The sequence below is a fragment of the Nuphar pumila genome, chromosome 8 (assembly GCF_984573655.1).
Source record: "Nuphar pumila chromosome 8, dmNupPumi1.hap1.1, whole genome shotgun sequence".
In the NCBI taxonomy this organism is placed as follows: Eukaryota; Viridiplantae; Streptophyta; class Magnoliopsida; order Nymphaeales; family Nymphaeaceae; genus Nuphar; species Nuphar pumila.
This window is the reverse complement of record NC_143256.1, coordinates 18546611-18612847: the sequence shown is the minus strand read 5'-3', so window position 1 is coordinate 18612847 and position 66237 is coordinate 18546611. Positions and strand designations below refer to the sequence as shown.

The following is a 66237-nucleotide window of genomic DNA, read 5'->3' as shown; positions in this document are numbered from 1 at the left end:
CTATAAGATAAATCATACCTAGATCCAATAAGAACTACATGAACCAGACCCAGATCATACCTGATAAAATAATAATTTTTTATCATTTTTACATTGAAAATTTATGGTCTTAATCAAAGCTTGAGTCAAGCTTGGGTCTGGTATAAAATTTCACAAACTATACTCGGGTCCATATATTAATCGGTTCTTCAAGTCGGGACATGAGTCTTAATCGGGTATTCTTTTTTGTCACCAAACCCGAACCCTATAGGGTTTGGTCGAAGTAAACCCAACCCGTTGACACCCCTAATTATATAGAGTCAAACATATTACTTTTCCCTAACAATTATGAGGGTGTGCTTGAGTGCCGAGATCTTGTAATATCGTGTATTAAATTTAGAGATATTTGAGGTTTTGGCTAAGTGCCATAAAAAAATCGATAAATCCTCGATTTTAGGTAGCGTCAATTGAGTTTGGGTTTGACCCATGGGTCATTGATAAGACCTAAATGAGCCAAACAAGATATGATAAAAACTTTTATTTTTGACCTTTAAAATCAAGCAAAATTTGAGCAAAATTCAGGTTAAATTCAAGTTATACATCATTAGATGTACCTTAAAATGTTGAATTCAACTATATTTTATTTTTCTGAACTCAGGCTATGGTCTGCTCGAAAATCATATTTTTTAAAAAAGGGTCTGTCTCGATGGGACCGGGTCCAGATTGGATCAAACCGAATCCAATCTGTATGATCCAAGTTAATATGGATCTGAACTCAATCCAAAACCCATATTAATTAGGATCTGATCCAGTTCAAGATCCATATAAATATTGGATATGAATTTGCATCTTGGATCTGGACCCAGATCTAAAATCTAGGTCCAACGAAATTAAAGCTTTCAATTCGGTATAAAGGTTTAATTTAAGGAAATTTAAGGTTAAAAAGACTCCAAGATGGATAAGGCACTCTATGAAATTTTCTAGATATTTATTAATTATTAATTAATTAATTAATTCCAAATTTTAGTTATATATGGTAGTTACCAAATAGTGAGGTCTCTAAAAGAGTCCCTTTGATTGCTTTAAAAAAAAATTACTTTTCAATAGGGATGAGTTGAGGTCGCTACAGGTTTGGTATCAGAGTCGACCATAAAATATTATATTTTAATCATTTTTGTGTACCATAATTTTCTTTTGATAATCAAGCCATGTCCAAATTTTATCAGAAAGTCATGACTTGTATTCTAGAGCAGTCTCCATCACTAGTAAGGGCTACCTGGTATCTTTTTTTACTAATATCAATTTATTTAAATTTCATATGATAGACTGTGAGAATGGCTTAATTTAATTCCTTTTTATGTGAATTAGGAATTTGATGTGAATATGCAATTATGATTGTTGAGGGGATCAATCCTAAGGGGGTAGGTTTGATAAGGGTGCAAATTTTTTAACTATTTTTCATGTTTTAGATGTATACCCGCTCCCGAGCTTTGACTTCTGGTGCTCCCGCTGATTGACAGGAGCAAAGGGACTTCATGTTGAATGCCCTGAACACCTTGACAACGATAGTGACCACATACGTCCAGGCACAGGTGGCGCAACAGATCATGTGTGTCTATCTTGCCGAGGTCACTCCAAACCCCACCGTGGTGATGTTCAAGAAGTTTCTTAGGTTGAATCTCCAACCTTCTCAGTGAAGGCCGACCCAGAGGCAGCTGAGAGTTGGGTTGAGGAGACTAAAATGGCGTTTTGTATCCTGCCTGTGCCTGAGGATAGGCAGACTAATTTTGGCATGTTCCAATTGAAGGGTGATGCCAAGAAATTGTGGGACACCCTGTGATGAGTGAAATACGACAGAGTGGAGGTAATTCCTTGAGTGACTTTCAATGAGAATTTCTTAGATGCTTAGTTCCCTGCTTATGCACGAGAACGTATGTAGCAATATTTTTTTGGGTTTGTTCAGGGGAACATGAGTTTGGTGAACTATACCACCAAATTCAGGAGTTTGGAGCGCTACTACTTGAACCTTTTTACTAATGATAAGGCAAGGGCAACGAAGTATGTTCGTGGGCTGAAAGACGGACTCCAGGTTCGTGTGATGACGAGTTGTCCTACTATATTCAGTGATGTGATCAAGTCTGCATCCATCTTGAATGAGGAGTGGAAGAGGTTCAAGGATGAATCACAGAAGAGTGGGGGGTAACCAGGGCATCACCAGTGGCGAAGCGAGGAAGAACCCACCTGTGGGTGGCAGGGGGTAAGGTAAAGAGGCAGAGGACACAACAAGGGCATCAGAAGGCTCGACCCCAACAGAGGAAGCAATAGGGGAAGACTTTGTTCATGTGTCAAAGGTGCAACAAGAGTCATCATTAGGGCTCTTGTCCACTCTTTAAGGGAGTCTGCTACTAGTGCCAACAGCCCGAACATATCGTTATCTATTGTCCGAACAAGCCAACGACTCATGGAGGACAACAATAGTAGCAACATAGGCCTCAACAATAGGCGCAACAGAGGACCAACAAGAGAGTGTACGCTGCAACAACTTCCACACAGGGTAATCAAAATGACCTGCTCGAAGGTATTTTCGTAGTCTTTGAACACTATGCTCGTGTGATGTTTGATTTGGGTGCTACCCATTCTTTATATCCTCCTCCTTTGCGAGTTTGCTTGATCTTGTTACATCTAGCCTCGAGAAGGCTTTTTACGTGATGTCTCCGATGGGTACATCTTCTTCTTGCGAGAAATATTTTCCTACAGTCTGAGTGATCATCGAGGGGCATGAGTTGTTTGCTGACCTGATCATACTGAACATGACTTTCTATGATGTCATTTTGGGTATAGACTGGTTGTCTAAATACAATGCTACTCTTTAGTGTTGGAGGAATGAGGTTCCGTTAGAGTGCCCTGATTTGTCTGTATTGGTGTTTTAGGCGATTTGATGAACGAGCGAGGTGAAGATTGTCTCGACATTGAAGATCTCCAAGTACCATAAGCAAGGTTGTATGGTGTTCTTGGCCAGTGTGTCTGCGACAGACAGTTAGGTGACACATTTGGAGCAGTTGGACGCGGTTCATGAGTTTTTGAACGTCTTTCCCGAGGACTTGCCAGGTTTGCTACCTCACAGAAAGATCAAGTTCTCAATCGAGCTAATGCCTGGCATGACACCAGTTTCCTGAATACCGTATCACATGGCACTTGCAGAGCTGGTTGAGTTGAAGAAGGAGCTGGTTCTGTAAGATAGATCTTTGTTTCGGGTACCATCAGTTGTGAATCAGGGCAGAGGATGTTCTAAAGACCACATTCAGGTCCAGATACGGGGACTATAAGTTTTTGGTGATGTCTTTTAGACTTACCAATGCCCCTGCAACATTCATGGACCTGATGAATCGGGTCTTCAGTTTATGGTTGGATTCTTTTGTCATTATATTCACCGATGGCATTCTTATCTACTTTGAGAGCGTGGAGGAGCACTGAGAGCATCTGTGGATTGTGTTGCAGACACTGAGAGAACATCAACTTTATGTTAAGTTCTTGAAGTGTGAGTTTTGGCTCCACAGGGTGATGTTTCTCAGCCACGTGATCTCTAAGAAGGGCATTGAGGTCGATCCAGCCAAGGTGGAGGCAATGTTGTCTTGGAAGCAACCGAAGACAATTTTAGAGATCAAGCGTTTCTTGGGATTGGTGAGCTACTACTGTCAATTCATTGAGAACTTCTCTCGTATAGCGGCTCCAATGACTCGACTTTTATAGAAGAAGATAAAGTTGGTTTGGTCACCTCGATGTGAGGAGAGCTTTCAGAAGCTGAAGAGGAGGTTGACCACGGCCCCAATATTAACTTTACCTTTTGGGACAGGTAGATTCATTGTGTACAATGATGCTTCAGGGACCGGACTGGACTGTGTCTTGATGCAGCACAGAAAGGTGATCGCGTACGCTTCTCGACAACTAAAGGTGCATGAGAAGAATTACCCCACGTATGACTTGGAGTTAGCGGCAATTGTCTTTGCACTGAAGATCTTGTGTCACTACATGTATGCGAAATAGTTTGAGGTCCTCTCTGATCATAAGAGCCTCAAGTACATATTCACACAATGTGATTTTAATTTGAGGCAACACAAGTGTTTGGAGTTCCTGAAGGACTACAAGTTCTCCATCACCTACCACCCTGGTAAGGCAAATGTAGTGGCAGACACGCTTAGCAGAAGGCTTTAGTCATGATACTTAGCTTAATAGGGCATATTTGGGATATGATCAAAGAGTTTGTGAGATGACAACCATTTGCAGATGATTCTGGATGCATCCTTTATGCGGGGATGCAGGCGTAACCTAAGATTATAGACCACATTGAGGAGCTTCAGTCAATCGATCTAGAGTTTGAGAGGTTGTGCATGAGTGCCCAGAAGCATGATGCATAGTTTTGTCGTGAAGAGGATGAAACCATCATGTTCAAAGACAAATGGTGGGTTCCAAAGGCATTGCAGAAGGAGCTGATGAGTGAGGCATACCGGTCGAGGTATTTTGTTCACCCAAGTTCTACTAAGATGTTCAAGGACCTCCAACGGATGTATTGGTGGAACAAGATAAAGCAGGACGTAGCAGAGTTTGTGTCTCGGTGTCTACCTACCAGTAGGTGAAGATCAAGCATTAGAGACCTGGTGGACTTCCTCAGTCATTAAACATTCCAGAGTGAAAGTGGGATGACAACTTAATGGACTTCATCATAGGGTTGCCGTGGACCCATTGTCAACACGATGCCATCTAGGTGATAGTGAACATGTTAACGAAGAGTGCCCACTTTCTACCGATCAGGATCAGTCAAAGCTTGGAGAGTCTAGCAGACCTCTATGTGGATGAGATAGTCTGGCTTCACGGGGTGCCACATTCGATCATGTCAGATCGATACCCTCATTTTATGTCTCATTTTTGGCACCAGTTGTAGAAGGCCCTTGGTGCCACATTGAAGTTCAACACGACTTTTCACCCACAAACTGATGGTCAGACAAAGCGCATGATACAAACACTAGAGGATATGCTTAGAGCATGCGCGTTAGATTGGGCAGGAGAGTGAGATAGGCTGTAAAGCTTGTAGAGTTTTCATATAACAATAGTTACCCTGCCAGCATTGGTATGGCCTCATACGAAGCTATGTATGGCAGACCATGTAGATCCCCAGTGTGCTGAAATAAGGTTGGAGTGAGAGCAGTGGAGTCACCGGAGGCCATCAAGAACTACTCAGACCAGGTACGGTTGATCCGACAGAGGTTGGTCGCAGCACAAAGCAGGCAGAAGATCTATGCCAATCAGCGGCGTAGGAAGCTCAACTTTGCCATGGGTGACCACGTGTTTGTACAGATCTCGCCCACGAAGAGTGTCTTCCGGTTCGGGAAGAAGGGGAAGTTGAGTCCTCAATATGTTGGACCCTTAGAGATCCTTGAGAGTGTTGGGTAGACCGCATACCGTGTGACACTTCTCCCTTAGTTTTCTTAGATTCATAATGTCTTTCACGTCTCGATCTTGAAGAAGTATGTGACTGACCCCTCACATGTGATCCACTATGAGGCGGTTGATGTACAACCTGACTTGATGACATAGGAGAAGCTGATGAAAATTGTGGATCGCCAGGAGAGGACACTGCACAGTAGGACGATTCTATTCGTGAAGGTGTGTTGGCAACATCACAGATTGGATGAGTGCACTTGGGAGCCCAAGGTCGATATGCGTGAGCACTACCCACACCTATTCAGTACGTTCTAATTTTGTGAATGAAATTCTTTTAAGAAGGTAGGGATGTAATATCGTGTGTTTTTACACAGTCAAATTCAAAGATTTTGGTTGTGTTGCAGAAAAATTGATAAATCCTCAATTTTAGGTGGTGTCAATTGAGTTTGGGTTTGGCTCGTCTCATTGACAAGACCTGAACGAGCTAAACAAGATATGATAAAAACTTTTTTTTTTTACCTTTAAAATCAAGTAAAATTTAAGCAAAATTTGAGTTAAATTCATGTGAAAATCGGAGGCAAAATTCAAGTTATACATCATTGGATGCACCTTGAAATATTGAATTCAATGATATTTTATTTTCCTGAATTCGAACTATAGTTCGCCCAAAAATTACATTTTTTTAAAAAGTGCCCATCTCGATAGGATCGGGTTCGGGTTGGATCAGACTAGATCCGATCCGCATGATCCAAGTTAATATAGATCTAGACTCAGTCGAAGACCTATATTAATTAGGATCTGATTCAATTCAAGATCCATATGAATATTGAATATGGATTTGGATCTTGGATCCAAATTCAGATCCAAAATCTAGGTCCAACGAAATCAAAGCTTTAAATTTAGTATAAAGGTTTAATTTAAGAAAATTTAAGGTTAAAAACACTCCTAGAGGGATAAGACACCCTCTAGATTTTTTGAATAATTATTAATTATTAATTATTAATTAATTATTAAAAATTAATTAATTTGAAATTTCAGTTAGATATGGTAGTTACCAAATAGTGGGGTCTCTATAAGAGCCCCTTTGGTTGCTTTAAAAAAAGTAAGTAATTAGAAAGAGGAAGGAGTTGGAAAAGTCAACAAAAAAAATCTAGAAAGATTAGGAAAGGAGGTTGGAGATAGAATCCCATATGGAAAATTCTATCTCCTGTCCACGTGAGGAAGCCCTAGAGGGGCGTCACCCTCTAGAGGCCCCCTCTGATATAAAACTTGAAAAAGAAAGAAAGAAGAAACAAAGAGAGAGAGAGAGAGAGAAACCGTGGGAGAGAAAGAAAGAGAAGAAAAAATAAGAAGAAAAGAAGAAGGAGAAGAAGGCTCTTTTTCTCTCCGATCATTCGATCTTTCTCCTGGTCTCTTTTGAGCTTCAAAAAAAGGTACAGGCTTCCTTCTTGATTCAAATGCAGAGAAATAGCACAGATGAGGTTTATGTAATGTTTTTGGTGGAATGAAAAAAGAAGAAAAAAATGAGAATATGATTTTACTAGGTATATATATATAGAGAGAGATTGATAGATAACATTACATTAGTTTTATATATATATATATATGGTTATAATATATATATATATATATTATAACCATCCATAAATTTTATTCTTTTACCCTATGCATGCTGTTTCGATTTTCGGTGCATATAGTTAGATTTGTTCCACTGTTCACAAGGATAAATCTGTCCTACCATGGGTATGGACAAATATGGATAGATCTGCCTATTGTAATGGTGGACAGATCTGACAAGCCTCATAAACGTGCAAATTTGGTCCGGATCTACGGATGTCAATGATTGTTTTTTTTTTTTGGCCTGTTATGCGATAGATTTTCAACATGTTACATAACTAGATTTTTGGTCTGTTACATGATTAAGATATTGGTCTATTATATGGCTGGTTCTTGGTCTGTACATGATCAGTTCTCGGCCTGTGGCATGATAAGTGTTCAGACTGGTCATATAACATACTAATATAATTGTTTAATGCATTATATAAGACTGTTCATGTTTTACATTATGTCACCAAAACCCAAATTTCGTAAATTATGGTTTTAGGATTGATTTTCAAATTTATTTCATTTTTTTTATGAACTGTGAACAATCTAGATGACAAAAGTCGGCTGAGCAGTTTCTCTAGTACACAGGCCCATCCAAGTGTTGTTAGCTGAGCAGGGTTCAAAAAATAATACGAGACACTAATATGCCCAACCAACTGCAATCGACTAAGTATAATTCAAACACTTCTGTGCCCAACCAACTACAGTTGGCTGATCATATTTTATAATCTGTCATGCCTAGCCAACTGTAGTCGGCTGAGCAGTTTCTAAGCCTGTCAAGCCCAACTGACTGTAGTCAGCTGAGCAGATCTCATGTGTTACACTCCAGCTGACTGCAGTCAGCTGGGATAGACTCAAACAAAAAAAATGATGAAATGGAGCTGATGTCAGTGGGTTTTAGCCCAGTCAATTATCATCGTCTAGGACCCATATCCAACTTTGTTTGATGCTGCCATTTAGGCCAGCATCAAAACAATCTTTAAAGTTTCATCTTGAACTCTAAGTTAAGATCAGGTATGCTGCCACTGTTAGATTGAATATGGCTTGTTTTGTTGCTGCCACATGAACTGTAGTAAGTCTGATTTTTTTTTGCCTATTATATAGTTGATTTTTTGCATGTACATTACCGAATTCTTGGCCTGATATATGACATATTTTCAGCCTGTCATATAGCCAATTTATGGCCTGTTACATAATAAAAATTTCAACCTATTATATAGTCAGTTTATGGCCTGTTTCATAACAAAAATTTCAGCCTGTCATATAGTTGATTTTCAGCTGGTTACATGACAAATTATCGGACTGGTAAAATACATAATCATGTGACTGTTCATGTATGTCATGATAAGACTGTTCATGCTTTATAAAACGTTACATAATGTGTGCTTCTATATGACTGTTATGCACACTTTTACAGGATTGTCATGCCTTATGAATATTACTAAAAATATGTTATGTGACTGATTATGCATGCCTTTATGTGACTGTTCTTGTATCAAAAAATGTCACAAAATTTTTATATGGTTGTATCGTAAAGAGACACCACATACGTGGAGAAATTAATATGAGACTGCATATGGTTATCGGTTGAGGCTGTGATGGTTTTGCCTAAGCCTAACCGATTGCCAATGAGGTCTTAGTGTTATGCCGTGTATGATTAACATACCTTCGGGCTCAGTATGTTTTGATTGGTAACCCGAGCATACTCGAATTTGGTAAAGATGTGGTTGTTTACATATGCTCATGAACTTGAGTTTTGTGTTGGCTTAAATATGCGTATAGTGAACACGTGAATTCTGAAATTACAATGTTGTTGCATCAGCATGATCATGTGTACGTCTGTATATTATGCATGAGATGAATCATGAAAATAAAAATGTATATTGAAAGCATGTGTTCATATGCATATGTAAATTGTTTATTCATGCACATTCGTATTGTGTGTGAATGAATGTGCATTTGTGAACATGTTTGGATAATTATGTGATCACATGTTCACTTTGCATAAGATGCACCAGTGGTCAGATGTGATCCACTGTAGGCCATGTGGACCATGAGCAGGTGTTGCTCTAAGTTTATTCTATGCATTGCAAAAATCCATTTGAAACTATTGATTTCTGAATTAATTGCACTGTTAAATTTTGTAACGGGCCAAGGTCACATGTTGTATTTTGCATGTTGATTTGTAAAATAAATCTTTTGAAAAGAATGTCTTTTGATAAAAGATAAAAAAGATAAAATAGTGTAATTAATGTTTCTTCTTGAATGTTCCTTTTACATTATGGGAATCCTAGATGGCGGTTTTGGAGAACCGTAAGGATACTAAAACTCTGTGTGCGATTGTGCTCCTAAATATGATATGGTGGTTCACCTCTCAGCCACGATTTAGGGAGTTTCTGTCACTTTGCCTGAGGGTGGTGTGCAAACATAGTTATTATTGGTATACCAAGAAAGTGATATCAGTAGATGTTGATTTTCCTGGTGTTCCGACATTAAATGTTGATTTCTAATGTTCTGATGTATGACATTGATTTTTGATATCGGTCGAGGGCCAAATCTGAAACCCATTAATAAAACACAAATTATGTGTTAAGCTATAACTAGGATATCTTGAACTTCGGGAATTATTGTGCCCATTTTTTCATATCCGCAGGTTTTAATGAAAAGTGAAACTAAAATTGTGTACATTTAATAGCGACATGCATACAAAAGAAAACTCTGACAAGAATTTAATAAGCTATTCATGCATGTGCATTGATATCATGCATATTTACTATTCTGAAATTAGTTTATGCACCTTTACCTATTTTCATTTCATGTGAGATATTGTTGTTGCATGCTAATTGTTATTAAATGCATGATTGGTTGTTTGGATTATGAGATAGTTGTAGTCATGTTCCTCTAAAAATGTTATATGAATTGATTTATACTTCTCTTACCTATTTGTATCTTTAGAAAAATTCGTACACAGGATCTTTAATTTTGACCCTGTGCTCTTTATGTTTTTCATAGGTCCTGAAGCCCAATGATGAGGACATCTACTATATGGGGCTTATGAGGCTTCATGACTACTTTCTGATATTTTGTTTGGGACAGTGTGACTCTATAATTAAGGACATTTATTTGATTATGTTCTTAAACTTTAATTATTGATGAATAAAGTTAATTAGTCGATTGTTGGGTTAATGTAAGATCCCTTGTGGTTTGGATTGTGTTATATCTGTAAGGCTCCGGATCTCTGGGTAGAGTTTCCACAATTATAAAAAAAAAAAATCTACTTTTCAATAGGGATGAGTTTGGTTTGTTACAGATCTCTGGATTGAAGTCAAATTCGACAGATGCCAAATCCTTTTTTTTAGAAAGGCAAGATGGGGTTAGGCATAACCCCACCAGTTATTGTTCAATGTACCACTAAGGTTTTTTAACCTGCAACATCCCACCACAAGGAGACGTACACTGATAGCTCTTACCAACCACGTCGAGCCCCATTGGTAACTCATGCCAAATCCTCCAATTACTAAAATGAGAGATCTCAAATCCGTGGATCTAAAATCTTCAAAACTGCCAAAAATGCAAGGCTTTTTGGCAAGGGGGTCAAGCTAAAAATCCTTTGAGGATCCCAATTTCATAAGATGTTAGAGCAGTATTTCAAAGAATGGCTAAGTGCCATGGCTATTTGACACAGGCAAACACATGACAACATTTCACGTGGGGTCTAAACTTTGTAGTTGTGGGCCCCATGCAATGCTGTCATGTGATTGGCTAGTGTCATATAGTCATGGTTGTTAGCTGCTCCTTTAATCTCAAACTCAAAGAGACTTGTGCACACTTACATATTTTTATTAGTTTTTTTACACCTAATGGTGGGTTTGACCGATTAGATTGTGCCTTGCTGGTGATTGATTAGATCTTGGTACTAGCCCTTGTGTGTGGATGTAGAATTATTATGGACCAGCAACTCGAAAAATGATTTTGTGGATGTGCAATCATGTTAAGGGGGTGTTTGATTCACCGAAGAATCTCTTGGAGGAACACCACACTCCCTGCTGAGGTGTTGTCCCGCATTTGATTCACCTATCATGTGTGTTCTGTGCTCAATTTAATTGAGGGGATGCAAAAGTCCAAAACATTTGTCTCTCACTCAAGATTCTTATATCCAGAACATTTGTCGCTTTGCTTGTTCGACCGACAAATGTTCTACATGGCAAACACTTTTTAAGAGTGCATTGATGCCAATATGTTTTAAGAGGGGCAGAAAGGGAGATAATAAAAGTATGAAAAATTATCATAAGTATTGTACGACAAAAATGATGCATTTCACGAAAAACCTTATAATTTTCAAAAATTTGTTTGATGTCCAAAATTGCAAATATCTGTCATTAAAAAGACCATTTTAAAAAGACCATTAAAAAGACCTTATCACTGATTTTTTACCTAAAAAATAAATGATTTCAAAAACACACACAAAAGAACAAAGAAATTAGACACAAATACCATTTCAACGATACCTAATTCGCTGAAAAATTGTGAACAAATGTTGAGATACAACCCTTACAACATTTCTAAACAGGAGATGAAAAGGCACGACTGTGGTTATCCTTATTATTCTATGCTAATGACCACCTGCAGTAGAAATCTGAAAAAACAACAAAAGGGACAAAGACAAATCGAGGCATTAACTTTCCAATACCATAAAGATCACCTTAATCTAATGAGTGGTTGGGGAGAAATATCCTTTGAAAGATAGACTGTTTGGTTATTCTAGTCTGCAGAGCATGTTTTTGTTTCAGTTTTAGAACTCAAAAACGAGAATCCTAAAGGGGTTTTTAGTTGTAACACAAAACAAGAAAGTTACATGCATGTATCTCATTTTCAACAACTATAAAAATGTAAATTTTCAACATCATATCAGAGAGATACATATCAGAGAACAAAGACTGTCATGCAAAAAATATGCAAATTTTCTTTAAAATATGTGAATTTTCTCCTAAATATATGAATTTCCTCCTAAATATGTGATTTTCTCCTACATATGTGATTTTTTTTCTAAATATGTGTCAAAGTATTGCATTTAAGATATGTGTTAAAATTTGCCATTAATTTTTTACTTAGAAAATGAAGGATTTTTGAAAAATACATAAAAAAACAAAGAAACTTGACAAAACACATTTTCAACGATTCCTAATTCGCTAAAAAACAATGAACAAGCATTGAGAAACAACCCTGACATGATTCCTAAAATAAGAGATGAATAGGTGTGATTGTGTTTATCCAGATTATTCTATATTATTTTCTACCCACCTGCATCAAAAATCCAAAAAAATAATAAAAAGAAAAGAGACAGATTGAGGCCTTAGCTTTCCAACACCACCAAGATCACCTTAATCTGATGAAAGGTTGGAGAAAAATATCCACTAGAAGATAGATTGTTTGGTTGTTTCAGTCTGCAGAATATATTTCTGTTCTGATTTTGAAACTGAGAAAGGGGAACCCTAAAGGGCTTTTCGGTTCTGACTTAAAACAAAAAAGTTACAGTCTTGTGTTTTCGCTTTCCAACTATTATAAAAATATAGGTTTTCAACTTCGGATATGAGAAATAAAGATTTGAGAACAAAAATTATTCTGCAAAAAATATGTGAATATGCAAATTTCATCCTAAATATGTAAATTTCCTTCTAAACATATGAATTTCCTCTTATATATATGATATTTTTCTCTTAAATATACAAATTTCCTTCTAAATATATAAATTTTCTTCCAAATATATGCATTTTTTCTCAAATATACAAATTTTTTTCCAAATATGTGAATTTTCTCTTAAATATGTGATTTCTCCTAAATATTTGAGAAGAAAATCATATATTTAAGCAAAAAATCGCATATTTGAAAGAAACCCACATATTTATGAAGAAATTCACATATTTAGGAGGAAAATCATATATTTGAGAGGACATTCACATATTTGGTAGGAAATTTGCATATTTAGGAAGAAATTCATATATTTGAGAGAACAAATAAATATTTAGGAGAAAATTTATATATTTGGAAAAAAATTGCATATATAAGACAAAATTCACATATTTAAGAGAAATTTCTCATATTTAAGAAGAAATTCACATATTTAGGAGAATATTTTCATATTTGAGAGAAAAAAATACATATATAGGAGAAAATTCACATGTTTAAGAGAAATTTGCATATTCACGTATTTTCTGCAAAACCATTTTTTTTTCATATCTGTATCTCTCTGATCTAATAATGAAAACCTATATTTTTATAGTCGTTAGAAGAAGATATAGGCCTGTAACTTTCCTGTTTTTAGTAAGAACTGAAAACCCTTCTAAGGTTTATGTTTTTGAGTTTAAAAAATAGAACAGAAATATGCCCTACAAACTAGAATAATTGAACAATCTATCTTTCAAAGAATGTTTCTTCCCCACCACTAATCTGATCAAGCTGATCTTAGTGGCATTAAAAAGCGAACAGCATGATCTCTCTGCACTTTTTATTATTTTTTTAGATTTTTGGCACGTGTCTAGAAAATAGCATAGAATAATCAGGATAGGCACAATCACATTTGTTCATCTTTTATTTTAAAAATGTTATCAGGGTTGTATCCCTGCATCCGTTTATCATTTTCTAGCAAATCAAGTATCGTTGGTAATGTATTTATGCCTAGTTTGTTTGTTCTTCTTTATATTTTTTCATAATCTTTCATTTTTTGGGTAAAAAATAAGTGGTAAAGTCTGTAGCAAATCTTGGATGCAATACTTAGACACATATTTAAGAGAAAATTTAAATATTTGAGAGAAAAATCACATATTCAAGAGGAATTTTGCATATTTAAGAGGAAGATCGTGTATTTAGAAGAAAATTCGCATATTCGCATATTTACAAACTTTTGTTGAACATTCATTGTTCTCAGATATGTATCTCTCTGATTCAACGTTGAAAACATATATTTTTAAGTTGTTGGAAAGTTAAGATACATGTCAATAAGTTTTCTATTTTGAGTCAGAACTGAAAACCCCTCTAAGGTTCTCGTTGGAGTTACAAAATTGGAAACGAAACATGCTTTGTAGACTGGAACAACCAAATAGTCTAACTTTTAAAGGATGTTTCTCTCCAACCACTCATTAGATCATGGTAACCTTGGTGGCATTGGAAATATAACACCTCGATATGCCTCTATTCTTTTTATTATGTTTTTGGGTTTCTAGTATAAATGGCTAAAAAATAGTATAGAATAATTGGGATAGGAATAACCATGCTTGTTCAGCTCTTGTTTTAAGAATGTTGTCAGGGTTGTATCTCGTTCGTAGTTTTTCTGCAAATCAGGTATCATTGAAAAGGTATTTTTGTGTAGTTTCTTTATCCTTTTATTTAGTTTTATGGAATATGGTGCACACCGACAATAAGTCAGTTCGTGATCAAGACATCGAAATAAAATTCTATTGCAAAAGCAGTCAAAGTGAAATTTTATGGAATATGACAATGACTGATACTACTAGAATTTGACTTAGTAGGTCACTAAATTTGAAAAAACTGATTAACAGAGAAAACACAGAAAACAAAAATATCTTTCCAACGAATCAATAATTGTAATTTTTTGATATCGGGGTGCCATGATATGGTATGAATAACCGGTCTGAATGATGCACCAGAAATACAGTCACTCGAATGACTGTACTCTTTGTTCAGATCTATTTTTGGTGACTGCAAATACAAAATCTGTCAGCGGACTGAACACTGGAAATATAGGAGAGTTTATTAGATTTTCAACAAATCTAAGTAAGCACAAAAGAGACCTATATCTACGAAGATACACTCTGATTATCAGGACTGGGTCAGACAAACCAAAATGCATAAACACACATCAAGCACAAATGCACAAGTTTTGATTTTCGATTTTAATTTTTTGGTGGTTAAAATTTGACCTGCACAAAAAATATACTTCCAATGGTGATTTATCAAATTTTCAACTGCCCTTTCTCTGAAACCCAACTCCGGTTAGACAATGCTCAACTCAAACACGAAAGATAATCAACCACACAAGCTTTCAAGAAAATAACTTAACAAATCTCTATTCATTCAAAAGACATGCATGTTTCAAATATGGTGCAACACAATCCAACTCTAACAATGAGATGACAGTTTTAAGAAGCAATAACAACATCCACAACACAAATTTAATAGAGCAATTGGGTTTTAGCCAAACTGATGGAGACAAAAATTGGCCAGTTCAAGCCACAAACATGTTTCTTCAATCCTAGTGGTCACAAGATAAGAAGTGTAATCTAAAATTGCCACCAAGGAACACATGCAACATTATGGGTCACGAACAGTAGCAGAGATGCACTTAAAACAACAATGGTGGATGCCCTTCATGTCCATCACGATACCATGAGGATGGAAGGCATCCTACTCGGTTCCTCCAAGCTCGAATACTCCAAGTTTGGCTCAAAACACAAAAATTGCCATTCTTTCTCCAAGTTTCTTCTCAAAACTTTTGCAAAATTCTTCAAATTGTTGTACATATATTGTATTTGAATCGTTATACCAGATAATGTCCTTAAGTGATTTACACAATGACATCTATGTTGGAGACAACGATTTACCTTTGCTACAAATAATAGTCCAACTTATTGACGTGTTTAGTAAAATTAATTTTTATTTCAACCCAGAGAGATTTACATAATTTGTCTGTTATATGTTCAAACCACAAACTCATCATTTATAAAGAAAATGTCACTTCGTCTATTCTTTACTGACGAAGCAAAGCGAAGCGACACCCTCCTAAACTTGTGCGACCTGTCATTCATTTATAAAGGAAACATCGTTTCACATACCGCTCATTTTAAAAAAGCGCACACAAATAAATTGCATTGCACATTAATTAAAAAACATCATTTCATTTGCCTTTTGCAAAAATGAATTATAATTGATTGCAAGTCAATCAATATCAAGCAACAATATGCCTTTGTTTGTCTTTCTCAATGAAATCGATTTGTATTTATGAAGTTACCTCGATTTGTATCGCTGAAGTTACCTCAATTTATACTTTACTAAGTCTAAACATTGTGTCGATTTGTTTGTTGTTTTTCTTTTCTGCCTTTTATGAATCAGTCATTTTGTAAATCGCGATAGGACATATCATTCATATAGACAAAGCTCGTAAAGGCAAATCGTAATAGGATATTCAAATGGATTTGGTGGGATGAGATGTATTTGATTGTCAGATGGGTTTAGGTAGGGGAGTGATTGGATTGGGTTGGATGTGAGACCTATTTAGCTCTCATCAAATTTAAACCCAATCTAAACTATTATATATAGAGAGAGATACAAATTTACATATATATATTTTAATTAAATTTATTTGGGTCTCAAATGAACCCAAAAGTTATTATATTTAAGTATGATCCATTTGGAATTTAGATAGATCAAAAACTTATTATATTTTAGTAAAATTCACAGTACACTAAAATGATTCATTTAGATCATAAGTGAATCCAATTCTTTTTTTCTTAAGTAGGAGTTATTTGGACCTCGAATTGAATTCAGAACAAATTCATTTTACCTTCATGAGAACCATTTAGGTCTCAGGTAGATCCAAAAGCCTTATTTACTTACTGGAATCCAATTGGATCTCCAAATGGGTCTAAATGTTAATATACATAATGAGATCAAATTGAGTCTTTAAGTAGATTCAATATCTTATTTTCTTAGTAGGATCCAATTTGGTCTCTAAATGGATCTAAAATACTTTTACATTAGATTAGATTTATTTGGGTCTTAAACGGATCCAAATCTCTTATAGGTCCAGTCCAAACCCTGATCTGAGTCTAAACTATTTCCATATCTATGATGGTCATGTATTGTATCTAAGCCAAACCATTGATTATGATGTATTATAACTAAATACTCATATTTTTTGTAAATGAATGTGGTTGTAAATCACATCGATTTGTAGTTATGAAGTTACCGTGACAATGATATGTCTTTGTGAACGAAATCAATTTGTATTTATAAAGTTACATTGATTTGTATCATTGAAGTTAACTCAATTTGTTCTTTACTAAGTCTAAACATCGTCTCGATTTGTTTATTGTTTTTTTTTTTTTACCTTTTATGAATCAGTCATTGTGTAAATCGCGATATGACGTGTTGTTCACTTAGACAAAGCTCGTAAAGGCAAACCCAATCTAAACTATTATATATATATATATATATATATATATATATATACATTTACATATATATTTTTTAATTAAATTTATTTGGATATCAAATAAACCCAATTTTTTTTTATTTAAGATGATCCATTTGAAATATAGATAGATCCAAAACTTAAACCCTAAACCCCAAACCCCAAACCCCAAACCCCAAACCCCAAACCCTAAAGCCTAAACTACAAACCCTAAAACCTAAAACCCTAAACCCTAAAACACTAAACACCAAACCCTAAACCCTAGACCCTAAACCCTAAACCTTAAATTCTAAAACCCTAAACCCTTAAAACACAAAAACCTAAACCCTAATCGTGACAGGGCATATCATTCTTATAGACAAAGCTCGTAAACACAAATCACGATAGGACAAATCATTTTTGCTTTATGTTCATGGGTGTACAGATCGTGATAGAACACTTCTTCTATAAAAAACAAATCGCGATCTCTTATAGAACTGATTGCAAGCCAATCGGTATCAAGCAAATCGCGATAACATGTAGCCTTTATACGTACAAATCCTTTCAGCCTTTTATCATTTTTTGTGTAAATCACGCTAGGAAGAAAGGTCGTAAAAGTAAATCATAATTTCTGTAGTACACAACGCTAAATGCTTCTTCAATTTTTTTTTATGAAGGCCGAACATTACAACAATTTATTCAGTAGCACTTGTGTGTTGAACTTATTAAAAAAAGAATTATATATTTATAGAATGTCACATTACAAAAAAGAATTATAGAATTACAACAAAGAATTATAGAATTACAATAAATAATTATCGGGATACAAAAATCACATAATGTTTATTCAGTAGCACTTGAAGACTCAGATGGACTATGATATACAAATCGTCTCTTTCTTTTCCTTGGTGGACTCTCTTTTCTCGGTGGCCTCTTGGTTTCCTCGAACTTATTCAAACCACTGGTAATCATCTCTACCAGTGTACCATATTGTGATCGCATTTATCTCTCCAAATTCTGCACCTACTTCCGTAACTCCTTATTCTCTCTCTCCAACATCTCTAACCTTGTGACAGAGACTACCTTCTTTTTTGTGAGTTGTGTTTGCTCCTCACCGTGTACTACAACTGAGGGAATCGTTGTTGTAGGCAGAGGGACACGATGAACATTTTTTCTATGCTGGGAGATGACATGTTGGGGGACGGGAGGGATGCATGGGTTCCCAATATTTTCACGTTGCTTCTTCTCAATCTCCAGATTTTGATGCATGGGTTCCTAATATTTTTTAAAATAGTTGAGGTCATATTGTCGTTCTTTATAATCATATGCTATGTTACAAACACCTCATTTGTTCCAGCTATCCAATTGTTTCCTAAAGCGTTCGTGCTAATTCTCGTTCCTGACCCCACCACTATTCATCTTCCTTCTCACTTCCACAAGCTGCTTTGGGGTAGACTGTCCCAAGCCAGCTTACAGGAGAACTTGACTACCATGCTGCAACTTGGCTTCAGATTTGCTAAATAGCCAAATATTGCAGCCAGACAGTCTCGCAGCCTCAGCAATAACCTCTTGGTCCTCGTCCTCCCCATCTTCATACAGTCTCCACACAACCTGTACATTGGAGATTATGGTTTAGGTATAGGCATAATTATTCATGCTAATGAATGCTAAATATTAAAATGATTTATAATAACGAGTGCTAAATATATTACAACGATTGTTGCTAATGAATGTTTTGTATTAAAATGATTTACACTAATGAATGCTACATATTACAACAATTTACAATAATGAATGCTAAAACGATACCGCTTTGTACTAACGAAGACAAAATCATTCAACGATCATTACTTAAGAATGCTAAAGAGTATAACAATTTACACTAATAAAAGTTAAATGCTAAAGTGATAACGATTTATACTAAGGAATACAAAATCCTGCAACGATCATTACTTAATAATGTTAAACATTAGAACGATTTATACTAATGAATGCTAAATGCTAATACGATAATGATTTGTACTAACGAAGACAAAATCCTACAGCGATGATTACTTAAAAATGCTAAACATTTCAAAGATTTACACTAATAAAAGTTAAATGCTAAAGCAATAACGATTTGTACTAAGGAATACAAAATCTTATAAGCAATCATTACTTTAGAATGTTAAACATTAGAAAGATTTATACTAATGAATGCTAAATGCTAATGCGATAATGATTTGTACTAACGAAGACAAATTCTTGCAGCGATGATTACTTAAGAATGCTAAACATTTCAACAATTTATACTAATGAATGATAAATGCTGAAACGATTATAAACGATTTTAAACCATTTACCTCATTTAATTGCAGACCATCTAAAATGAACTTAGCATTATCCTCCTTGACATTTATTGTAGCCTATCGGTCGATCTTGGAAAAACCATAAATCGCAGGGCCATACTGAGGACAAAAGGCGACAATATGCTCTCATGCTCAGGCCTACAAAAATAATATATTAGTAAGACTATAACCTTCAACGACATTAGTCTATAACTACCAAGTATGTAATAAATATTTACCTTAACAAATGGCTAAAACCCTTCGACGGTTTTTGTACCCTTACTCACACGGTAAAGTTGACTGCATAAGAATGCAAGAATAGTAGCACCCCATGCATAGTTGTCTACTTCATCGAAGTCTTTCAAGAACTTCAGCCACAGGTAACTTAACCTCGAACCAGACAAATCCGAAAATAGAGTAAGTCCAAAAAAATAAAGAAGGAAGCTGCGCAACTCTTGGTCAGCTCTTTCAGATGCACATGTAGCAGACCAGCCTTCCCATTTATTACGAAAAGAAGAAACTTTCATTAATGTGAAATTTCTTTCACCAAAAATACATTGACCCCAATCCTCCATCGACATTCCTAGAAGGGTCGTGCACTTGTCCCTTGCATTATAGTTTGAATCTCATGCTAGGACAACAATTCTATGGCACTTAAGACCCGTAATTTGTGGCACATCTTCTAGGGTCATGGTGATCTCAAAAGAATCAAACTGGAATGTGTTCATCTTATGATTTCACTTATTGACCGGGTGGGTCATAGTGTTCCAATACGAGAAAGCCACTGAAGTGCATATTTCATAATTGATCATTCTGATATTCACTCAGATGTCCATATTACGACAGAACTGCAAGCCACTGACACCGCCCTTTGAGCTTTTCACCTGGTGCTCTACTTATCTTCTGACCTCTGTGTAGCACAAAATAACATATTATTTGTATCAAATCAAAATTACTCTCATTTGTACTTTTACATGTCGCTATACACAGTAATTCCTATATATAATAATCGTTGCACACTCGCTATCACTGTAATCATATACACAATAATCAATATCAAAGTAATCGCTATACGTACTAATCGCTATACATAGGTCACAATAATCACTATACATAGTAATCGCTATCACAGTAATCACTGTACATAATAATACCTATCACAATAAATCATTACGTAATCGCTATATGTTACATATAAACAGATTCATATATCCTTCAAATTTGGATATTTATCAGATTTGATAGCAAAATCAGAATCGAATTATACTCGAATAGTTTTAGCTTATCAAATGCAACTGAACAATCAAATTTGGTCGGATATAGGATCAAAAATATGATTCACTGAGTGGCAGTTGTGCCAGAGAATGATGTTAAGGCACTTTATGCATTTGAGAAAGGAGGTGAGACGACCTTTGTATTTGCATTGAAAACTGGATTTAGCAACTACCACCTCATAAAATGGTAGATGCCAAATCCAGAAATGGATTGCTGCCACTTTGTCAAATGCATAAACTCCCTCCAACTACCAGTTCCCATATGGAGACTTATTTCATATTCTTAAGATCGAAATATCATCAAGAGGGCGTTTATTGCATCCCCACCCAAGGGAAGCCACTTCTTGAAGGGACGCATGAGAAAAAGTTCTTTCCCATGGGGGGAAGGTGTGAACCAGTGTTGTCGATATTGGCCTGAATGTCGATGCACCAGAAAATACTGACCTAAATTGGCTATTTTTTAATAAAATGTAAAAAATAGATTAAAATTAATTTTTTATATTATTTTAATGGCTTTAACATGTGTCAAGTTCTGATTGACACAATATTTTTTAATTATTTTTTGGCGAATTCAGAATAATTCACTTGAGAATGGATATTGGAGGATTCACCTGAATCATTGGGCCAAACGATACAAGTCCGATTCCGATACAGACAACAGTGGTGTGAACCCATTTTGACAGGAAAGATGCTTGTTTGCCTTTATTATGTAAACACCACCACATGTTTTCCATGGAGATGTTTGTTTCACCTCCCTTAGTAAAAGTTCTCTTTCCTACGAAAGAGTGTCTCTTTCATCCCCCCCCGAAAAGAAAGCAATATCCATGCGTGAACAAAGAAGAGAGTGCGAATAGGCCAAGGGATTAAGCATTCTATTATTTCATCACAATTCCAGCAATGAACATTGCATACACAAATATGATCATGGAAAATATTTAGGTGTATGCATGGCTGATCAGACCGACAAAAGGAGAAGGAAAAAAAAAAACACCCAATATAACCCAAAAAAGGCGAAAAACTCACATAAGCAAAATCATATCAAAACACGAGCCATTCTGCTATGTTCTTCTAGTCTTCAATCAAAGACAAACTGGAAAGGGTTTTCCTACAAACAAAACAGAGAATTCTTTTGACGAAGACTGCACAGAGCAAGAAATGTAAGGCCACACAACTTGCTTCCAAAACCAAATCAACCATCAATTGCAGTTACGATCCCGTTACTGCTGCACTAATCTCCACACACGAATGCATGCATCTTCACCAGAGCTTACAACAGTGCAATCATCATTGAAAACTAATCCATAAACACCTCCCAAGTGAGCACCCTTTATGGTTATACGACTTGAAGCTGGCTTATCAACTTCATATATAATTATGCTTGTGTCTAGAGATCCCGTAGCAACCATTGTGCTATCAGGAGACCAAGCCACACAATTTATACGAGCAGTATGGTACAACATGTTCTTAAGCTTAACCTGCAGAAGATAGTCAACTGGTTAGTGAGACAAATGTTCAGGAAGTTAAAAATCAAACCTTGGTAATTAACATTACATTTCTAAAAAGGATTAATGCGGAAGGGAAAGGAAGAAAGAGAGATGGACTATGCAAATGGGAACCAAAAAGTTAGAAGTATGAACAACTTAAATATAGTGACAAAATCTATCAAAAATAAAGAAAAAAAAACATGGATGAAGCATGACAGCCTTCCACTACTTTAATGTGTGTAAAAAGAATTTAGGAAACAAAAAGAAAATTAAAAAACCATATAGGATTTACATTGTGCCTGATAAATTGAACCATGGCATTTTGCTATGTCACATGGGTGCGGGTGCGGGTGCGGGTGCGACACGGGTGCGGCGCAATTTCAAAAATTTTGGACACGGGGACTCGGCTATATATATATATAATTCTAGTAAACAATTAAAATTAAGTAGCCAAAACTATGACCTTAATTTTTTCGAAAGTTTCAATTTGGCATTCCCATTTCTTTATGGTACTTCTTAAGCTAGCTTTTCTAATACTTGTGAAACTAGTATTTTTTGAAACTGGAAAAGCATTTATTTAGCTATCTCAAATGGTTGGGTTACCTTTTATCGTGTTTTATACATATTTTTACATAAGTTGTGACTTGTGAAACAGTCACACAGACTGTGCACACAGTCTGTGCAATGCAGTCTGTGACTGTGCAGACTGTGCACAGTCACACAGACTGTGTGCAATGACTGTGCAGTTGCAGTTGCACAGTCTGTGACTGTGCAACTGCATGCATTGCACAGTCTGGTTATATATTAAAAAAAAAGATATATAAAAATTGTTTTTTTTTGTTTTTTGTCTTAAAAATGGACATTTTTGGACTCGGTCAAAGTTGACCGAGTCCAAAATGTGGACGGACGTGGCCTGGACTCGTTGACCGAGTCCGACTCGGCGTTGACCGAGTCCGGGCCGAGTCCGAAGCCGCACCCGTGTCCGCACCCGTGTCGGGGCGTGTCGACTCGGGTGCGGCACCTCCCTAGCCGAGTCCGTGTGACATAGGCATTTTGTAGTCTAGGAAAACAAGGGTAATTATAATACCGCACACAAGGCCATAAATGCTTAAGAATTTTCAAGGTTTTTGGATCTAGAATGCCATTGACATACAATAGAATGAATGTCTACTACATTTTTCATAACAGGGATATTGCGCCGAATCAATTCATTCTAGGTCTTGATTGCTTTGTCACCTTCTCATGAAAATCCAGAACATGCAATTAATAGCAAAGTACACCATTATTATCAAAACTGGTATTTGTCTTATGCACCACAATTTGCTTTGTAATCCCATTGTTGCTTAAAGCTAAACTTATGGTCCCCAATAGTAATATTCCTGCTTATTGCTGATCTCCAATCTTTACTGGGCTCCTCCTTTTCCCAGTTCCTTCAACTTGCTTCATGTCAAATTTTTTGTGTTCTGTAATTTCAGACAGCTTGTAACATGCCCATTCTATCCCTGACAATGCTCATCTTTCTGTTTAATTAACTCTTAAGGACAAGATGTAAGGATACGTGGCATTTCTTCAATATGTGTTTTTATTTTTGCTTTACGTAACATGCATTAGTATTGTATCATTGTCATCAATGGCTCGGGTAATTGATTTGTAGTACCAGTTGGAGTCACACTATCTCAACCGGGCCATATTCAGGCAAACCTAGCTTGACTAATAAAAAACAATTAACTCAATCCTAGTGAGGATTAATCTATTATGAGAGATCATCCCATGTGATTAATGAGTTGGGACATCAACCTGTTGTAGTTGGAATATTCATTTTCTCTTTCCTATTTCATTAAGTCAAATTGAAATGACAAAAATTGACACAGAATTAGAGCAGCCACGACGAAGTGATCTATTAATCTCATCTTCATGCTTTTTCCTCTAATCTTCTAACCTCTTTCTTCTCTATGGATTTAATATTTTTCAGAAGATTTCTTTGTTTTGAATGTTAAATTTTAAAACACTTACTTGGATCATAGGCAGATCTGACTGTTAGCTTTGAACAAATCTGGAATCTAACTTGTTTTTTGGTCCCATAGGCTTGGGTGAAGGGATAAATGGATTGGTACGTGGAAATGGTAGCTCTATCTCAGCTGGTGGTGTGGTTGGCTGGAACCAAATAATCAAATCTTCAAGGGAGTACGACCTTGCAAAGGGGGGTGATTGAATTGGTAATTAAGTTTATGGTTCAAATCAAGCTTGCAAAGGGGTCAAGCTGAGGTTCCAGACTGACTTATGGTCCAGGGATGTAACTCTTGCTGAAAGATATCCACCGTTTTTTCACATAAACAGAGATAACAGCATACTTGTAAGTGAATGTTGGAAAGGAAGAGCTAGTTAGTTCACTGAATTCAGAAGGAATTTCAAGGTGCAAGAGGTAGAAGATTGGTTTTGGTTATGGCTATTGGATTTTTAGGCCCATGGAAAATTTCTGACAGCGAGAATTCCTTATATGGAAATGTGACGGATGTGTTATGTTCTCTATAGCTTCATTTAGCCATGCTTTTGGCTGTAAAGATGTAGACCACTTTCCAAATGACACCGTCCAGGGTTTCCATCCCTCCTACAGCCAAGATATTTGTGTGGCTCTTAGCACTTGATAAGGTTAATAACCAGTGCAAATTGAAAGACAAAAGTTTCCAGCTTGCAAGTACTTGCTACTTCTGTTTCGATGAGAACGAAACAATTGAGCATTTGTTTTGGTTTTATCCAGCATTTCAGTGGTTGTTCAAACAAGCTTTGGATTGTGCCAATAAAATGGTCAGATGGGGATTTAGCTTGGATTGGTCGGAATAGGACTGGTGGTTAAGAATCTTAATTTGATCTATTCTGTAAGCTTGTTGAAAGATTTCTTATCCCCTGGCTTAAATTATTTCTCTTAGACAAAAAAAAAGGATTTACATGGTTTGCAAAGTGTTATAATGTGCATCTCCCTCGCATACTGTCTGTAGACTCTGTACATACACCAATTCTTGTTTTCTTTTTGTTATGTGTGTGTGCTTGTGTTCAAGGATTGATACACACACACACACACACACACACACACACACATATATATATATATATATATATATATATATATATATATATATATATATATATATATATATATATATATATATATATAGAGAGAGAGAGAGAGAGAGAGAGAGAGAGAGAGAGAGAGAGAGAGAGAGAGAGAGAGAGAGAGAGAGAGAGAGAGATGGTACCTCTCGAGTGACATGGTCCCATACAACAGCTTCTCGATTGAGATCACCAGAAATAAACATAGAGGCATCTGGGGAGAAACGAATGACGTTAATAGCACCACGATGCTTCTCAAGGACTGACTCTTCAGTGAGAGTGTCCCCATTGACAGAATAGACGTGGAGTTTCCCATCTTGGCCACCAACAATGGCCTCACTTCCATCAGGTGAAATTGCAGATGCCGTCACAGCAAACCCAAGATTCAGAGTTGACAACACTTTGGATCCACGAAGCATGATTACTCTTGAATCAGTTGAAAGCAATGCCAGCTCGGGCTTATCAAGTGCAATATTTAAGTCCTTTGGTTGTGCACCAATATCAATTTGTTCTTCATCACCACACTGATCAGCATGCAGCGGAATTCTCCTTACCTGTAAAATTTTGGGAAAAGGATCATCTCTTGTAGCAAAAGCAAGTTGAACATATTGTACATAGCTACAGTTGTTGTACAGTCAACAAAATATAAGCCCCACAGCAGGATATCATCAATTGGAATTTGGCAGGTAGATTAAGAAATTGTTCCTTATTAAAGGAATATGCTATTCATCAGACTTGGTGAGCAATACTACCGTGTATTGAACTTTTATAATTGGCTGGAAAGCTTTCCAGACAAGAATATATGGACTATCCCTGATATTTACTATCCGAAGATCAAAGAAGAGGACCAAATATTTGGAGAACACCTGATAAAATCATCAAATTGGACTAGGACAATATAACTTAAAAACGAGGAGAAAATCTCCAACCGAATAGCCTTTGGAAATCTTTCACATGTTATTGCCATTAGACATACTAGCGAGCACAGACATGCTCCCAGTCTATGTCACAGGGACTCACCAAAGAGGCCTCTGCACCCACGTCGACGCGATGCGGGTGTGGCACCCAATTCGGTCAACCCGCACCCAAGGTTATCATTGTCCAAAATGGACTTGGTTAACTTTGTCCATTAAAAAAAGGGACAGGGCTCGATAATGGGTAAGGGTACCTCGAGCACCCCCTCCCCCCCCAATTAAAAAAATAAGGGGGTACCTCGAGAAGGGGTAAAGAGGGATGGGGCTTGAGAATGGGGTACCACGAGAAAGGGTAAAGGGGTGGTGTTAAAATATATATATATATATATATATATATATATATATATATATATATATATATATATATATATATATATATATATATATATATATATATATACCCTCCCGCACCCCCACACCCAAGTTCTTTTAAAGTGCCGCATCGCCGCCCCCGCATTTGCACCCGTACCTATGTGACATAGCTCCCAGTTTATCCAATACATATATGCACATGTATGAATACAAATTGTAGTTAGTTGCCTGTTTATAGAGAGCGTGAGAGAGGTTGACTATACCATGCACGTGCGAAAATCAAATTCCACTTGTACAACTTACATAATGAATAACAAATAGTGTCAACTGTCACATACAAATCAATTCCTTATGCTGTGAACATTGGATCAAGAGAATTTCTGCTCATGACATTTTATATGTCAAAATTACAACTGGCACGGTAACAATGTCAGAACAAAACAATATCCATAGTGCTATGATTAGGCCAATGAAGCACTGCTCGTCATATTATATCATTACATGGCAAGGTGTACCTTTCAAAAGGTATATGTGTAATTAGGTTAACCTAAAGTTAGACATAACATACAAGAGAGTTGACTGCGACATCACCCACCATATGAGGCACTTTACAGCCCTGTGGTACCTCCTGTTATCTCTTCTCTATTCTTCGTCTTCACCACATGAACATAAAGTTGAATTACTTGCTTAAAAGATGTAGTACTGCTCATTTCAAGCATGGGCGTGAACAAATCTCAATTCATTTTTTATTTCTTCTCAAGGAGTATTGAAAATGATATTACTTGCATATTTTGGTCAAACTATTTCAATGAAATATTATATAGAATTTCAAAGGCTATTTAAGTTTCTAATTCAAGAATTTGACATCAAGAAATTGGTCTCATTTACGTACCTCTTAGAGATTGAAGTTACAAGAACAACAAAGAGTATATTTATCTTTTAGAGAGAATATGTTGGAAGATACTGTTATTAGTCAGTTTGGAGCCTTGTGAATTAACTAACATATCTGTTATCCGATTAGCCTGATTAATCAATTCATGCACAATGAAATGATACTGAGATGGGCCATGAATATTCAAAAAATTGAAGGCTACTCATCAAAAAGGAATCTTCTATGCCAATTCCTTTGAAGTACAAAATAGATGACCTGCATGTATGTGCATAAAAGAACCGCCTCTGGTTTTATTTTCTTTGAGAGTGAATTCCGTACCATTGAATAGAAAAGAGACAAATGATCATAAGCTTAAATGTTGAAGCCAAATTATAAAGCCATGTCTTTTGGGCCATTTGAAAAGAATTCATGTAAAAGCAATATTACAAAAGGCAGAGATTCAGGTGAAACTTCTAGGAAGCTTTATGGTGATAAATAATATCTATGAAAAGAAGCAACCATATATTGGTGACTTGCCACTTTAATAAGAAAGAGTTGCATTCAAGATGTTTAGCACTTCAAATTTTCTGAATAGAATTGCAAATTCTCCAAGAGAGTTCAAGGCTTGACTTCATAAATCAATTCGATAGATATCTTTGCAACACCTCAAGATGGAGCATTGTTGCCTATCTCAATTAGGGGTGGCAATCGGGTCGGGTTGGCAGGTCGACCCGGCGGGTTGGCTGGTCAGCATACCTCAACCCGACCCGTTTATTAAAAGGGTCGGCTGTGGCAAACACGAACCCGACCCGTTTATTAAACGGGTAACCCGACACGACCCGCCAACCCGTTTATAAACGGGTTGGGTCGGGTAAACGGATTGGCAGGTTAGCAGGTTGACCCGCCCGCCTAACCCGTTTATTAAACGGGTCAGCTGGGTTGGCATACCCCTAACACGAACCCGACCCGTTTAATAAACGGGTTAGGCGTGAAAAGATACTGTCATTTAGTATAAAGTCTGGATCTCAGGATCCAGACCCAATTCCTTTCATTTTAAACACATGCTCATTAATGTTTCATTAATGACATGCTATAATTTTATCATAACATGTAATGGGTATTTTCGTACCCTAGCTATTGTATCTGTGTGTATTTAATCAGAGAAGCAAAAATGAATACCCTGATTAGGGATTTTTGCTGCAGCCTCGTTCTCTCTCCCCATGCTGTGTTGTTGCTTGTAGATGAAGAAAGGAACCCATGATTTCTATCATGGTATCAGAGCAGCAGGTTCAATATTGAAGATCGGTTCCTTCTATGACTGATTTGTCTCCTTCTAAGGTACCTGTTTTCTCATTTTTCCTATCGATTTCTCTTGTATTTAAATCTGCAGTCCGGACTGAAATCTCTTCTTCGTACTCTCCTCTTTCTTTTTGCTCTTTTGAAATACATCATTAATCTGCTTATTGTCTTCTTCAAGTACCTCCTTTTGATTCCCCTTTTTTATTTAAGCCAACGTGTTTCTCTTATTTCCAAAATCCAAAACTGAAATTTGGTCACGTTGGCATATTTCCTCCTTCTTTCATTCCCTGTTGTTCTTCTGTCATATCTACTACTTCTTTCACATTGCTGCACGTGATCTTACCCATCCATAAGCAAAATAATCAAGCAAGATCAATTTTTTTGATCTATGTGTGATTACAAGAGTTGAAAAGGATCACTCCAAACTCATTTGCATATTGACGTCAGATCAGATTATGATCTGCACGCCCAGATCTATCTTGATTAAAATAATTTCATCTTCGAATTCATTTTCATCTCTGTTTTGCCTGTTTTCTCATTATTCTAAAAGGAAAACACAATATTTTCAAAATAACGTACCTATTACTGATTGAATTTTATTCAGAACAGATTCTTTACTGTGCAGTCCTGTTTTTCTGCCTCGTGTTCATCAGTTAAAAAAAAAAACTAGTCTGGTCTTTAGACTTCTCTGATATTAAAATTTACGTTCTGAATTATACTAGAATTCAATTGTGGTTGGGTCTTTGTCGTAAGGCCATTTCTTATTTTTTATTCCTTCTCTTGGTTGGATCTTATTCCTTCTTGTTTTTGGCTTCAAAAGAATATGGACTCAATCCCTCATTCTCAGTCTGGTCTTTCCTCAAACTTTCTCAGCCAACTCGTGTCTGAGAAACTGAACAATTCCAATTTCCTAACTTGGAAGCAACAAATCATACCATTCATAAGAAGTCAGGACCTTTCTGGACATCTGGATGGTTTTGTTCCTGTTCCTCCAGAATTCATACCACAAAAAGAAAAGAATGGTGAGAAAGATCTTTCTATTACCTATGTTAGAAATTCTGAGTATGTATCCTGGATGAAGTGAGATCAGGCGTTGGTTGCCTATATCACTTCTACATTGTCACAAGAAGTGCTTGTGGCAATTCCAGATGACTGCTCTGTTAAAATATAAAACTGTGCAAATGTTTCATATTTACTGACAAAAATGATAAACTTTCTCCTCGTGTGATTCCCTGTGCCTTTTTAGGATATGCTGAAAACCAGAAAGGTTATAGATGTTTTGACTTCAAAAATAATAAATTATATGTGTCTAGAAATGTTTCCTTTCTTGAAAAGGAGAGCTTCTTTGATTTTAGAAAATTAAAAGACGTCACTGAGTACTCCTTTTTGCTAGATCTAATATCAACATCTGATGAATATGACCTTGATTGTAACTTTGATGATGATCAAAGAATTATTGATCTTAATGTTGAAAATGAAGAAGTTCATAGAGATACTAGTATTCAATATTCCAGGCGACAAGAGTCTAATCCTCCATGTGCACTTGAAAAATATTCTAACATTCCAACTAGACAATCATCCCGAATCTCGAGGCCTCCAGGAAAGTTTATATCAGTGGCGGAGCCAGGGGTGGGCATGGGTGGGTGGCCGCCCACCCTAAAATTTGAAACCGAGTCGACTCATGACTCGGAAAACCGAGTCGAATTGGGACTCGTGAAACTGAATCGACCGAGACCCGGGCTCTCGATGAGTCTAGAGCCTGCCAAAAGAGGCGAGGGGTAAAACCCTAGCCAGTTTTCTAAAGCTCTGCCCCTCCGTTCCAGCGTTCCCCTTCAGTCACAGGCAAGACGACCACCCCATTCGCCGGCAACCCTTGTGCTCTGCAGTGCCGCCGGCCTCCCTTCGGTGAACCCGCGGTGGCAGTGCCCCCCTCCGAGCTTCTCCCTCTCGGCTGCAATCTCCGGCGACGCGAGGCACCAGTGTCACAGTCAGTCGGACCTTTGCCAATCTCCGGCAACCATCGCTAGCAGTTTGAAGAAGACCCTCTTATCTCCTAAATTTGAGGGTGGGTTTTGTTCATGTTCAGTGGCTCTGGTGATACAGTATCCAGTTATCCATTCTACAGGAGCAATACAGGCCAATCCTTCAATTTGGTTCTTGATCCTTTCTTTTTGGGGCACAACTGAACGTGGGTCTAGTTTCTTTCCTCCTTTTTGGGTGCAACCTCATTGAAAGAGTCAATCTTGCTATCCTTTCTTGGTCATCGTGCGTGCATAGGACTCTCCTTTTGTGCCTGCTGCTAAAACAAGGTATGGATGTCTATCAATGTAACGAAGGCAACGGATAGCGTATCTTTATCTACCAGATAGTTGGTGAGTGAATTGCTTGTTCTCGATTGTCTAGGATTCTTGTAGTGAGTAACTGTGGCCATTGACAGATTTTAATAATTGGGCGTCTGTATTTTTTGTCTAACAGGCATTTTTATACTCTTTTTGCTTGAATTCTGCATATGGTGCATGTTGGTCATCATCGGTGTCATAAAAAATGTATTCATTTTTTAGCTTAAAGCTTTTTCGGGGTTCTACGGCCAATCTTGGTGGTCAGAGGCGGAGCTGGGGGGGGCGGGGGCAGGAATGGGCTGTAGCCCAGTCCTGCCTCTCGAAACAGTTAAATTATTTTTTTTTTAAAAGCCCAGTCCTAGCCCAGCTCAGCCCTGACTGCAGCAAATAGTTTGATTTGTCCATATAAAATAGATTTTTATTAATAATTGTAGCCATTTTTTATTTTATCTCAATTTTTTTTTCGGGGGCGCTGCCCCTGAGCCCCCGACTATCACGCCATTTTTTTTTTTGCTACACCCCTGTTTGCCCATCCCCCACGTCAATCCTAGCTATGCCACTGGTTTGTATCATACGAGTCTTTCTCACCCACATATAGGGCAGTTATTGCATTAATTCACTCATATGAAGAACCATCCACATATTTTCAAGCAAAAAATGATATCAAATGGATAGAAGCCATGAAAGTTGAATTAGATGCACTTGAAAAGACTTCTACATGGAATATTCAAGATCTTCCTTCAGGGAAGAAAACTATAGGATGTCGATGGGTTTATAAAATTAAAACCAAGAGTGATGGTACTCTTGAAAGATATAAAGCCCGTTTAGTAGCCAAAGGTTATGCCCAAGAATATGGGATTGATTATGAAGAAACCTTTGCTCCGATGGCTCGTATGACTACTGTCCGAACCTTAATTGCCTTAGCTTCTATCAAAAAATGGTCTATTTTTCAAATGGATGTCAAAAATGTTTTTTTAAATGGAAAGCTAGTTGAAGAAGTATACATGGAACCCCCTCCTGGTCTAAGTATTCCTAAGGGTAAAGTCCTTCGCTTAGAAAAAACTCTTTACGGACTTAAACAAGCACCAAAAGCTTGGTATGATAGGTTTAGTCGTGTTATGATTGATATTGGTTTTCAATTCTGTTTAACTGACACTGCTTTGTTTATTAAGAATTCTGATGCAGGGATCATTGTGCTTCTTCTCTATGTGGATGATATGATCATCACCGGAAGTGATAAACAGGGAGTTGAAACAATCAAAACACTTCTTAAATCTCATTTTGAAATGACTGATTTGGGCTTGTTGAGATACTTTTTAGGCATTAAAGTTGCTTATTCTCCTAGAGGATATTTATTATCTCAGACTAAATTTGCTTTTGATATTGTTTTCAGGTCTGGTATTACTGATGATAAGAAAGTTGACACTCCAGAAGTTGTTAATGTTAAAATGAAGATTGATGATGGAGAACTTCTTGCAGACCCTACTCCTTATAGACAGCTTGTCGGGGCACTTTCCTATCTATCCATTACCAGACCAGATATAGCACATGTTGTTCATACAGCAAGTCAATTTCAACATGCTCCTACTTCTGTTCATATGGGAGCAGTCATGCGTATTATCATATACATCAAGTCCTCTCTTTCACAAGGACTTTTCTTATCTTCCTCCTCTTCTCTTGATTTAATTGCATATACTGATGCTGATTGGGGAGGTGATCCCAATAACAGACACTCAACCACTGGCTTTTGTGTCTTTTTAGGGGAATCATTGATCTCGTGGAGGTGTAAAAAGCAGCAGAAGGTATCTCTCTCATCCACTGAAGCTGAATACAAAGCCATGGCAACCACGACCATGGAAGTAGTTTGGCTCCGACGACTGCTTGCTGACATGGGAGTTGAAGCAACAAAGGCTTCACAAATGTGTTGTGACAACAAAAGTGCGATCTACATTGCCAGTAACAGAACATTCCACGAACGCACCAAACACATTGAAATGGATTGTCACTACGTCAGAGAGGAATATCTACACGGGATAATTGATCTGCCATATGTCACTTCAGAATATCAGTTAACAAACTTCTTTACAAAGCCTCTCGCTGCTCCCCGATTTCACTTTCTCTTAGACAAACTTTCGCTCATTGTACCGTAAGTTTGAGGGGGAGTGTTAAAATGTAAAACTGTACACATATGTATATATAATAATATTATATTATTATTATATATATATATATATAAATACATTTTTCATTTTTTTTTTTCTGTATTTTTTTTCCTTTATTTTTATTTTTTGTCTTTATGTCATCTAGTTCAGTTTGAACTAGAATGACTGTTGCTAGTCAAGTCCTGTCCAGACTTGACTAGCAATAGAGCTGTTGGACTGACACATTCCAACAGCTCTTAATAGAGCTGTTGGACTGACACATTCCAACAGCTCTAAATAGAGCTGTTGGACTGTGTCCAACAGCTCTATTGAGTCCTCTTTCAGCTGTGTATATAAAGGGGTGCAGCCCCTCTTGTATTTCATTCCAATGCTTCTTAAGCAATTGGTTTTTCATATCAATAAATAATACATTTTTGTTTTTATTTTGTTTCCGGTTATACCCTTTTTAAGGGTTATGCTTTAGTGTCATTCTTGACACTTGCCCTTGTTAATCTAAGCTCGTGTTTCGAAGATCCCCATTTCATTTCATGCTCAACAATGCAATTATGGCATCGACTGGTTCAGACATATTCTCAAGTTTCTCAGGCCAGAGTATTATTTTTAAAGAAAGAGTTTCAAATGCTAAGAAAGGACTCCATGACTATTATGGAGTATTTGAACAAAATGAAGACTATTACAGATCAATTGGCCATTGTGGGATGCCCTGTTAGTGACAAAGATATGGTGCGACAAACTTTGAGTAGGCTGGGGTCGGACTATCATATGATGGTTACTTCCTTATTGTGTTTGCCAGATTTACCTACATTTGAAGATCTTCGTGTCAAGCTTTTACAGTATGAGATGACGTTGAAAGGATTTTCTGAAGATACTCATGCTCATGTTGGAGCACACAATGTTCTTGCCACAGGAGTTGCCTATGGGCGAGGACGTGGTAGGTATGATTTTTGAGACAAATGGGGTCAAGAAAGAAATGGACAAGGAAGTCGTGGAATACTACCTACACCCAATGTTCCTCCCAATGGGCAAAGGCAAAGGACAATACCTACCTGCTTTCTCTGCAACAAAAAGGGACACATAAAGGCAAATTGCTGGTTTAACCCGCAAAATAGAGGAAAGCAATTGGAGACAAGAAAGGGAACAGATACATTGAAAAATAGTGGAGAAGTCAAAGAGTTACTATTATTTGCCTTAGCTGAATTGAATATCAAACAGAATAATCAAGGTACTTGGTATGTTGATTCGGGTGCAGCCACTCATGTCACTGGTGATGCTGGTAAGCTCCTAAATCTTGTTTCTTATGTTGGTAGAAATAGTATAGTCACTGGAGATGGGTCTCACCACCATATTTCGCACATTGAAAATTTTGTAATCCCCATGTCCAACTATTCTCTTGCACTTTCAAATGTCATTCATGCTCCTAATATCAAGAAAAATATTGTTTGTCTCTAAACTTGTAGATGGCATTAATGCTTCAGTTGAGTTTACTCCTTTTTCTGTTTGTGTTAAGGGCCTTCAAACGAGAGAAACATTCACTGAAGGAAAACGTCAAGAAAATATGTACGTGTTCCAAGAGAATCCTTCCTCTCGTGTTCAACCTGTTGATTCCATCTTGAAGCTCACATCATCATCTTCAGTTTCTACTGAGAGTGTTTTTAATCTTTCTGAATGTATTGAGTCGAATCTTTGGCATGGTCGTCTGGGTCATTGTAGTAGTCGCTTTATTGATAAGCTTGTTTCAAGTAGTCTTATTCCCAAGTCAAGTCTAGACTTAAGTGTCGATAATAAAAAGTGTTCTAGTTGTCTTCAGTGTAAGAGTCATGTTCTTCCTTTTCATTCCATTAATAAAAGAGCTTCAAGACCATTTGAAATTATATGTTCTGATGTTTGGGGACCGGCTCCAGTTCCTTCCATGTATGGCACTAGATATTATCTCATATTTGTTGACAGTTATTCTCGATATACATGGATCTTCTTTATGAAAAGTAAATCTAAAACCTTCAAGTTATTTCAGAATTTTCATTCTTTTGTTCAAAACCAATTCTCTCAGAATATTATTTGTTTCCAATGTGATGGAGGGGGTGAATTCTCTTCAAATGACTTCATAAATTTCCTCCAAACAAATGGAATAAGTAGATATGTGTCTTGCCCTCACACACCTCAACAGAATGGGATTACTCAACGGAAGCATTGTCATATTGTCAAGAGTGCAATGAGCATGATGCATGATAGTAACCTTCCAGTTACCTTCTGGGCAGAGGCTTTTCACACAACTGTCTATGTCATAAATTGATTGCCTATGAACATCTTAGAGAACAAATCACCCTATTTCTCTTTGCATGATGTGCATCCAAATTATCACGATTTGCGTGTATTCGGGTGTATGTTATGTTCATGTTGACAGTTCAATGCGGCACAAGTTTCAGGATAAGGCCTTAAAGTGCAGATTTGTGGGGTATGCTGATGATTACAAAGGCTACAAATGCTATGATCCCGTGAGCAAGCGCATAAAAATATCCAGAAATGTTGTGTTTGACGAATCAAATTTTGGTCATAATGCTAGCACTCCTCCTGAAATTGAAGTTTATCACCCTTGGTTGAACTCAGATCTCTTTTCTAGTATTGATAATGTATGTTCTTCTTAATGTAATCAAAGAGACTAGGGAAACGTATCTACTGTTGCGCAAAGAACTCAAGAAAGTGTAACGTCTGAATCACTATTGGCCCCCGAAAGGTATAAAGGCATTGGTTACTCTCGACGTGAGAAGGAGATACCTCCCAGCTTTAATCAGGAGCATAATTCTCCTTATGTTTCCACTCAATCACTTGCTCACAGAAGGTCTACCCGACCTCGGCATCCTATTGATAGGTGGGTCAGTTATGAGAACTTCACGATGGATTTTCAACTTTTCTTAACCTCTTTGGGCAAGGAAGATCAACCGACAACACTTTATCAAGCAATAAATTCTAAGAGATGAATTGAAGCTATGAACAACAAAATGGCGGCTCTTCATGAGTCTGGCACTTGGGATATTGTTCCCAGACCACATAATCGGAATGTGGTTGGGTCAAAATGGGTCTATAAGATAAAGTATAAGCTAGATGGTGCTATCGAGCGATATAAGGCAAGGCTGGTTGCCAAAGGATTCACACAGGAGCAAGGACAAGACTATGATGAGACCTTTATTCTAGTTGTGAAAATGGGAACTATCCGCATCATAGTATCATTGGCTGTTGAGCACCAGTGGACTCTCAACCAATTGGATGTGAAGAATGCGTTTCTACATGGAACTCCGAAGGAAGAAGTATACATGGAGCAGCCCACTGGGTATGCAAAAGGGAACTCTAAAGAATACGTGTGCAGGTTAAAGATAGCTATATATGGTCTAAAGCAGGCATCTCGATCTTGGTTTGACAGTTTCGCTCTTGAAGTAGAAAAATATGGGTTTAGTCGGTCTCTTCTTGACCATTCTTTTTTCATATTTAAATGCAAAGATATAATTACCCTGTTATTGATATATGTTGACGACATTATCATTACAGGTAACTCTAATGAACATATTGAACAGGTTAAAGAACTTTTGAATCATAAATTCAAGATGAAGGATCTTGGTAAACTGCGATACTTTCTTGGAGTAGAAGTTGACAGGACTCCTTAAGGCATGACGCTTACTCAGCATAAGTATACCATTGATGTTCTTAGCAAGGCAGGTATGACAGATTGTAAGCCCCTCAGCACACCCAATGTACTTCATCAGAAACTCAGTTGCTAAGATGGAGATTTGTACGAGGATCCTACAGGATATCGCAGGATAGTAGGAATGCTTCAATATCTTACCTTCACTCGGCCTGACATTGTCTATTCTGTCAATCAGGTATCTCAGTTCATGCATGAACCACATATTGGGCATATGAAAACCGTTAAACGCATTCTTCGATATTTGAAGGGTACTATTGGAGATGGTCTTCTATACAGAAAGAGTATGCCTGGTCATCACATGCATGAACTCCTTACTTACACAGATGTAGATTGGGCAGGAGATCCAGATGAACGTAGGTCTGTCTCAGGATACTGCATTTTCATTGGGCTAAATCTTGTCTCCTGGAGCAGTAGAAAACAAAAAGCCATAGCCAGGTCGAGCACAGAAGATGAATATAGATCAATGTCAGCTACTACAGCCTAAGTAACATGGATCAGACACCTGTTGACAGAAGAGAATCGATTTCTAAAAGTATTCTCTTGTGTGACAATCAAAGTGCTATCAACATGTCATTCAATCCTATCTACCACAGTCGTGCCAAACATATTGAAATTGATCAACATTTTGTAAGACAAAAGGTTGAAGAGAAGGAAATTGAACCAGAATACGTGCGGACTGCTGATCAAGTTGTTGACTTGTTTACAAAAGGACTTATCAAGGACAGATTTTGGATGTTCATGGTCCAAAACCATGTACAACTGGAGGGGGGGTGAAAAGATACTGTCATTTAGTATAAGGTCTGGAACTCAGAATCCAGACCCAATTCCTTTCATTTTAAACACATGCTCATTAATGTTTCATTAATGGCATGCTGTAATTTTATCATAACATGTAATGGGTATTTTCATACCCTAGCTATTGTATTTGTGTGTATTTAATCAGAGAAGCAAAAATGAATACCCTGATTAGGGATTTTTGCTGCAGCCACGTTCTCTCTCCCCATGTTGTGCTGTTGCTTGTAGATGAAGAAAGGAACCCATGATTTCTATCAAGGGGGGTCGACCCGTTTATTAAACGGGTTAGTTTAAGCCCAACCTGAACCCGCCTAAAAGGCGGGTTGGCGGGTCGGGTTGGGAGGTCGTGTCAGGTTTTGCCACCCCTAATCTCAATATTTGTCATATTTTATGACAAAATCTTTGCAGTTTGTAGTTCTACTTTTAAAGGCAGTGACATTTTTTATTGATAAAAATATAATTTACAATCAAGCTCCTTTACCACAGGAGAAAATTATTAACACTATCACAGTTCACTATACATGGAGTTCACAAAACTATACTAGTCATCAATAACTTCACTTTTCATATTCTTTATATATTTTATATTTTTCACTCCATTGTTCTCTAAAATGCCAAAATTACTTCTGTAATATCACATAAGGGCATTTTGTGAAGCACATTCTTGTACCATTTCTATATTGAGGGATCTAACATTTCTCCATCAACGCAAGATTTCATTTTCTTGTTATTCAATTGCAATGAACATCTAGTCAGTCTTTTCCCTCAAGACATGTTTTATTTAGAACACAAGATCTTGTTGGCTTAATATGCCTGACTCAACATTGAGTAGTAATTTTAGCTAGTGTGTAAATTGCCTACCCCATCAAGGTGCAAGATTGAATTGAAATATATTCATTTCAGTGATCATATTGGATAATAGAAAGACACATCATCATGTTCTCCAGCCTAGTTGCAATCATAAGTCATCAAGAAAATCAGCTTCAAAAAGATGGTGCAAGCACACAAACCACAAGATATAAAAATAAAGGCAACTACTACATGTACATGAAGAAATGGTGCTACCTTGTTATCAAAGGCAAATGTGGTGAGCTCTCCTTCCACCACTGCAAAACATTTAATTTGAGAGTTCTCCCTTCTCTGTAACCTTCCTGCACATCCAACTCCTTGCATCCATCGGACAATCACCCCATCATAACTGCTAGATAGAATAATATTCTGGCTGCCTTCAGAGGTGACTGCCAAACCAGTGACGCTCTTCATGTGCCCAGAAAATGATACTGGCATCTTTTCTAGGTCATTGGTTGAATATATACTAATAGTGCCACCAAGGGAAACAGTGACAAGATGATTATTCTGCCACAGGCAACCAACTAGCATTCCATCCAGTCCAGAATCAGATGAAGTAAGTGTCTTCTTCACCTTACCGTTTCCATTTTCATCAATCTCCCACACTTTTGCAGTTTTATCTGCAGACACTGTTAGCACCTGAAACAGCAGGATAAGCTTTCGCAGTAAGATATGAGAGTTGGCTACTAGAGAAATAAATATATAAAACAAAGAATGAATAGGTATCTTTCTGTTGAGTCACACCAAAAGAAAAAATCATAATCAGCAAGTGCATTCTCTTTGAAGACCTAAAAATAAGAAAAAACAATGTATCAAATATTGCATTAACACTTTCCTTTAATCCACCTGTAAAATTGCAACAGGTAATTCAGTCAAAACCAGAAATCCAGCAGTAGCCGATGTGATTCGAAGCTAACAAGGAAAATGAAGGGTTTTTCACCATCTCTATTTCTTATAGTGACATAATCACTTCAACAGATTAAGTTTGCAAACTAAAGGCTATTAAGATACAGCATACAATGCAAACTACTTGTCTTAGATGTTCAAATGATATAACCCAAATATTGTTAAGATATATATATATACATATATATATATATATATATATATATATATATATATATATATTATATACTTTAAAGTTAAGTCAACTGTGGTTGACTTAGACTAGTTGTTGGACTGCTGGTCCAACGGCTAGAAATCTAGCCATTGGACTAGGTCCAACAGCTAGTCAAACTAATGTGGACTCCCTTTTTCTCTCCTTTAATCTCTTTTCTTCCTCCGTTTCTCTATAAATATGGGTGCCTTTGTAAGGTAAGAGAGTGATGGGTAGTTTTAAGCTTCTTGTGTGTTTTTTAGTGTATTGTAATGATGATTAAAATGTATTTTTCTTTGTATTTTTAATGTTCTTTATTAATGAAGTTATTCATTCACATTCTATTGTGTTTTATTTTAGTTATTATGTTTTTATCCAAATGCATTGTGTTTTTATTCTTGGAGTTCATTATAGAGTGCATTGAGGTCCATGCCATTTTGTGACATGGTATCAGAGCAAGGCATCATGGTCTTGAAAAAGATTCGTATTAATGAATAGCATGGATTCGAGGATTTTGCATTCCGGTATGTATCTTTAGCTTTTCTATCTTCATATGTATGGTAGGTGTTTTGAAAGGATTATATTAAAAATGAATGTCTTCTTTTGAAATTAGAATATGTAGAAATTGTTAGAAGTCAAGCACCTTCGACCAGATCTTCATCCACAGCAGAAGAGAAAGGGATTTGCAAGAAGGAGAGGCGGCAATGACTGACACGATTCTCAATGAGAGGTTGTGCCCTATATTCAATGTTATATATATGATACAAGTTGGATTGGGTTTGTCAACCCAGACCCGATAATACCAACCATGTAAATACAATACAAAAGAATCATTTTGGGTCTAGAACTAGACCTGTACACTACATTCTCAATACCCTCCTTCAAGTTGTGCATGGTTTTGCAACATGGACAACTTGTTCTTCAAGAACCAAAAACGCATATTGGTACGGCCCTTAGTGAACAAATCTGCCACTTGGTCAGCCGTAGGAACATAAGTAGGTGCAACTTCTCTATCTTCAATCTTTTGCCGAATGAAGTATTGATCAATCTCTATATGCTTTGTGCGACTATGGTGAATAGGATTAAAAGCAATTTGTATGACACCTTGATTATCGCGCAAGAGAGTGGTGGGTAGCATAGATTCTCCAACTTCAGTCAAAAGATGTCTCAGCCATGTGGCCTTTATTGTAGCAGCCACCATAGATCGATACTCAGCTTCAATACTAGATCGTGCAAATGCACGTTGTTTCTTGTTACTCTACGCCATCAAGTTCCCATCAAGAAAAGCACAATATCCAGAAATCGACTGCCTGTCATCTGGAACTCCAGCCCAATCTGCATTTGTGTATACATCCAGTCGATGTTGCTCCCCTTTAGTCTTGGATTGATGATAAACTAGACCATCTCCAAGAGTTCCTTTTAAATATCAAAGGATTCTCTTGACAACATTCATATGCTTTGTTCGTGGGTCATGCATGAATTGTGAAACTTGATTCACTGCATACACAATGTCTGGTCTAGTGAAGGTGAGATATTGGAACATACCCACAAGACTCCGATATTTCTTGAAATCTTCATATGCTTCCCCATCCCGGGATCCGAGTTTATGATTAAGGACACTAGGGGTGGATAGAGGTTTATAATCCTTCATGCTGCCTTATCCAACAAATCCAAAGTATATTTGTGTTGGGTTAGTGAAGTGTTTCATCCTGTCGATCCACCTCAACCCCTAAGAAATAACGCAAAACCCCCAAATCTTTCATCTTAAACTGTCGACTCAATAAGATCTTGGTAGCTTCTATGTGTTCATCGGAGTTCCCAGTAATAATAATATCATCCACATATATAAGAATTAAGGTGCGTACCTGACAATCTCGAAAAATAAAAAACAAATGATCAAGATGAGATCGAACCCATGTCTCTGAACTTCAATAGAGAAACTATCAAACCATGAGCGGGAGGCCTGCTTTAGCCCATAGATGGCTCTTCGTAGCTTGCAAACATGCGTGTTGGGGCTATGTTTGGTATAACTAGAGGGTTGCTCCATATACACCTCTTCCTTGAGAGTGCCATGCAAAAAATACATTTTTGACATCAAGTTGACTTAGAGTCCATCCATACTGAACTGACAAGGACAGAACTAATCGAATAGTTTCCATCTTGATCACAGAACTAAATGTTTCGGCATAATCTTGCCCGTATTCTTGAGTGAACCCTTTCGCTACTAGCCTCACCTTATAGCGTTCAATGGATTCATCGAGTTTATACTTGATTTTATAGACCTATTTAGATCCTACAACATTCTTGTTCGATGGTCTAGGAACAATCTCCCAAGTCCCACTGTAACGCCCCGGATTTCCAAAACAAAGCTAAGTTAAAATTTTCAAGAATTTCTTTTTTTTTTCTTTGCAGCAGAACTTACAAAAGCTTTTAGCAGCGGAATCAGACGATAATGAGTTGTCAGTTTTAGAAAACTCCGAGCACGTTGCAGGTATGTGGCCAAGCAACTCATTGACCACCAAAGTGTTCCATTTTATCAAAAACATATGTTTATTACAACACTACTGCTTAGAAAAGCAGTGAAGGTTCAATAAAAAGGAAGCAGTACAACTCTGTCTAGAGAAACCCTGGAACTTGATGCCGCCTTGCTCCGCATATCGCCACGCAGGTTCAACACCTGAAATCCCCATTAAACGGGGTCAGAACCACTGATGGTCTGGTAAGTAGGCAAACACCTATCTATTCAACTCAAGTAAATGCATAGACCACTCAGGGTCGCAGTTCGTAATACGACGCTCAAGCCTCCATGACTTAGCGTATATCGTAAAAGCCTCATCAGGGCTATGAGTTGAACATCCACGCAAGTCGTCATGACTTCGTATAAGCCTCTTCAGGGCTGTGAGTTAGAATAACCTCTTAAGTCTCTACGACTTAGCCTTGACTTCTTCAAAGTCACGAATGGATGTCTAGCTCAAGCCTCTATGCTTGGCACATCCGTATCCTACGAATCTAAGGACAGCTCTCCGAGCTTCACTTAGTCGTACGGATATCAATGGGGTTCTTTCCCAATCGGTCCAGTAGTATACCGACCATGACACCTTCACAAAGGTTATGCAGGACTGACTCAACAACGTCATCCACTCATACATTCAAAGTAGCGCTGTACCTAAGCTAATGCTTTGTTTCGATAATTGCACCTCCCCCTGGGCTTAGGGGACTCATATCTGGGCGACAACGCGACGATCTGGGGGTTGATTATTCTATGTATTTTAGATACCCCAGAGGCCTGTTGACCCCATCCCCCTAGTAGGACGGTACAGCATACCGGAAGAGATCCTTACTAGGTATCCGAATGCATTCTGCTACTGCAGTAGTTGGGTTCAATCCTTAGATATTTAAGGATAACCACGACCTCCATATATAACGCCCCGGATTTCCAAAATAAAGCTAAGTTAAAATTTTCATGGATTTCTTTTTTTTTTCTTTGCAGCGGAACTTAGAAAAGCTTTTAGCAGCGGAATAAGACGATAATGAGTCGTCGGTTTTAGAAAACTCCGAGCACGTTGCAGGTGTGTGGCCAAGCAACTCATTGACCACCAAAGTGTTTCATTTTATCGAAAGCACATGTTTATTACAACACTACTGCTTAGAAAAGCAGTGAAGGTTCAATAAAAAGGAAGCAGTACAACTCTGTCTAGAGAAACCCTGGAACTCGATGCCGCCTTGCTCCGCATATCGCCACGCAGGTTCAACACCTGAAATCCCCATTAAACGGGGTCAGAACCACTGATGGTCTGGTAAGTAGGCAAACACCTATCTATTCAACTCAAGTAAATGCATAGACCACTCAGGGTCGCAGTTCGTAATACGACGCTCAAGCCTCCATGACTTAGCGTATATCGCAAAAGCCTCATCAGGGCTATGAGTTGAACATCCACGCAAGTCGTCATGACTTCGCATAAGCCTCTTCAGGGCTGTGAGTTAGAATAACCTCTTAAGTCTCTACGACTTAGCCTTGACTTCCTAAGAGTCACGAATGGATGTCTAGCTCAAGCCTTTATGCTTGGCACATCCGTATCCTACGAATCTAAGGACAGCTCTCCGAGCTTCACTTAGTCGTACGGATATCAATGGGGTTCTTTCCCAATCGGTCCAGTAGTATACCGACCATGACACCTTCACAAAGGTTATGCAGGACTGACTCAACAACGTCATCCACTCATACATTCAAAGTGGCGCTGTACCTAAGCTAATGCTTTGTTTCGATAATTGCACCTCCTCCTGGGCTTAGGGGACTCATATTTGGGCGACAACGCGACGATCTGGGGGTTGATTATTCTATGTATTTTAGATACCCCAGAGGCCTGTTGACCCCATCCCCCTAGTAGGACGGTACAGCATACCGGAAGAGATCCTTACTAGGTATCCGAATGCATTCTGCTACTGCAGTAGTTGGGTTCAATCCTTAGATATTTAAGGATAACCACGACCTCCATACCTCTGAGTGACGAAGGCCATCAATGAACTCTATCAGGTTCGGGTGAAATATATGTCACTCAAGGCTGCGCCATCACCGTCTTCCTCGGTGAGAAATTCTGAAAGGGGCCTGCCGGTCTTACAATTACTTGACGAACATTGCATGCCTATAGGGCAGCCTTTGAGAAGTATGTACCCGACCCCAATCAACCACACGGTTTTCACCGTGGAACAAAGGTTTTATTCATATGCATGCTTAACTCTGCTCTCGGCACTTCGGCCTTGATGAGCACTTCACCTCTTTCGGTGGAAACAACACACTCCGGCTCAGCGGCCCTTACGAGTCTGGTTGTCTGATAATTCTCAATGAGCATGCACATGACTCGATCTCTACGGATCGGCTACTCGGCGTATTTTTACGCAACGAGCTCAGGACCTTGTCAAGGCGCTACCACTACTTTGGCGCAACGGCTCTTACAAGTATGATGCCCTTGCAGGTGTCAGGGAGACGAGTCATTCTGACATTGTTCCAACAAAGGACATCATTGTGCCACTTAACTGGTTTTGGCAGCTCTTCTGCCAACCATTCTGTCAACACCTTCTCTGCTCTACCGGCAGTGGTGCGATGAACCTTTCTACATCGTAGAAGGCGTTCCATAACTGGGTAGCACTTCTGCTACGTTCTTTCTGAGCTATTCTTAGCCCTTCAGGAATTTTAGCAGCACTTCCTCTCTTTTACGAAGAAAGCGTGCGTTTCTTTTATCCATTTCAGCGGCATCTCCCCTCTTTGGTGGGAAATCGCTACGCTTAACTTGGAAAATGGATGCGCACCGTTGTGCGTACTTTGCATCCATCAAGGTTGCAGGAACCTTGGGCCATAGCCAGGCCATACGTAATTGATTTAGTCTTTACGTAAAGAGCATTTTGCCAAAAGGCGAAGCCTTTCCAATAGGGGCTTCATTCGTCAAGCAGAATCTTGTACGAGGAGCGGTAAGGGAATCGCATGGGCGATTTTGGAGTTGATCTCCATTTGAACGCTCACTTACGCGCCATATATGTAATATAAGCAGAAGCCTGTGCTTTATACAGCGGCGGCGTAAAGGAAATGCATATACTATTGTTCAGGGTGTGTAACTGAACGAAATATTCTACATATATAACAAAGCAGAAGCCTTGGCATCGTTCGACGCGACGGCGTAAGTCAATACATTGCAGAAAGCAGGAGCCTTGGCATCGTTCGACGCGACGGCGTAAGTAAATGCATAATCGGAAGTGCAGTAATCGGAAGTACAGAAAGCAGGGAGCCTTGGCATCATACGACGCGACGGCAAAGGTAAATTACATGGCCTGTGCGATATAAGACGCGTCGGCAGTATCAGCAGATATACACCTAGATCTGTATCCAACGATAGTTACGAGGCGAGCGAGTGAACACCGAAGTGTCCTAGAGGGCTCAACCAAGAACTAGGGTGAGATACTATTTTGAAGAACGCATATACTGCGTATTCGAACATATATATCCGACGATAGTTACGAGGCGAGCGCGTGAACACCGAAGTGTCCTAGAGGGCTCAACCAAGAACTAAAGCAAGATACTACTTCAGAAAGTATATGCTATATACAAACAATCAAATACTTGAGAGAGATGGTTTAATGAAGCGAACTTACTTCAATTTGAGGAAGAAACGACTCCGATTGCTTCAAACGCTTCGAACGAGGCTCGACTTCGAAAAAGGATCAACTTCGAACTTTGGACGAAAAAGGACTTGGACTTTGACTTTGAACCAAACCAGGTTCAAGTCAAGTCAACTGGGTTCAGACTTAGGTCAAGTAGGTTCAGACCTAGGTCAGGTGGGTTAGGACCAGGTCAGGCAGGCTTAGACCAGGTCAAGCAGGCTCAGGCTAAGTCAGGCAGGCTCAGACCAGGTCAAGCAGGCTCAGGCTAAGTCAGGCAGGCTCAGTCCAGGTCAGGTGGGCTCAGGTGGGCTAGGCTAGGTAGGGGAGGTTTGGAAAAGGAGGAGAGAGAGAGGGGTTGGCGATTTTCTAAAGGAGGGGGGGTCCTCTATTTATAGGTTCTGAAACTTGGGCCCCAAGTTTCAGAATCCCCTCTTTACCCTTGGGCTTTTCTGAGAATCCCTTCCATGGAAGGTGCTGGAAGGAGCTGGAAGGCTCTGGAAGGTGCTGGAAGGTGCTGGAATATTCTAGAATCTTCTAGAATATTTTCTGAGAAATATTTCTGTGGGTCCCACCCATATTTCTGTGGGTCCCGCAAGAATTTCGGGTTTTCGGCGATTTTTTTCCGAAAAATTCTGAGTACGCCATTATCTTTGTATTGATGCCACTAAGAAAGTTGGCTCGCAGGAATCCTTTGATTTTGTTCAGATAGGAAGTTATGGCTTCCAGAGTGTTTGAGCATATATTCGCGATTCGACGAATATCCTAAGTGTAACTGGCTCGCAGGAATTGATTCGTTTCGCATTCTGAGAAAAATGTCATTTTTACTGGTAAATGCCTCATGAATTTTATTCAGATATTTTCTGAAAAATTGCGGGTCTTACATCATTACCCCCTTAATGGAATTTCGTCCGCGAAATTCAGCTAAGAGTACAAGGTGAATAGTTCAGGATATTTATCCCGCATATCCGATTTGGGCTCCCAAGTGCAATCATCGACTCCGTGATGTTGCCATCTTACTTTGACAAGTGGAATGACCTTTGTCCTTAGCACTTGCTCCCGTCGGTCCATGATCTCTACTGGCCTTTCTTCCACCGTCATATCCTCTTGGATGTCAATATCTTCATGTTGGATGACGTGGGAAGGGTCGTGAACGTATTTTCTAAGCATTGACACATGAAATACATTGTGTATCTGTGTATACTGCGGTGGCAATGCTACTCTGTAGGCGGTCTTTCCTATCCGGCTCAAAACCTCGAAGGGACCAACGAATCTGGGGCTGAGCTTCCCCTTCTTTCCGAAACGAAACACACTCTTGGTTGGGGAGACCTTGATAAAAACCTTATCTCCAACCGCAAAAGTGAGTTCCCTACGCCGCTGATCAGCGTAGCTCTTCCGTCGACTCTGAGCAGTCAGTAGCTTCTTCCTGATCATGTGGACCTGCTCAGTATAATGCTGCAACACTATGGGCGAGTCCAAGGTTCGCTCACCCACTTCACCCCAATGGATTGGTGATCTACAGGGTCGCCCGTACAAGGCTTCATACGGTGCCATCCCAATTCTAGCATGGTGGCTATTATTATAAGCAAATTCAGCCAACGCTAGGTGGGAATCCCAATCACCTTTCCATTCTAGCATACAGGCTCTTAGCATATCTTCGAGAGTCTGTATGGTTCGTTCTGATTGCCCATCTGTTTGGGGATGGAATGCTGTACTGAACTTGAGTTTCGTCCCCAGGGCTCTTTGAAGCTGCTCCCAAAAGTGAGAGGTGAACTTCGGGTCACGATCGGATATGATCGAAATCGGCACTCCATGGAGTCTAACGATTTCCCGAATGTAGATCTCCGCCAATCGTTCAGTTGAGTATCGAGTGTTGATTGGCAGGAAGTGAGCAGACTTGGTGAGTCTGTCTACGATCACCCATATTGAGTCGTGTTGTCTCTTGGACCGAGGCAATCCAACGATGAAATCCATCGTAATGCCCTCCCATTTCCATTCTGGAATCTCGATCCGTTGCATTTTTCCACCAGGTCGTTGATGCTCAATTTTTACTTGCTGGCAGATTAAACACCTTGAGACAAATGTAACCACATCCCGTTTCATACCCCTCCACCAGTACTTTCTCTGTAAGTCCTGAAACATTTTCGTACCTCCAGGGTGAATGGTGTATTTGCTGTTATGAGCCTCCTGGAGTACTTCCTGTCTTAGCTCAGGGTTATTTGGGACCCAAATCCTTTCTTCCATCCATATTCCTCCATCTTCTTTTAAATGGAAGAAAGTGTCATCTCTTTCGGCACGAGCTTTTAATTCCAAGTACTGGGGGTCCTTGAACTGTTCGGCTACAATGCAATCGAGGATCTCGATATGGATTGTCAGGCATGACAATCGAATTTTTCCTGGGTCAGCCAGGAATGGCTTCCAACTGACAAAATCCTCCATCAGCTTCCATTGTCCGGTGAGGCTGGCCAGAGTGCCAACAGTCTTGCGACTAAGGGCATCTGCTACAACATTCGCCTTTCCAGGGTGATAGGAAAGCGTGAATTCATAGTCTTTGAGGAATTCCAGCCATCGCCGTTGCCACATATTGAGTTCTTTTTGAGAAAAGAGGTATTTTAGGCTTTTATGGTCCGACATGACCTCAAATTTCTCTCCATACAGGTAGTGTCGCCAGATTTTAAGCGCGAACACTACCGCGGCAAGCTCCAGATCGTGGGTTGAATAGTTTTTCTCATGAATTCTTAACTGACGGGATGCATAGGCGATTACTTTGCCATGCTGCATCAATACACAACCCAGACCCGTTCCCGAGGCATCGGTATAAGCAATGAAGCCTCCCTGACCAGAAGGTAAGGTAAGGACAGGGGCAGTGGTAAGCCTCTGTTTGAGAACCTCAAAGCATTCCTTACACTGGTCAGTCCATTCAAACTTGACTCCCTTTTTCAGTAATTTCGTCATTGGTACGGCGATTCGGGAGAAGTCCTGTATGAACTTCCGATAATATCCGGCAAGTCCAAGGAAGCTTCGGACCTCAGTGATATTTTCTGGCTGCTTCCAGTCTATCACAGCTTTGACCTTCGCAGGATCTACTGCGATTCCATCTTTTGAGATCACATGGCCAAGGAACATTACTTTGTCTAGCCAGAATTCACATTTTGAAAACTTGGCATATAACTGATTATCTTGAAGGGTTTTCAAGACGATTCTCAAGTGCTCCTTGTGTTGTTCCTCATTCTCTGAATACACGAGAATGTCATCAATGAAGACGATGACAAAAGTGTCTAAGTATGGTTTGAACACTCGGTTCATCAGGTCCATAAAGACAGCAGGCGCATTTGTAAGTCCGAAGGGCATTACTACGAACTCATAATGGCCATATCTCGTTCTGAAGGCAGTCTTAGGTATATCCTCCTCCTTAACTCTGAGCTGATGGTATCCAGACCTGAGGTCGATCTTGGAGAACACTCTCGCTGTTCTAAGCTGATCGAACAAGTCCTCAATCCGAGGCAACGGGTACTTATTTTTAATGGTTGCCTGGTTAAGCATCCGATAATCGATGCATAACCGAAGGGATCCATCCTTCTTCTTTACAAATAGTACCGGGGCTCCCCATGGTGACATACTTGGTCGGATGAACCCTTGTTCCATCAGTTCTTCCAACTGACACTTCAACTCACTGAGTTCAGCTGGTGCCATACGATAAGGGGCTTTGGATATTGGCGCTGTTCCAGGTAAGGATTGAATTCCAAATTCAACCTCACGAAGTGGCGGAAGTCCTGGCAATTCCTCAGGAAACAGATCAGGAAACTCCCGCACTACTTCCAAACTCTCAAGGGGTTGGTCGTTGGATTTTTCCGCCGAGAGGCTCAACAGGAAGGCCACACAACCCTTCCTAAGGTATTTTTGTACCTTAAGTGCTGATATGAGCCTTTTTTGTGGAACTGGTTTGGATAACCGGTATTCCATCTTAGGTAATCCGGGTCGAGATAGAATCACTCTGCCCTCGCGGCACAGAATCTTGGCATTATTCTGAGCCAACCAATTCATTCCCAGAATGACATCGTACTGTATCATATCGATCAGGATGGCGTCAGTAGGCAAGTGTTGCCCTGCTATCTCAATATCCAAATTTTTCACACACCGGATACATTTGGTGCGTGAACCCAACGGGTTATATACTTCGATCATTTTATCAATCGGTTGCACCGAGGCGTGGAGTTGTTCGGTGAAATCGTCGGAGATAAACGTATGAGTAGCACCACAATCAAACAAGACGTAAGCTGCATGTCCATTAACAGGTACGGTGCCTTCAATGAGGTCACCGGTTTCGACTTGTTCAGTCGTTACAGCGTATACACGACCTGCAGTAGGCCTTTGTTCTACTCTAGGTGGGGGTCGTTGGACTTGTGTTCGTTGTGGTACTTGTTGAGAGGGTCCGGCAGATCCGGCATTCCTCCTCTGCTCATCAATAAGCTTCTTCCTGCATTGTCTTGCAATGTGGCCCACTTTGCCACAGTAGAAGCATCCACCTGTGTCACGTGGACATGGTCCTCTTGCGTGATTAACATGGCATTTTGGGCAGTTTGGGTTGGACTGCAAGTTGTTTGGAGCCATGTTCTGCCTTGGTCTTACAACTTGTTGAGTGTTGTTCCCACCTTGGAACCTTTTCTTCTGAAAGGGTTGTCGTGAACCCTGGCCACTTGGAAACATTCTCTTCTTGTTCCCACCATCAACTATGGACCTTTTTGCTATGATCACTTTTGATCGCTCCCAATCCACTTGTATTTTTGAAGCTGCTGCCACAGCCGTTTGAAACGTTTGGGGCATGCTGGTGATAACCCGTGACCTTAGCCCTTCTCGCAGTCCAATGATGTACTTGTCGGCCCTTTCTTGGTCGGTCTCAAATAACCGGGAGCAGTACCGTTCAAGATTTTGAAATTTGGTGGTATAGTCAATCAGATTCGTGCCACCCTGCTCCAATTCCAGAAACTCCATCTTCTTCTTGTTTCTGGAGTGTAATGGGAAGTAATTATCCATGAAAGCTCTCCGGAAGTCAGTCCAAGGAATGACTTCAACTTCCGAGAACTGGATAATCTTAGTGGTATCCCACCACTTCCGTGCGTTGTCTTTCAGCCTGTACGTGCCAAAGTTGGTCTTCTTTTCTTCTGGTACTCCCAGCACCAGGAAGGCACGTTCGGTCTCTTCGACCCAACTTTCTGCCAGTTCAGGATCGGCTCTACCGGCGAAGACTGGTGGATCAAGCTTGAGAAATTTTTCATAGGTTATTCCACCAAGGTTTTCGCTTCGAGGTGCGACTGGTTCTGGCCTTGTTTCTCGAATGGCAGTAACCAAATTGTTGAGTGTTTCCAGCAGAAATCCTTGAGTATGGGACTCCTCGCTTGGTATGGTTCTCCTCGTCGTAGGAGCCATTTATCTACCACATACAAACAACGTGTTTTAGTTTCACAATGTATATATCGAAGCAAAGTTTTATTTACTTAATATACATCACATTTACACAAGCATCGCCTTAAACAAAACGTCATGCCGCACTGGCAGACTTTTAGGCGTTGAGAAACTAGGTACATGAGTCTATTGACTCCAAAACACTACCAGTCTCTTCTAGGAACTGGATTTCTTTCTTGACCCAAAGAACCCGAAGTATAGTTTACTTCCACATTGCCTTGGTGCAGGCACAACTAGCTTTGGCTTGGGCGGCACTTCCGCACTCTCAAGCGACTCTTGTGGATAGATCAGTGATGCCGGTCCACTTGCCCATTCAGTGGCATCATGGCTCGGAGAATCCGAGACCATAACGGGATGATATAGGTTGTATCCCTCTTCCTGGCCATTCAGACTCGGCGTTGGTGTAGCCGCTCTGTTCCCCCATATAATAGTACTTTGATTCGAGGAATCTGAAATCATAATGGGATTATAGAAGGAGTTGTTGCATTCCTCCTCCCAACTGTGCAAGCTAGGCGTACATGATGCCTGTTGATAGCCTTGCGATTGACCAAATCCCTCAAGGAAGTTCAAGTCAAATCCTACCAGAGACGGTAGTTCATCAGAAGTTGCTGGAGTACGGCTACTCTCTCTACTGGAGTAATGTGGCCCACTAACACGCGAGGTCTCATCCCTAAGACCAAGCGATCCCCGCCGACCCATATCGGCGGTATGCTTCATTTGGCATTCGTTGACGGAATGCCCTTCTTTGCCACAATATTGACAGTCTTGGACTTCATATGGGCATACCCACTCATCGTGCATGATCCCGCAACGATAGCAGTATCCTCGGGAGTCGTGAGTTGCCATCTATACAAAGATGCACCCAGATCAGAACAAGAAGTATAAAATATACTTACAGTGCGATATAGTGGACAAATCGGATCTCGAACCAGGTTTCGCAGACTCTTGCTCTGATACCAATTCTGTAACGCCCCAGATTTCCAAAATAAAGCTAAGTTAAAATTTTCATGGATTTCTTTTTTTTTTCTTTGCAGCGGAACTTAGAAAAGCTTTTAGCAGCGGAATAAGACGATAATGAGTCGTCGGTTTTAGAAAACTCCGAGCACGTTGCTGGTGTGTGGCCAAGCAACTCATTGACCACCAAAGTGTTCCATTTTATCGAAAGCACATGTTTATTACAACACTACTGCTTAGAAAAGCAGTGAAGGTTCAATAAAAAGGAAGCAGTACAACTCTGTCTAGAGAAACCCTGAAACTCGATGCCGCCTTGCTCCGCATATCGCCACGCAGGTTCAACACCTGAAATCCCCATTAAACGGGGTCAGAACCACTGATGGTCTGGTAAGTAGGCAAACACCTATCTATTCAACTCAAGTAAATGCATAGACCACTCAGGGTCGCAGTTCGTAATACGACGCTCAAGCCTCCATGACTTAGCGTATATCGCAAAAGCCTCATCAAGGCTATGAGTTGAACATCCACGCAAGTCGTCATGACTTCGCATAAGCCTCTTCAGGGCTGTGAGTTAGAATAACCTCTTAAGTCTCTACGACTTAGCCTTGACTTCCTCAGAGTCACGAATGGATGTCTAGCTCAAGCCTTTATGCTTGGCACATCCGTATCCTACGAATCTAAGGACAGCTCTCCGAGCTTCACTTAGTCGTACGGATATCAATGGGGTTCTTTCCCAATCGGTCCAGTAGTATACCGACCATGACACCTTCACAAAGGTTATGCAGGACTGACTCAACAACGTCATCCACTCATACATTCAAAGTAGTGCTGTGCCTAAGCTAATGCTTTGTTTCGATAATTGCACCTCCCCCTGGGCTTAGGGGACTCATATTTGGGCGACAACGCGACGATCTGGGGGTTGATTATTCTATGTATTTTAGATACCCCAGAAGCCTGTTGACCCCATCCCCCTAGTAGGACGGTACAACATACCGGAAGAGATCCTTACTAGGTATCCGAATGCATTCTGCTACTGCAGTAGTTGGGTTCAATCCTTAGATATTTAAGGATAACCACGACCTCCATACCTCTGAGTGACGAAGGCCATCAATGAACTCTATCAGGTTCGGGTGAAATATATGTCACTCAAGGCTGCGCCATCACCGTCTTCCTCGGTGAGAAATTCTGAAAGGGGCCTGCCGGTCTTACAATTACTTGACGAACATTGCATGCCTATAGGGCAGCCTTTGAGAAGTATGTACCCGACCCCAATCAACCACACGGTTTTCACCGTGGAACAAAGGTTTTATTCATATGCATGCTTAACTCTGCTCTCGGCACTTCGGCCTTGACGAACACTTCACCTCTTTCGGTGGAAACAACACACTCCGGCTCAGCGGCCCTTACGAGTCTGGTTGTCTGATAATTCTCAATGAGCATGCACATGACTCGATCTCTACGGATCGGCTACTCGGCGTATTTTTACGCAACGAGCTCAGGACCTTGTCAAGGCGCTACCACTACTTTGGCGCAACGGCTCTTACAAGTATGATGCCCTTGCAGGTGTCAGGGAGACGAGTCATTCTGACATCGTTCCAACAAAGAACATCATTGTGCCACTTAACTGGTTTTGGCAGCTCTTCTGCCAACCATTCTGTCAACACCTTCTCTGCTCTACCGGCAGTGGTGCGACGAACCTTTCTACATCGTAGAAGGCGTTCCATAACTGGGTAGCACTTCTGCTACGTTCTTTCTGAGCTATTCTTAGCCCTTCAGGAATTTTAGCAGCACTTCCTCTCTTTTACGGAGAAAGCGTGCGTTTCTTTTATCCATTTCAGCGGCATCTCCCCTCTTTGGTGGGAAATCACTACGCTTAACTTGGGAAATGGATGCGCACCGTTGTGCGTACTTTGCATCCATCAAGGTTGCAGGAACCTTGGGCCATAGCCAGGCCATACGTAATTGATTTAGTCTTTACGTAAAGAGCATTTTGCCAAAAGGCGAAGCCTTTCCAATAGGGGCTTCATTCGTCAAGCAGAATCTTGTACGAGGAGCGGTAAGGGAATCGCATGGGCGATTTTGGAGTTGATCTCCATTTGAACGCTCACTTACGCGCCATATATGTAATATAAGCAGAAGCCTGTGCTTTATACAGCGGCGGCGTAAAGGAAATGCATATACTATTGTTCAGGGTGTGTAACTGAACGAAATATTCTACATATATAACAAAGCAGAAGCCTTGGCATCGTTCGACGCGACGGCGTAAGTAAATACATTGCAGAAAGCAGGAGCCTTGGCATCGTTCGACGCGACGGCGTAAGTAAATGCATAATCGGAAGTGCAGTAATCGGAAGTACAGAAAGCAGGGAGCCTTGGCATCATACGACGCGACGACAAAGGTAAATTACATGGCCTGTGCGATATAAGACGCGTCGGCAGTATCAGCAGATATACACCTAGATCTGTATCCAACGATAGTTACGAGGCGAGCGAGTGAACACCGAAGTGTCCTAGAGGGCTCAACCAAGAACTAGGGTGAGATACTATTTTGAAGAACGCATATACTGCGTATTCGAACATATATATCCGACGATAGTTACGAGGCGAGCGCGTGAACACCGAAGTGTCCTAGAGGGCTCAACCAAGAACTAAAGCAAGATACTACTTCAGAAAGTATATGCTATATACAAACAATCAAATACTTGAGAGAGATGGTTTAATGAAGCGAACTTACTTCAATTTAAGGAAGAAATGACTCCAATTGCTTCAAACGCTTCGAACGAGGCTCGACTTCGAAAAAGGATCAACTTCGAACTTTGGACGAAAAAAGACTTGGACTTTGACTTTGAACCAAACCAGGTTCAAGTCAAGTCAACTGGGTTCAGACTTAGGTCAAGTAGGTTCAGACCTAGGTCAGGTGGGTTAGGACCAGGTCAGGCAGGCTCAGACCAGGTCAAGCAGGCTCAGGCTAAGTCAGGCAGGCTCAGACCAGGTCAAGCAGGCTCAGGCTAAGTCAGGCAGGCTCAGACCAGGTCAAGCAGGCTCAGGCTAAGTCAGGCAGGCTCAGACCAGGTCAAGCAGGCTCAGGCTAAGTCAGGCAGGCTCAGACCAGGTCAGGTGGGCTCAGGTGGGCTAGGCTAGGTAGGGGAGGTTTGGAAAAGGAGGAGAAAGAGAGGGGTTGGCGATTTTCTAAAGGAGGGGGGGTCCTCTATTTATAGGTTCTGAAACTTGGGCCCCAAGTTTCAGAATCCCCTCTTTACCCTTGGGCTTTTCTGAGAATCCCTTCCATGGAAGGTGCTGGAAGGAGCTGGAAGGCTCTGGAAGGTGCTGGAATATTCTAGAATCTTCTAGAATATTTTCTGAGAAATATTTCTGTGGGTCCCACCCATATTTCTGTGGGTCCCGCAAGAATTTTGGGTTTTCGGCGATTTTTTTCCGAAAAATTCTGAGTACGCCATTATCTTCTTATTGATGCCACTAAGAAAGTTGGCTCGCAGGAATCCTTTGATTTTGTTCAGATAGGAAGTTATGGCTTCCAGAGTGTTTGAGCATATATTCGCGATTCGACGAATATCCTAAGTGTAACTGGCTCGCAGGAATTGATTCGTTTCGCATTCTGAGAAAAATGTCATTTTTACCGGTAAATGCCTCATGAATTTTATTCAGATATTTTCTGAAAAATTGCGGGTCTTACACCATACCTCTGAGTGACGAAGGCCATCAATGAACTCTATCAGGTTCGGGTGAAATATATGTCACTCAAGGCTGCGCCATCACCGTCTTCCTCGGTGAGAAATTCTGAAAGGGGCCTGCCGGTCTTACAATTACTTGGCGAACATTGCATGCCTATACGGAAGCCTTTGAGAAGTATGTACCCGACCCCAATCAACCACACGGTTTTCACCGTGGAACAAAGGTTTTATTCATATGCATGCTTAACTCTGCTCTCGGCACTTCGGCCTTGACGAGCACTTCACCTCTTTCGGTGGAAACAACTCACTCCGGCTCAGCGGCCCTTACGAGTCTGGTTGTCTGATAATTCTCAATGAGCATGCACATGACTCGATCTCTACGGATCGGCTACTCGGCGTATTTTTACGCAATGAGCTCAGGACCTTGTCAAGGCGCTACCACTACTTTGGCGCAACGGCTCTTACAAGTATGATGCCCTTGCAGGTGTCAGGGAGACGAGTCATTTTGACATCGTTCCAATAAAGGACATCATTGTGCCACTTAACTGGTTTTGGCAGCTCTTCTGCCAACCATTCTGTCAACACCTTCTCTGCTCTACCGGCAGTGGTGCGACGAACCTTTCTACATCGTAGAAGGCGTTCCATAAACCGGGTAGCACTCCTGCTACGTTCTTTCTGAGCTATTCTTAGCTCCTTCAGAAATTTCAGCAACACTTCCTCTCTTTAACGGAGAAAGCGTGCGTTTTCTTTTATCCATTTCAGCAGCATCTCCCCTCTTTGGTGGGAAATCGCTACGCTTAACTCGGGAAATGGATGCGCACCGTTGTGCGTACTTTGCATCCATCAAGGTTGCAGGAACCTTGGGCCATAGCCAGGCCATACGTAATTTGTTTAGTCCTTACGTAAAGAGCATTTTGCCAAAAACCAAAGCCTTTCCAATAGGGGCTTCATTCGTCAAGCAGAATCTTGAACGAGGAGCGGTAAGGGAATCGCATTGGCGATTTGGAGTTTGGTCTCCATTTGAACGCTCATTTACGCGCCATATATGTAGTATAAGCAGAAGCCTGTGCTTTATACAGCGGTGGCGTAAAGGAAATGCATATACTATTGTTCAGGGTGTGTAACTGAATGAAATATTCTACATATATAACAAAACAGAAGCCTTGGCATCGTTCGACGCGACGGCGTAAGTAAATACATTGCAGAAAGCAGAGCCTTGGCATCGTTCGACGCGACGGCGTAAGTAAATGCATAATCGGAAGTGCAGTAATCGTAAATTGCAGAAAGCAGGGAGCCTTGGCATCATACGACGCGACGACAAAGGTAAATTACATGGCCTGTGCGATATAAGACGCGTCGGCAGTATCAGCAGATATACACCTAGATCTGTATCCAACGATAGTTACGAGGCAAGCGAGTGAACACCGAAGTGTCCTAGAGGGCTCAACCAAGAACTAGGGTGAGATACTATTTTGAAGAACGCATATACTGCGCATTCGAACATATATATCCGACGATAGTTACGAGGCGAGCGCGTGAACACCGAAGCATCCTGGAAGGTGCCAGAATATTCTAGAATATTCTAGAACATTTTCTGAGAAATATTTCTGTGGGTCCCGCAAGAATTTCGGGTTTTCGGCGATTTTTTTCCGAAAAATTCTGAGTACGCCATTATCTTCGTATTGATGCCACTAAGAAAGTTGGCTCGCAGGAATCCTTTGATTTTATTCAGATAGGAAGTTATGGCTTCCAGAGTGTTTGAGCATATATTCGCGATTCGACGAATATCCTAAGTGTAACTGGCTCGCAGGAATTGATTCGTTTCGCATTCTGAGAAAAATGCCATTTTTACCGGTAAATGCCTCATGAATTTTATTCAGATATTTTCTGAAAAATTGCGGGTCTTACACCCACACTCATGTAAAGCTTTCATTTCCTCATTCATGACCTCAACCCATTTGATTGACATAGATGCTTGTGAGAAACTGATAGGTTCATCATGCTTTTCAATCTGGGAGATGAACAGTTGTAAGTCTGTAGAGAAGTTGTCATAACTTACCCATCTTTCAATAGGATGGTGAATCCTCTCAAGCCTCCTGGGTTGCACAATAGGTCGTTGAACTTTGTCTTTGTTTCACTGCACATAGGTAATCCCTTAAAACTTTGTAACATCTGAAATGACAGGCATAGTAATATCTTGTGTGTTTGTCGACATTTCCTTTTCTGGGTGTACAACTGTACTATTTTGTTCTGCAGATAGTGTATGACATGAGGGTACGTCATGCATCACCATTTGATCAAGCACCTCAGCAACAAGCCATGGCTGATAACTTTTAGCATCCTTACAGTGTCCCTCTGTACTTCCTGAATCATCAGTATGAGTCTCGTCAAACACAACATTCCATGAAACTCTGATGCGACTGGTAGTGGAGTCATAGCAGTGATATCCTCTATATTGATCAACATATCCAACAAACCTACACCTGCATGCCTTTTTCTGAAACTTATCACGTTAAGAACTGTCAATATGAACATAGCATATGCAGCCAAACACTCGCAACTCATTATAGTCAGGATGAACCCCAAATAGTGTAAATAGCGTAAAATAAGGGGATTGATCTGCTAACAATTTCATTGGCAGTCGATTTATGACATAGACAGCTGAATGAAAAACTTTCATCCACAAGTTTAAAGGAATGTGAGTGTTATGCAACATACTCAGCGCACTCTCTACAATGTGCCAGTATTTTCTTTCAGCCGCACCATTTTGTTGTGGTGTGTGTGGACAAGATATTCGACGACCTATTCCATTATCTTAGAGAAATTCAGTAAATTCCTTTGATAAGTACTCTCATCCACCGTCACAATGAAAATATTTAATTTTAGTTGAAAATTGATTACAAACTAAAGCACAGAATGAGCAAAAAAGCTTGAAAACTTCAGATTTATATTTGATAAAATAAATACAGGTGTATCTAGAGTAACTATCAATGAAAGTAATGTAATAATGATTGCCCAATAAAGAAGACTGCGGGGCATGTCTCCAGACATCAGAATAGACAATTTCAAAAAGCACAAAATCTCTTTGATTTATTGAATGAAATGGAAGAACATGACTTTTACATAATTGACAACAGAAACAAAGAAGAAAATCAGCCTCGACATTCAAACTAGACTGCGGAACAAGTCCACTAGACACAAGCTTCTCAATAAATGAATGATTACAATGACTAAGACGACGATGCCAAATCTCTGGCTTATTACATTGAGATAGACTAAAACAAACTTTGAATGACACTGGACAAACTGGTTGTGAATTTATTGATGCATCATGAACTAGAAGAGACTCCTTGAAGACATACATGTTTCCCTGTCGTTCTCCTTCAACGAGTGTCTTCTTCGTGAGAAGATCCTTGACACATACAGAAAGAGTAAATTCGACAAAAGAATTAGTATCATCGACAAGTTTAGAAACAGAAACAATGTTTTTAACAATACTAGGAGAATGGTAAACATCAGATAAAGGTAATAAGGAATTGGGGAGTAGAAGGAAAATATTTCCAACATGAGAGATAGGATGAAGAACACCATCTCCGGTTTTAATAAATCTTACCAATATCACATGTCACATGTGCAGCAGCCCGGAGTTAATGTACCAAGTCTCCTACTCAGTTTGCTTGAAACTCAATTCTGAAAGAGCGAAAATCAAAAGATTCTTCACATTTTTCTTTTCATCTCCTTTACGGTCGTCTCCTGCTTGTCCCCTAGTAGAAGGCCCAGCACCATTAAACTTGCCTTTGTTTTGCGGATTATGCCAGCAATTTGCTTTAATGTGCTCCATTTTATTACACTGAAAACATGTCGGGATGTTTATAGGGTTCCCTGGATACAAGTTAGGTGACATGTAGGGTATGGGAAAAAGCCCACGGCCTCCTTGATTACCTCTTCTATGTCCACGCCCGCCTCAAAAGCCCCCACGTCCTCGCCCTAATACTACTCATGTGACAAGTACCTCATGGTTGTTGGAATTCAGGGTCATCTTCTCGCCCCTAATGGTAACTTCATATTGTAGTAGCTTAGTCCGTAGATCTTCAAAACTGGGCAATGAAGGGAGGCATAGAAGAGAGGTGACTAACATGTGGTAGTCAGAACCCAGACCATTCAGTGCCTGTTGAACCTTTTCTTTGTTAAGAATTACGCAACCCACCATGGCTAGTTGATATGTAATACTCTTGATTTTGTTCATGTATTATGTCACTGATAAACTCTATTTCTTCAAAAGCTGAAATTCTCTCTTTAAATGCAAAATCCTAGCTTATGAAATATGTGAATAAGTCTGCGCCAATATTTGCCACAACTCTCTGGCTGAACATTCATCTAGGATGGCCACTAATATCTCATGGGAAAGCATAGAGGTAATGTAAGCCACAACTGCCTGATCTTTTCTTCTTCATGTTACAAATTTTGAATTATGAATCAATTTGTTGGAAACCTCCCCTTTGTCATCTCGCTCTTCTTGCAGGACGAATTCTAGTGGTGCATGGATCGTTCCATCAAGATATCCAGAGAGATCCAGACTCTTAATAAAAGGAAAACTTTGTCGCTTCCAGGTCAAGTAGTTATATGAGTTGTCCAAGGAAACTGGAAGGGAGAATCCATGTGAAAGGACAACAAAAGAACACTCTGACCAGCAGTTTGATTTACGAGCAATGTAAATCTGTTTTTTTTTCTTTTTGCTACGAAAATAATATTGCAGGGAAACAAATAATCAGTAGAACACGACAAATTAATGATCTGAATTTTTTTTTGTATGGACCGAAACTTTGATTTGGTTTTGGAGAATAAGATTTGACTTGAAAGACAAAAGAGAGATCTAAGTTTAAATGGAAACACAAATCTGATCTGATACAATCAGATTTGATTTAACGCTGCTGAAGGGAAGAATCAATATGCCATGGCCAGATCTAATTTAGTCTGGCTTGGAACGAAAACACTAGATCTGGAACGATCCGATCCAGCATCAAAGAGGAAAAAAAATAATCAAGATTTAAGAAAACAGATCTGGTTTGACGTGACCAGACTGTTTGACGTGAACAGATTCAGTTTTAAGAGATCGAAAACTTAGAGAGGAAGAAAGATGTTTAAAAATTTTAAGAAAGAGATTTTTAACCCAATATGATAAGATCAATTTTCAGGACAGAAGGAGAATAGAATCTGATCTGATAAGATCAGATCTTGGATCAAAGAAAGGAAGAAGAGAACTCGACCTAGTATTTACTTCTCAGCCTGCTCTGATACCATGTTAGAAGTCACGCACCTTCGACCAGATCTTCATCCACAACAGAAGAGAAAGGGATTTGCAAGAAGGAGAGGCAGCAATGACTGGCACGATTCTCAATGAGAGGTTGTGCCCTATATTCAATGTAATATATATGATACAAGTTGGATCGGGTCTGTCAACCCAGACCCGATAACACCAACCATGTAAATACAATACAAAAGAATCATTTTGGGTCTAGAACCAGACCCGTACCCTACATTCTCAATAGAAATTATTGTCTTTTAATATATTTTTTAGATTATGGATATGTATATTGAAAAAATTATATTTTGCAAAAATATGTGGTTTCTTAAAATCTTATGTGTTTCATGTTTTGCAAAATATTAATTTTTTACATTTTTTTTTGTGTCTCTTAATGTATGTATTTACATAGATTATCTTTGGGATTTTTAATATATAGTGATGTTTCTTTGGTGATTCTAACTATGTGACCATGCATGATTTTAATTATGTAGCCTTTGTGATTATTATTGGATGGCATAAGCATGATTTGTCATCATGAACTCGAATGCATATTTTAATTTCTCTATTATGCATTATATTTTTTAGTGGGTTATTGTGTATGCTTCTTGAGCATTTTATGAATAAAACTTATATTTTTTAAAAGACTCTTGTATGATTGTTGCATAGCCCTTAGTAGTTTTATGTGCTTTTTGGTAGCTTAGTGACTTGAGTGTTTGTGCACTTTTGTAACCCTTAGTGGTTTCTTTCTTGTGCATTGATACTTCATTGCATGTTTCTTAAAGATTTTATATTTGTTACATTGTGATAAAATTCTTTGTATGATATATATGAGTTCATGGTTGTTGATAGTTATATAGCTCTTTGTGAATCTCTATATGTTTGTCATCAATTGTCTAATAGTAGACTAATGATTTAGATCTAGCTTCTTAGAAGCTTTTCTTTAATAAAATCATATACTTTTGTCTTTTTATTGAGATTTATTGGATCTTTTGTATATGATGTGCCTTAGTGCACTTGTTTCTTGATTGGTGGATTCATGATTCCATTATCTTTTGAAAGATACTCTAACATCATAATTTCATCACATCTATGTAGATTATTTATATTGGGCATGATTCTTGTCCATTATTTGCTTGTCAAAGTTTGTAAAATTTGTCATGAGACATCTTGTGTTGGAAGTGATTGCATCAATTGACATATTGTTGTGCATATGATTGAACTATATTCATTCTAAGTCTTCATCTACCTTTATTGGATTTGATTTAAAACTTTGTTTTTTCAAATCGGTACTTTTTTATATGAACTCACTTATTTGAAAATCAATTTCCGTGAGTATTTTTTGCCTTCTTTTGGCATTGTTTTTTGTCCATCATAGATTTTTCTAGGATGCGCCATTTATTTTTGGCCTTGTTGTTGGGTCAGAGTTAGCCGTTGAGGTGAGTTATGTGTGCACCTCATGTCATCTTACTAGTCTAGATTCCCAAAGGTTATGAGTGATGTGTTGTCACTTGTCTTGGGTTTGATTGGTATCTACATCCATGTTGCTTTTGTTGAACAAGAGATGCTTGTTGGGGTGAGTTGTGTGCACCTTGGTTTTCTTATCAGTATAGATTGTCGCCTTATAGTTTGGCTCTAATTGACGGTTGTTTGATCTCTAGTTCTATGAGTGTGTTATATCACTCATTTGTTTATTTGGACAATGTTATTATGAATACTTATAATTATGTTTATCTGTGATGGTTATCTATTTTGAAAATATGGTGTTTGAAAGATTGTTAAAATTGATACATTTATCCTTCTTGATGACATTAGTTTGTTTTTATTACAAGCTCTCTTACTTCGTGTCTTCTCCTATTATGTCTCTTATTTAAAAGATATTTTTGTGGTGAGTTATATGCACCCATTGGTTATTCACATTTTGTGTGTTTGTATTATACTCTTATTCTAGTAGCTGATGCACTTGAATATTGAGGTTTGTCTCTTATTTAAGTGTCATTTTACGTAGACAAGAAAGATTTGTTTGCAATGAGTTAGGTGCACCCATTGGTTATTCATACTTTTTGTGTGTTTGTATTATGCTCTTTTTCTAGTAGCTGAAACATTGAGGTTTGTCTCTTATTTAAGTGTTATTTTATATAGATGAGATGTTCACACTTTTTGTGTGTTTGTTAAGCTCATAAGTGGCATTGTCATTGATCTCTTGTTCTAGCAGCTATTACACTTGAATTTTGAGGTTTGAAGGTCAAGCGAGGTAAATTGCTTATGGTGGTCGAACTATTGTGAAGGTTTGCAAAATATCATTTCTTGATATTTGTGGGATTTTCAAATCTCTCCACAAAATTTCTAAAACAAATTCACTCATTTACCCTTGTCTGGGAAATGGTTATTGAAAATTCTTCATGCATTTTGCATTGAATATGTTTTAATTGCATGCTTAAAGATATTTTAAATGTGTTCCATGATTAGTTATCTTGGGTGATTTACATCATGATATGCCTTGGTTGCATAGGATGCAATATTTTGAGTGTATTTATAGATATTGTTTCTATTGTTGAGATTTAAATTGTTATTAATATTTGTCATTATTACAAAATATCTCTTGTTATGATTTGTACGTGGGATTTTGAACTTCCCCATTATTTCTGTTGTACATTTAATATGGCTACTTGTTTTGAAAAACCCTTCTTTATGAATATTTTTTGTGTGGGTTAAACTCTTTTGTGAGTTATTTATTCATGGTATTGATGTTGTTTGAAAATTCATATTTCATGCATTAATGTGCTTTTCGAGATAGATGTGTGTATTGACTTTCAATAATGCATGTTTTCATGAATGTTTAAAGTGATGAATGATTTATACGTTTATCTTTGAGATATTTTATGCATGCATCTCTTCTTTTGATAATATGCAATTGTGTTCTCTTATAAATCAAGAACTATGATTTCGTAAAATTATCTATTGAGGTGAGACTCTCAATGAATATTGTGTATAAAAATTTAATGACTTTCAAAATTGATGTTGAAAAATTTTCTTACTATTAAAAGATTTTGAAAATTATTAAAATGTCTTATTAAATATGTATTATATTTTTGGCGTGTTTGGTCATTTATATATATATATATATATATATATATATATATATAGAGAGAGAGAGAGAGAGAGAGAGAGAGAGAGACAGAGAGATGGGTGTGTACGAAATGAAATATGCGAATGAAATGTGCTAAATGGGTTTTCTACTCTTTTGGTGTGGGTTTTTTTTTTGCAGTTCTGACCCCATAAATGTGTTGGGCATGGTCAATTTACGAGGAATCCACACTTGGATCATGTGTTTTCGATGAAAAAAATGATATTTGGAGCCTAAAAATTAACAAAGATTTTGGAATGGTGATTTTTTAAACGTTATAAAAACCCGCTCATATATCAGAATCAAACACTTAAAGAGTTGAACCCTATAAAATCAAGTACATAGATCACATTTGTACGATTAGAATTTAAAAATAAAACAAAAAAACCCTGAAAAACTCATTTAGCATGTTTCATCTAGCATATTTTATTTAGCACGTACCCATTACTCTCTCTCTCTCTCTCTTTATATATATATATATATATATATATAGTTATTTTTAGTTGGATTGCTCCTTTTGTACTCTTTAAAATATTGGCATTATTGATGATTCTAGAGACCTTTCGAGCATATCAAGGAAGATCTAGAAGCTCCTTCAAGAATTTGTATTATAGAAGAACATGTCGATATCTTGTGTAATGGGATTCCTTTTGTAATTGCAAACTTATAGTGAGTCAATGTAAGTTTGAGCGGGGGCGTTAACATATATCATGGTTGCCAGTCGAGGAAGCAGGAGCAGGAAGCGTGGCACTTTCAAAATTTTAGGAAGCGAGAAACGTGAGACTACTTAAAAGCGAATCAAGAATCATCTTGGAAGCGACCTAGGAAGCGAACGGAAGCGACCTACGAAGCGAGGGGGAAGCGAAAAAATAAAAATAAAAAAAAATGAAAAAAGGGAGGAAGCGCAGGAGAAGCGCGGGATAAGCAACGGGAAAGCACGCTTCTCAAAAAAAATGGCGCTTCCCAACGCGTTTTGGAAGCACAACATTTCGTGCTTCCACTAGGCTAGGTGCTTTCGGTAACTCTGATATATATACTTTAAAGTTAAGTCAACTTTGGTTGACTTGGACTAGTTGTTTGACTTATGGTCCAATGGTTAGTGTGGTCTCCCTTTTTCTCTCCTTTAATCTCTCTCTTCTTCCTTCTTTTCTCTATAAATATGGGTGGGTGGGTGCCTTTGTAAGGTGAGGGAGTGATGAGTAGTTTTAGGCAGAGTTACTGGAAGCACCTAGCCTAGTGGGGAAGCATGTTTCGGAAGCGTAAAACGTCGCGCTTCCAAAACGCACTGAGAAGAGCCAATTTTTTTGAAAAGCGCATTTCCCATTTATGGGAAGCGCATTTCTCTTTTATGGGAAACATGCTTCCCATTTATAGGAAACACACTTCCCATTTATGGGAAGCACGCTTCTCCTTCGCTTTCCCTGCATTTCCTCCCTTTTTTTGTATTTTTATTTTTATTTTATTTTTCGCTTCCCCCTCGCTTCCTAGGTCGCTTCCAGATTCGCTTCTGGTTCGCTTTCGAGACGATTCTTGATTCGCTTTTAAGTCGTCCCATGCTTCCCGCTTCCTAAAATTTTGAAAGTGCCACGCTTCCCGCTTCCACTTCACATATCGCTTCTCGCTTCCTCGACTAGCAACCATGGTTTTAGGCTTCTTGTGTGTTTTTTAGTGTATTGTAATGAGGATTAAAATGTATTTTTTTTGTATTTTTACTGTTCTTTATTAATGAAGTTATTTACTCACATTCTATTGT

At 38.9% G+C, this 66237-nt stretch overlaps 1 protein-coding gene across 1 annotated transcript; it reads right to left on the bottom strand.

Moving 5' to 3' along the window:
- Positions 1-22027: 22027 nt before the first annotated feature.
- Positions 22028-58620, bottom strand: LOC149829709 (actin-interacting protein 1-2-like). Its single transcript, XM_090015271.1, has 6 exons — positions 58533-58620; positions 58346-58419; positions 38917-39339; positions 26155-26268; positions 25549-25956; positions 22028-22285 (listed from the first exon to the last, which is right to left on the bottom strand). The coding sequence occupies exons 1-6, from the start codon at positions 58618-58620 to the stop codon at positions 22028-22030; spliced, it is 1365 nt and encodes a 454-aa protein (XP_089871397.1).
- Between the last annotated feature and the right edge of the window lie 7617 nt (positions 58621-66237).

What these genes read in the sequence shown, in the direction of transcription:
- LOC149829709 (XM_090015271.1), bottom strand. Translation starts at nt 58,620, where the DNA reads ATGAGTTGCGAGTGTTTGGCTGCATATGCTATGTTCATATTGACAGTT. An exon ending in CTGAGGTGCTTGATCAAATG is followed by an intron (nt 39,340 to 58,345) that starts GTGATGCATGAC and finishes CTGCTGTTTCAG; the next exon opens with GTGCTAACAGTGTCTGCAGA. An exon ending in GGGACCATGTCACTCGAGAG is followed by an intron (nt 22,286 to 25,548) that starts GTACCATCTCTC and finishes TATCTTCTGCAG; the next exon opens with GTTAAGCTTAAGAACATGTT.